The sequence below is a fragment of the Diabrotica undecimpunctata genome, chromosome 7 (genome assembly GCF_040954645.1).
Source record: "Diabrotica undecimpunctata isolate CICGRU chromosome 7, icDiaUnde3, whole genome shotgun sequence".
Taxonomy (NCBI): domain Eukaryota; kingdom Metazoa; phylum Arthropoda; class Insecta; order Coleoptera; family Chrysomelidae; genus Diabrotica; species Diabrotica undecimpunctata.
This window is the reverse complement of record NC_092809.1, coordinates 149,320,234-149,392,322: the sequence shown is the minus strand read 5'-3', so window position 1 is coordinate 149,392,322 and position 72,089 is coordinate 149,320,234. Positions and strand designations below refer to the sequence as shown.

Sequence of the window (72,089 nt, the reverse complement as noted above, 5' to 3'; positions counted from 1 at the left end):
ATTTTTAGATATAATGAAAATATAACTACTTGTTCATATGTTCCAATAGAAATCGGACTATAGTATGGCTCTCTACGATGCATCAAGATCAGAAAATTGATGCGACCACTAATAAACCTGATATTATTATGAACTATAATGCCCATAAAGTAGATGTAGATGCACTAGATCAATTGTGAGCCAATTATAAAATTTCACGAAGAATACGTCGTTGGCCAATGGCAAGTTTTAACACAATTCTAAATATAATAGACATCAATGCTATAATAATATCTAACTACAATAAAAAAAGTCGTTTACTTAGACGATATTGCAAGGAGAAATATTTTAAAAAAATCTTGGAATGGCCTAGTAAAACCACTTATTGAGCGCCGTGATGTTAGATCACTTAGTCGTGAATTAAGAGATATAATATTAAAACTTGGTGGTACTTCACTTCCTGTACCCTCTGTTGAACCTAAACCGGTCAAAAAATTAAGATGCCACCTATGTCCAAGTTAAGCTGACAAAAAAACTAAGTAAGTGTGTGAAAATGCCCAAATCACATGTGCAACATTCACAGAAATACAGTTTGCTCCAAATTTTTCTAAAGAATTATATATTATGTAGTTCTATATATATATATATATATATATATATATATATATATATATATATATATATATATATATATATATATATATATATATATATTTTAGTGGATTTTCTTGGGCTTAGGTTCATAAAAAAATTTGATTTGGTACTAAGGCATTTTCATATATTTATTCGACGTTTCGGCAGGAAATCCATGCCTTTTTCAAGAAGTAATATTGACTAAAAAAACATTTTATGACAGACATAATACGATTTAAAAGTTAAACTTTTGACTTACCAAGCATGTAAAAATTTGTTACTAAAAAGTAGACGTCACAATTAAAATAATATTAAAAACATAGGACATACCCACTAAGTCACTACATGTAAAATATATTTTAGATCTAATGTGTTGTTTATTGAAGTTAGTTTATCGTTTAAACAACCAGTTATTTTAACATCATAGGCGTTCTGAGATTGTCTTATTATGTGTTTTTAAATTAAGTTAAAATATATTTTGTTCAAATTTTTGACATCTTTTTTATCATTTATTGCACTATTATTTTTTTTTATTTGTATAGACTCTAGAAGCTCTCTCTTTTTCCTGTTGGGTTCACTTTTTAGGATCTTGGTTTTCTCAAAATCAAATTTATGTTTTTTTTCGTTTTCATGTTTTGTGAGGGCGGTTGAGTTTTTTTTGTCATATTTGTGGGAACGTATTCTTGAGTTAAGTAGCTGACTGGTTTGTCCAATATAAACTCCATCACAATTCGAGCAGGGAATTTCATATACAACATGCGATCTTTTTAAATAGAGGGGTTTTTGTTTTTAATCTTGTAAAATTCTTTTTCAAAAGATTGTGCCCTTTATGAGCAACCATAATATTATGTTTGGACAGAAGATTTGCAATTTGTTCTGATAATCCTTTTATATAGGGAAGAGACATATAGTTTTTCTTTACCGTGTTGGTTTCATTGTTATTATTGTTATTGTAAAATTTATGCAGTCGCGATTTGAAAGTGTTGTCGATAAGGTGGTGTGGGTATGAATTAAGTGTTAGTGCTGTTTTTGCTTTTTTAATGGCCTGAGGTCTATTAATAGGATCGGATAATCTAATAGCTCTATCGGCGAGTCCGATAACTACTGATTTCTTTTGAGACAGGGGATGATGAGAGTTGAAATTCAGATATCTCGATGACCAGGTTTTTTTGGTGTACCATGAAGTAGTTATAGTGCTGTTTTCTCTATGTAAGGTCAGGTCCAGAAAATTAATTTGATGATTTTTTTCAATTTCTAATGTAAATTTTAGTTTTTGGTGAAAGTTATTGAATTCATTTAGTAAAATATCCATTTTATCCTCTGGTGCTACGCTCAAGCAGTCATCTATATAGCGATAGAAAAAAGGTATATCAAAATCTATTTTATTTAAAACAATTTCCTCTAGATGCTCTAAAACTAATTGAGCGATGGCACTGGATATGCTAGCACCCATAGCACATCCATCTGTTTGTTGGAAGATTTTGTTTTTATATAGGAAATAGGTTGATTTTAATGTTGTTTCGACTGCTAGCAGAAATTCTTCTAGAGGGATGTCTGTGAACGCTTTGATTTCATTCCACTTTTTTTTAATAATGTCTTTCGCTAAAGCTATTGGAATATTGGTGTATAAAGATACCACATCGAGAGAAACTAATTTATAATTTGGAGGTAAATGTATATTTTTGAGTTTTAATTTCAGGTGATCAGCGTCTTTTAAATAGTGTGGATTTTTATTTATTACGTTGGAAATAATGTTCTTCAAATATTTTGAAAGGTTTTCAAAAGGAGACTGAATGCATGAAACAATAGGTCTCAGCGGTACACCCTCTTTATGTGTTTTGGGTAGACCGTATATTTTTGGAATTACAGCATTATGTATCTTGAGCGAATTAGCAGTGTTAGGTGAGATGTAGCACATTTTTTCCCATCTGTCGACTAATTCGTTATTTCTTTTTTGGAAAATATTTGTAGGATCATTTTTCATTTCACGGTATGTTGTGTTGTCATTCAATAGAGAATTCATTTTACTGTTCGGACTCCATAATAACAGTCTTGTTAGTTTTGTCAGGTTTCAGAACAACTAAATTGGGGTTCTCGGTTTTCTAAATTAAAAAGACAAAAGCTTTTTTAAACGAGAACCCCAATTTAGTTGTTCTGAAACCTGACAAAACTAACAAGACTGTTATTATGGAGTCCGAAGACTATGACAGTAAAATGAATTCTCTATTGAATGACAACACAACATACCGTGAAATGAAAAATGATCCTACAAATATTTTCCAAAAAAGAAATAACGAATTAGTCGACAGATGGGAAAAAATGTGCTACATCTCACCTAACACTGCTAATTCGCTCAAGATACATAATGCTGTAATTCCAAAAATATACGGTCTACCCAAAACACATAAAGAGGGTGTGCCGCTGCGACCTATTGTTTCATGCATTCAGTCTCCTTTTGAAAACCTTTCAAAATATTTGAAGAACATTATTTCCAACGTAATAAATAAAAATCCACATTATTTAAAAGACGCTGATCACCTGAAATTAAAACTCAAAAATATACATTTACCTCCAAATTATAAATTAGTTTCTCTCGATGTGGTATCTTTATACACCAATATTCCAATAGCTTTAGCGAAAGACATTATTAAAAAAAAGTGGAATGAAATCAAAGCGTTCACAGACATCCCTCTAGAAGAATTTCTGCTAGCAGTCGAAACAACATTAAAATCAACCTATTTCCTATATAAAAACAAAATCTTCCAACAAACAGATGGATGTGCTATGGGTGCTAGCATATCCAGTGCCATCGCTCAATTAGTTTTAGAGCATCTAGAGGAAATTGTTTTAAATAAAATAGATTTTGATATACCTTTTTTCTATCGCTATATAGATGACTGCTTGAGCGTAGCACCAGAGGATAAAATGGATATTTTACTAAATGAATTCAATAACTTTCACCAAAAACTAAAATTTACATTAGAAATTGAAAAAAATCATCAAATTAATTTTCTGGACCTGACCTTACATAGAGAAAACAGCACTATAACTACTTCATGGTACACCAAAAAAACCTGGTCATCGAGATATCTGAATTTCAACTCTCATCATCCCCTGTCTCAAAAGAAATCAGTAGTTATCGGACTCGCCGATAGAGCTATTAGATTATCCGATCCTATTAATAGACCTCAGGCCATTAAAAAAGCAAAAACAGCACTAACACTTAATTCATACCCACACCACCTTATCGACAACACTTTCAAATCGCGACTGCATAAATTTTACAATAACAATAATAACAATGAAACCAACACGGTAAAGAAAAACTATATGTCTCTTCCCTATATAAAAGGATTATCAGAACAAATTGCAAATCTTCTGTCCAAACATAATATTATGGTTGCTCATAAAGGGCACAATCTTTTGAAAAAGAATTTTACAAGATTAAAAACAAAAACCCCTCTATTAAAAAGATCGCATGTTGTATATGAAATTCCCTGCTCGAATTGTGATGGAGTTTATATTGGACAAACCAGTCAGCTACTTAACTCAAGAATACGTTCCCACAAATATGACAAAAAAAACTCAACCGCCCTCACAAAACATGAAAACGAAAAAAAACATAAATTTGATTTTGAGAAAACCAAAATCCTAAAAAGTGAAGCCAACAGGAAAAAGAGAGAGCTTCTAGAGTCTATACAAATAAAAAAAAAATAATAATGCAATAAATGATAAAAAAGATGTCAAAAATTTGAACAAAACATATTTTAACTTAATTTAAAAACACATAATAAGACAATCTCAGAACGCCTATGATGTTAAAATAACTGGTTGTTTAAACGATAAACTAACTTCAATAAACAACACATTAGATCTAAAATATATTTTACATGTAGTGACTTAGTGGGTATGTCCTATGTTTTTAATATTATTTTAATTGTGACGTCTACTTTTTAGTAACAAATTTTTACATGCTTGGTAAGTCAAAAGTTTAACTTTTAAATCGTATTATGTCTGTCATAAAATGTTTTTTTAGTCAATATTACTTCTTGAAAAAGGCATGGATTTCCTGCCGAAACGTCGAATAAATATATGAAAATGCCTTAGTACCAAATCAAATTTTTTTATTAACCTAAGCCCAAGAAAATCCACTAAAAAAATATATATTAAGGTTCAAGAACTAAACTCAAACTATATATATATATATATATATATATATATATATATATATATATATATATATTGTAGCATTTGAAAACTCTTTGGTTTTCTATTGAAATCCCCTGGTATTTGCTAAAGCAATCGACGAATATTTTAGTATATTTCAAATTCCATTCGTACGTATTAAAACACCGAATTCTTCCAATTCATCTTTACGTCGCCGAAGTTAATGTAAACCATTTTATAGTTTGTTTATATTTCACGATATTGCATGATGCGTATTTTGTCGGTATTTTTTGATCGAAGCCTCTTTTAGGATATTCTGTGTTTTAAATAAATATTCCACTTTATATGTTTTGTTTATACCAAGATTGTGCGAATGAATTTTAAAAGTAAGTGTTCACTCTCGGTAAAGATGGCCGCTGATTAAGGCGTGCTTAGTTTTGTTGGAGTCCGAATTTAGCATCAGATTCGTAATCTTTTTTTTTTCCTTTTTTTGCCATGGAAATATAGTATAAAGTGACCATAGCAGTTACATGTTTAGTATTGAGCAGTCAATAGTTACAGTTTAAGTGAGGTTCCAGAAGGTGAGGAACAAGAATCGTTGTTCCCATCCTCGTTTTGTTTCTGCCTGGTTGTCATCCCAGGCTTTTTGGCAGTTTGGAGATGAATTTGTTCCTGTTCAGAAAATTTCAGTATGATTTTAGTTTCAACTCTCAGAAACTTTAGTCCTTTTGTTTTGGTGAAATCAGGTAACTTTTTGTGTTAAATTTTAAAGTCAAGATAGACATTTTTTTTTAATAATAATTGCTCTCATTATTTAAAAAGATAATTTTTTATTTGCAATAATTTTTTTATTTTTTTTTTGCCACAGTTTATAGCTCAGTAACATTTGTAAGTTTTTGTAGCTTCTCCCGAGTTTGCAAACGAATAGGAGTACATGAAATTTTTTTTTGGTTATTTTTGGTATAAATCTCTGTAACTACTAATATAGTAATTTTTGTGCCATCTGTATTTTTGTAACTTTTTGTGACACAACAATAAATGTTTATTTTTTTATAAACCATTTTGTTTGTTTATCTTGGCTAACCCTCTAACCCCTTTTTTTCTTTCATTTGAAAAGATATATTTGGTATGTTTAATAATTATTTTAATAGTTATAACTAGCTGTTGTAATGGTTATAATTTGGCACCTCGAAGCAGCGTCCTTTTTAAATTGCTAGAGGTATTTCCTGTTTCCTTTTGTTTTGATTGTCCCAAGAGATTTACGTTAGTACCCCATTGTCTCTTTTTTTGTAGTTGCCCCAATCCGACCCCTTGCCATTTACTTATCCACGACCCCAGCTCTCCAAACAAACCCTGAGTGCCGTTCGCACAAGTATCGATTATTTTGCTTGTCCTATCTCCGCCAATAATTTCTATCCCCAATTTTCTATCCCTTACAATAATACCCCATGTGGTAGGCAAAACAATTTCGTTACAATATATATATATATATATATATATATATATATATATATATATATATATATATATATATGAAAATTACTGAGTTCTCGGGAAGAACCGCGTTGAGAATTTAAAACTCGACGTTTCGGCACCCATTTTGGAGCCATTATCAAGAGTGATACGGTTCGGTTCGAGTTCGGGGTCTCAATCTGCCTACTCCCCTCACTCGAGACGTACCAGTATCGTGTTCTATATTGAAAGAACTGTCTCTCGGCACTGAGGTCTCAATCTGACTACTCCTCAGTGTCGAGTGACAACCGGTCTTACCCTGTGTGGCTGCTTTTATACTCGCTGTTGTCACTCGACACTGAGGAGTAGGCAGATTGAGACCTCAGTGCCGAAAGACAGTTCTTGCAATATAGAACACGATACTGGTACGTCTCGAGTGAGGGGAGTAGGCAGATTGAGACCCCGAACTCGAACCGAACCGTATCACTCTTGATAATGGCTCAAAAATGGGTGCCGAAACGTCGAGTTTTAAATTCTCAACGCGGTTCTTCCCGAGAATTCAGTAATTTTCATTTATCTGACCAATATATATATATATATATATATATATATATATATATATATATATATATATATATATATATATAGCAAAGAAATTTAATCTTTGCAGATAACTTAAATAGTAAACTCTTAAATATTGGGGAAATCTGCAAGAAAGACTCTAATGAGTATCAATTCTTTCGCCGAACGTTTTCGCCAAAAAGAATTAATTTGGCTTCTTCAGGGCTGAAAGAGAATAAATTATAATTAGCTACCATATATTATCTATTAAAACATTATTGATCTTACCGTAACTTAGAATTGTAGAGTTAAAGTATTAAAAAACTTTGCTGGTAACATAGTGGTGTTTTTTGTTACTATGTGCAAAAAAAGTTTTTTTAAGGTTTGAAATGTATGGTAGCTTTGAACTTAACACACAAAGGTATACCCAAGGTTAATTGAAAAACCCAATGTAACTACATTTAAAAGGAGGTAATTCTTTGAATTGTCGGCAATAACTAAATTTTTGATTTTTAGAAAGTTTAAAAGTGAGGTTCTGTTTTAGCCAGAACGCAAGCGCTGACAAATTTAGTAGTTCTTATGAATCTTTATGTCGTTAAGGTTCATTCGTATAAAACGAATGAAATTAAATCCCAGTATAGGGAAATATTATTTTGATTTTCTTTATTTAATTATATGATATTGTTCATGCATTATTATATCTTATTGAGATGTATCTAAGAAAAGCAAGGGAAAGTTATCTTTTTTAGTTAATGAAAATTAATTATAAAGGTAGGTTAGTTGTTAATGGATATATCAGTCAAATTAATTATCTGTAATGTTGTATTGTTCTTGGTATCTGATTTAAGTAAGAAGTGGTATATATCGCTTAGATTCTTAATGTCACTCTTAAAATTAATGGAGAAATCGTTAAGGAAAATATAAGACATTTCGATGAACTCTCTTTTAGATTTATTGTTCTCACGGTGGAGAATTGTAGTGTTCGTATAGTCCATGAGATGACCAGTGGAATGGACATGTTTGGCTAATGCACAACGGTCAGGGTGAAGCCGAGAATCACTTTTGTGTAGTGTAATACGTGATTTCAATAATTGAGATGTTTGACCGATGTAGGAATTGTTGCAAGAGAGACATGGAATGTTGTAGACAATGTTACTAAGCCTATCTATGGTAGTCTTATCTTTTATCTTAGAATAAAGATTATTAATTGTTAGGGCTGATCTACAAGCCACATTAAGTTTAATGTTGTTATTATTATTACCAAAGCTATTTTCAACACTTTTCAGAATCCTTGTTAACCCCGGAGTGATATCTCTAAAATATGGTAATGAAAAATATTTGTTGATATGTATCCGAGACTGAGTTCCCACTTAAGACATCAGGATCAGCATTGTTAGTCGCGAAGGAAGGTGAAATAGGAAGGAAGGAGCGTTCTGGCTAAAACAGAACCTCACTTTTAAACTTTCTAAAAATCAAAAATTTAGTTATTGCCGACAATTCAAAGAATTACCTCCTTTTAAATGTAGTTACATTGGGTTTTTCGATTAGCCTTGGGTAAACCTTTGCGTGTTAAGTTCAAAGCTACCATACATTTCAAACCTTAAAACAACTTTTTTTTGCACATAGTAACAAAAAACACCACTATGTTACTAGCAAAGTTTTTTAATATTCTAACTCTACAATTATAAGTTACGGTAAGATCAATAATGTTTTAATAGATAATATATGGTAGCTAATTATAATTTATTCTCTTTCAGCCCTGAAGAAGCCAAATTAATTCTCTTTGGCGAAAACGTTCGGCGAAACAATTGATACTCATTAGAGTCTTTCTTGCAGATTTCCCCAATATTTAAGAGTTTACTATTTAACTTATCTGCAAAGATTAAATTTCTTTTCTATATATATATATATATATATATATATATATATATATATATATATATATTTCTATATATATATATATATATATATATAAATATGGTATGTAGTCTTATATATGTATATATATAATATATATATATATATATATATATATATATATATATATATATATATATATATATATATATATATATATATATATGGTTTGTAGTCTTAAATAAAATGTTGGATCAAAAGTTTGTTACCAAAACTATGGATCTAAAAAATAAAAAATGAAGAATTCAATAATAAAATTAAAACATGCAATACTTTTACCATTACCGTTTGATAAGCAAGTGATGTTTTACCAAAGTTTTCAAATACTTTTTAACATATTTTTGATAATATAGTTCTTCATGATTAAAATTCGTATGCATTAGTTTTTGCTTAATCCAATTAAACAACCAAATATATTGCAATTTTATGTGATAACAAAAATATACAGAAAAAAATACACAATATACGACAGCAAAGGAACCTGGAAATAAGTATATGGTTTAGAGTTATTGGTAACAAATATATTCACACAGTTCTTATATAATTTTTTATACATAACTCTAATAATTTTTATGATAGTTCATTAAAACATACTTTGGTGACTGTAAATCTTGCAGATCTTTATACTTGTGTAACTTAACTTGACCTGACAGGGATAGTGAAGATAGAGGGATGCCCAGAAGTTGGGCATTACTTTCGGTGGCATAAAAGTTGACCCAACGGGACGTTTAGTCTTGGAACTAAAAGAGAAATAAAGAATAATAGGCCCAAGTATGTTCACTGTACAAACCGACACTTAAGTGTTTTGAAGAATACAATGACGAGCTTTGGGACGTAGGTCTATAAATCTAGAATGGGGGATATTTAGTTCAAAAAGAATTGAAAAATGAAACTTACCAACGAAATGGAACTAAAAAAGAAGATTATCTTCCATAAAGGACTATCGGAAGACAAACTTCGCAGAATTGCTGAGGAGAGTGACTTTAATAATATCAGTATTCCTGAAAGTACGTTTTATGATTCCGATGCCAATCCAGTGTACAATAAAAATGTTACTGATGGTTTTTCAGACTCAGGCAGTAGTGAATATGAGTCTCGTAGAAAAAAAGCTAAAATTTGCTGACAAACACAAAACTTCAAAGAATTTATTGCAGGTCCTAGTTCTAAACAAAAGAAGCGTGAAACAAGAAGGATAGGTAAGTTATTTAGGAATGCACAATTTCTGTTTGTAGTTTACTTTTTTTTGCTTTGTAGAAAAAGCTGAATATAAAAACGTTAGCCTGGAAGCTTTTATTGACGATGTTGTATCAAGAAATAAAATGACATAGAGCGATGTGCCAAACCCAGATGGTCTTAATAAGTTCGAACTATCCTTTAGTTTACCACTGAACTATTCCGCGCTGCAATAAACAAAGTAAAGCTAGCCGTGATGATCGCCAACATCCAGAACGGATAGGCATTTAAGAAGAAGAAGATCCTTTACTTCACGAATAAATCAGGAAGAAATTGCAAAACTTACAGACCACAAACCAATATATTTCTACCTACTGTTTATCCGTCACGTCAAGTGCCAGATTTGTTGGTTACTGAAACTAAACAATTTGGATTCCGTAATGGCGTAGGTACCCGTGAAGCTCTATTTGCATTTAACGTACTAATCCAGAGATGCTTAGATGTGATCCAAGATATGTACGTCTGTTTCATAGACTACAACAAAGCTTTCGACAAAGTCCGCCACAAAGAGCTAATGGACATCCTCAAAGCAAAACAACGACAACACAATGACCTTCGAATTATAACAAATCTATATTATAAATAGCAGGCATACGTACGCATTAATGAACACACATCAGAAGAGTTCGAAGTTAAAAGAGGAGTGCGACAGGGGTGTGTATTGTCACCACTACTATTCAATGCATACTCTGAAGAAATTATGAAAAGAGCTCTTGAGGGAGAAACAGCAGGAATCAAGGTCAATGGAACACCAATTAACAATATTAGATATGCACACAAACAACTTCTGAAAACACTTTAACACCTCTGCATATGTTGGACGAGAAAGAGAAAAGGGAAAGGTGTTCAGTATGTTATGAGAACTTTTCGAACCGTGAAGGAAGAACATCATGAAGAATGCCAAAAGGGTGTACACTTTTTGTCCGGCATGTGCCGTTACTACCGCATATATATGTTAAGTGTTTTGTGAATATTCATACGACATGTTCTTCGAAAAAATAAATTGTTTTTGTATTTTTAAACTTAAAATATCTTAGGGAGAAGGTATTTGATTATCTTCCTGGTGCGAGCCAATATGGTACATGCATTAAAACAAACTACAAAAATAATTACAAATAGACCGTGGGTACCATGTTGGTACGTGCTGTTTTTTACTTAAAAAAATGTATCTTTTTTTATTTTAGAATAGAAATAAATAGCTATACACATTCTTATTTTAAAATTATTAAAAAAATGTTTCAGTCTGACAGAAAACTTATATCATGATGGTCCGGGACTTAACGTGTTAAAATTGAACTTGGTCATTATTTTAATATACAGTGGGTGGCCAAATTATTAGGGACACTGCATATATTTTTGTATTTTCTTTTTAAAATTATTTTTTTGACCAAAAAAATTGGTGTTCATATCTGTATTTTACTTGGTAATTCTTCTGGTATAACTATTAAATTTTTTGATAAGCGGCAACACTGGCAGACTGCTTATCTATAAAATAATAATTATTGTTGCATCTCAGTTGGTCACCGGCTGTCACCGCAGTGAGGTTTTAAAAATATTTGCAAATCGTTTTAAATTGTTTTTGGTCGGTTTTCGTATCAGATATATTTAACAGGTAAGTAATATTTGTTATTTAGTAATTTTTGCTACATTTAATGACACGAGTTTATTTAAAAAGATTGTTTAAATTCAAAATTATTTTTTTAGCATGGGCAAAATTGCAGACTTGTCTTCAGGGAAAATTAGAGAAATAAAAACATTATTACTGCACTCGAGGCTTTCCCAGAGAGTTATAGCAACTACTGCAGGTGTTTCAAAGTCTGTAGTTAATCGAATAAAAATAAAAATGAATTCAAACGAGGCATTGGAACCGGGCCGTGTTGGAAAATGTGGCAGGAAAAGAATTACTACTCCTCGTACTGATCGTAAAATTAGGGATATTTGTCTCCAAAATCGTAAAAAGAGTGTGACACATCTGACTACGATGATTAATGATGAAGGAATTAATGTTTCCAGAAGGACAGTACGACGACGACTGGCCGAAGAGAATCTGCTAGGTCGCCGGCCTATGAAAAAACCACGGCTCACCGAAGCCATGAAGAGAAAGAGACTCCAATGGGCCAAAGAACACCGAAGTATGACTTTTGAAGACTGGAGTCGAGTAAGTATGACTTTTTTTAACGAATGAAGTTTGTGAACAGCGAATATTATCATTTTTACAGGTATGCTTCTCCGACGAATCAACATTTCAGATTTTGGTGGATAAAAGTGCGTTTGTCCGACGACGCGACGTCCTGGGGAGCAGTTCCATCCAGATTGCATTGTGGAGAGTGTTAAACATCCGGTGAGTGTCATGGTATGGTCTGTAATCTCGGCAAAGGGTATGGGACGCTTATACATCGTGGAAGGGACAATGAGACAGGACCAGTATAAGCGAGTACTTGAAACTCGGCTACTGCCCCAGCTCAAAGAATGGTTCCCTGGTGAAAAAAATTACATTTTTATGCACGATTCTGCACCGTGCCACAAAGCCAGGAGTGTAACTTCATATCTGATCAAAGAAAATATTGCAGTTCTGCCCTGGCCGGGACACTCACCTGACATGAACCCTATAGAGAGCATGTGGGAGTTAACCAAACGGGAGATCGCCAAAGATGTTATCACCACGAAGCGGCAGTTGATTGAAGCTCTTATTAGAGAATGGCATCATAACCCTAACTTAAAACACAACGCAGGAGTTTATATTCAGAGCATGCCCCGACGCGTAGAAGCTGTAATTGCAGCAAAGGGTGGCATCACTAAATATTAAAATTAGTCATATTATGTTAAAAAAAAATTTGCGATAAAAATAAATGGTTTTACTAACAAAACCTAATGTTTTTGTGACTCTAATTTCTCAATCTCTTATACAAAAAATAAATGCAAGCCTTAAAGCCAACAAATTGCAAAAAAAAATCAGTGAAACTAAAAAATTAAGAAATCTTTTACTGTCCCTAATAATTTGGCCACCCACTGTATTATTAGTGATAAGAATTTACGCTTCTTATAATTTAATCTTATAGATTATGATTTGAGTGTATGTCAGCACCAGAGTAAGTTTTTACATCTTTAATATTGTTTTGAAATCGGTGGTTTATTAGGATGTAATCTCTTTGATTCTGCACTATTCTACCTTGTTGGCCATCTTGATTTTCTTGTATATGTTCACTTCTTGCGCTTTTAGTAAATCAAGTTTCCTTTCCCTGTCCTAATTTTATAATTATTATTTAATATTGTTGAATTTACGCCTCTCTCAATGTTTTTTTAATCACCATTTGCCATCAACACTTTTACTTTTTTAATATACACTACAGACAAAATCACTTTCGAGACTCCCTTCTAATAGCTCAAAATTTAAAATTATTTGCTCTATATTTAATAATTTATTCACTTGCACTATAGATGACAATCTCATGAATATCACTAAAAATATTCTTATCAAAATTAATAAAAAAAATTGGTATTTCGGCTCCATCATAAGAAATTAAAAGTAGGAACTAATAAAATATCGTAAAACTGATAATTAGGAGAAATATCAAAGAAAATCGTACAACAGAAAGAAGGTGTATTTTTACTGTAATAATAATTTTCATCAGTAGAATAAAATTAGTTCACAGACAGTTTTCCTAAAAACAATGAATTAATTTTAAAAATACTATAATAATTATTATAGCTAACGTTTGTTAAGAACATAACAGGAATGAATATATTGTTTTTGTTTTTAATTACTTACCAACCATAATAGACATATTTGCAATCAGTAGAATAATATAACTAATGTATTTATTTTCAAATTTATTTGCAAACCATATAAAAGGGTTAATATCTGGATCATCATATATTACAAATAGAACATGGACGTATACACTATACAATAATAGTGTGTATGAAACAATAGTTAATGTCTGGGCCTCTTTTATCACTGTATTTTTAACATTTTCGTATTTAACAAGTTTTGCTGATGTTTCACATATATTTGTCAAACTAGCTGTCATAGATTGACTATGATATACGATAATAGACATACCAGCACAGCTCTAAAAATAAAATAAAACACTTTATCCGTAACTAGGTACCTAAATTGTGTAGGTGTTATATCGACATACTCGGCTGCCCCAATGAAAAACACAGTATCTAACAATTTCTTCTTAATTGACTTTTTACTTTTATGGGTATAACTTAATGTTGTTTATTATATTTTAGGTTTAAAATCCACTTAAATCACTTGGTTTTGAAGATTTTCGAATAGTAAAATACAGTATCTACCTTTAATTTTCTAATTTTTAAATGAAAAACACAGTAGGTATCTCTCATACAGAAGTGTAAAAGACAGTATATGCCAGATACTGTGTTTTTAATTTTATTTTCACATCTTCAATTAAAAATGTTTTTACAAACGCAGAATATGGCAGATACCGTGTTTTTCAGTTCAAGAAACCAACGCATAACCTTCAAAAAAGTTGTTTAAGTACTTGTGTTGTAACGAAATATTTTTGCCTACCACATAGGGTATTATTATAAGGGGTAGAATATTGGGGATAGAAATTATTGGGGCGGAGATAGGGCAAGCAAAATAATCGATACTTGTGCGAACGGCACTCAGGGTTTGTTTGGAGAGCTGGGGTCGTGGATAAGTAAATGGCAAGGGGCCGGAATGGAGCAACTACAAAAAAAGAAACAATGGGGTACTAACGTAAATCTCTTGGGACAAACAAAACAAAAGGAAACAGGAAATACCTCTAGCAAGTTAAAAAGGACGCCGCTTCGAGGTGCCAAATGATAACCATTACAACAGCTAGTTGTAACTATTGAAATAATTATTAAACATAAAAAATATATCTTTTCAAATGAAACTAAATAAAGGGTTAGAGACTTAGTCAAGATAAACAAACAAAATGGTTTAGAAAAAATTAAAGTTTTGTTGTCTCTCACCACAAATAGTTACAAAATTAATTAGTTACAGCGATTCATACCAAAATAAATAAACAAGAAAAAACTTACATAATTATGTCTTATTCATTTACAAACTTTATTGCTAAAAAACTTACAAATGTTACTGTGCTATAAACTGTAGCAAATAAAAAATTATCTTTTTAAATAATGAAAGCAATTATTATTTTTTTTTTAAATGTCTATCTTGACTTTAAAATTTGAAACAAAAAGTTACCTGATTTCACCAAAACAAAAGCACTTAAGTTTCTGAGGGTTGAAACTGGAATCATACTGGAATTTCCTGAACAGGAACAAATTCATCCCCAAACTGCCAAAAAGTCTGGGATGACAACCAGGGAGAAACAAAACGAGGATAGGAACAACGATTCTTGTTTCTCACCTTCTGGAACCTCACTTAAACGAAACGGGAACTATAAAACCAAAAGACAATTTTAAATACTTGGAAGTCCAAATAACATCAAAAGCAGGAAGTAGCGAAGAAATACACTCCAGGATTGGCCAAGCAAGATCAGCCACCAGACAGCTACACGGATTATTATGGAATAAAAAAATAACAAAAAAAATAAAAGAAGAATTTATAAAACAATAATAGAAAGTATTGGGCTGTACGGCGCCGAACTCTGGGAAATAAACCAAAGCAACAAATCAAAAATTAAGGCCATGGAAATGAACTACTGGAGACGATGTTGCCAGCTCACTAGACCTGATAGGGTGAGAAACGAAGATATTCGGAGAGAAATGGAAATCGATCTAGACATAATAGACACAATTGAAGCCTAAAGACTTAACTGGTATGGACACCTTCGGAGAATGCCTAAATATAGATGGTCAAAAAAAGCAGAAGAATGGACTCCGCCAACTAGAAGAAAACGAGGTAGACCAAGACGATCCTGGAGAGATGATGTCGACGATGCAATGACCGCCAGAAATCTAACAACTGAAGATTGCTTTGACAGAAAACGCTGGAAATTAGGATGCAAGAAGCGGCGCCAGCTATAGAAGACTAGTATATATATATATATATATATATATATATATATATATATATATATATATATATATATATATATATATATATATATAGTAAACTCTTAAATATTGGGGAAATCTGCAAGAAAGACTCTAATGAGTATCAATTGTTTCGCCGAACGTTTTCGCCAAAGAGAATTAATTTGGCTTCTTCAGGGATGAAAGAGAATAAATTATAATTAGCTACCATATATTATCTATGAAAACATTATTGATCTTACCGTAACTTAGAATTGTAGAGTTAGAATATTAAAAAACTTTGCTAGTAACATAGTGTTGTTTTTTGTTACTATGTGCAAAAAAAAGTTTTTTTAAGGTTTGAAATGTATGGTAGCTTTGAACTTTACTCGCAAAGGTTTACCCAAGGTTAATCGAAAAACCCAATGTAACTACATTTAAAAGGAGGTAATTCAGAAGGTGGGTTAGTCGAAAACGCCTTAAACCGTCAGTTTTAGGTTGGTTTTTACTATTATATCATATTGCCTATTCTCTCTGTATTTCAGTTTTCTAATTAGGGTTAAACTTGTAGTGAGCTATCAACAAATTGTGAACCGACTATAACGAATTCTATAAATCCGATGTGGTTCTTGCAAAAATCTCACCAGCACATGTAACGTTTTTCTCAATGGACTTACAAAAAGATATTTTGCTTCCCATAATGCCAGGGATTAAAGATACTATTTTTGCTAAAAGGTTATATGCTTCAACGAAATATTTATTCCTATCTTTAAGGAATCTGGGTTAAATAGCTACTGCGTAGTTTGGCACGAGGGAATGGCTGGATGAAAGGCACCCAACATCGTTGATTCCATTTTTACAGATATAAATAGAGCACGTGATATTGCAAAATTAATTTTTTTGAGCAGACAATTGTACTGCCCAAAACAAAAATTGGACGACTTTTTCGGCATTGACTGTGATTCTGAACTTTCCAGATTTATCAGTAAATGAAATAACTATAAAATATTTAACTAAAGGTCACACCGATATGTCAGCAGATGGGGTCCATGGAAATATTGAAAAGAAAATACATAAAGTTGAGAACGCATACGATTTTAATATTTTCAAAGATGTTACCAAATCCTCAAGAAAGGCTTTAGAAGTTTTAGAGATCGAAAAATCATAAAAATGGGAGAACAAAAAGAGCCACAAGAAAAAATAACGATGTCTTAAAAAATTTTCAAACAAATTAAGTTGAAGAAGAGAATTTTAGAAAAGGATCAAAAACACTATTTTTCAAACCAAACTTTACCGAAGACTACACTGAATTTGACTTTTTGCAAAAAAAATATGCAGCTGATCACTACTTACCCGAACCACTAACACTTACTAGGGTAATTCCAGAAGAAAAGAAAAAAGCTATCCTTAAGGCTTTAGTTCCTGGAATAGAATGATTTTTGGGAAAATATTTCTGTAAATAATGATTCATTAGATTTAATAACGTCTGTTGAAGAAGATTAACTGCTAAGAACGATAATATGTCTTTTTGTTTTTAAGAAAATAAAAGTTTTTCTAAATAACGTATGGTCCTAAAGTTTTGGGAAAAATTTCAAAAGCATATAACTCTGACCACAATAATCTTATATTTTTATTTAATTATTCAACAATTTAACTGAACTATCCCTATTATAAATCAAAATTCAAATGACAGACAAGGGACCATTATTTTCGATTTGCCTAATAATTCCCCTGACACGTTGCATCATCCTTTGATACCTCGGCGTCAATTTCTCTAATTTTTGTATATATGCGGCGTCTTAACTGTTCCTGATTTTGTGCTTTCCATCCGTTATTATAGACTTTCCGACTTAATATTGCCCAGAACTCTTCAATTGGACGAGCCTGAGGTAGGTTGGGGGATTGTGTGCTTTCGGTACAAAGGTAATGTTGTTAGTTTCGTACTAGTCCCTTGTAATCCTCGCGTAATGACATGAAGCAAGATCTGGCCAAAAGACTATTTGATCATTTGCATGATGTGTGTTCACAAACTGAAGCAATTTAGAGAGACATCTTTGAATATAAATATTTGTGTTTAAGGCTTCGCCTCGAACAACACCAATGTAGGGCTGTGAGATAAAGCCAGCCTCAGAAATTGCACACCATACCAAAATTTTGTCCTCAAATTTTTTCTTACTTTTGAATTTTATTTCATCACGTACATTTTTGTAATCGTTCGTGTAAAACCCATCGTTACCCTTTATCTCAGAGTTGGACAAAGTGAAATATTTTTTATCGTCCATCACGATCAACTTTTTGATGAAATGCACTCGCCTTAACGCGCGGCAACATCTCGGAATTCTCTCTAATTGATCCTCTGTGTATTTTGGAGCTTTCCTTCTTTTCCGGTAAATAATATTGTTACTCGATAGGGTCCTGTATACTGTAGTCCTTCCAACATGAAATATTCTGGCCAGTTTTCGCTGTGAGACCACAATTTTGTTCTTAGCTGCTTCAATTAGTCTTGCCTCTCTTATATGGTTCAAAATCCGCGGTCGGCCACTTTTACGCAAGTTAACACATGGTGTCCCTTCTTCACATTCTCTGAATGTGCGATAAATTGTCGATTTGAAGATATTAACAATATCTCGTTTTGACATTCGCCCAACCATATTATAAACACCTCGACGATTATCAATTTTATAAGACATTTTGCAGAGCATAAACCAAAATATTCTGCTTTGTTTATTAAATGTCAATAACTGATGACATTTCAATTCCATGGCCTTCTTTGCTAAATGCATTTTGCTTCTCAATCAGACCAGGTGAAATTTTTCCCAAAACTTTAGGACCATACGTTATATACCATGGTTTTGTACTATTTTTTTTTAATATGAATTTAACCTCCGGTAAAATGTTAAACAAAGTATCTGCTCTAAACTTGTTTAAACTACAAATTTGTAAAAACGGCCACCTCACAAAATATTTTGGACGTATTTACGGATAAATAGAAAATATTTCACTTAAATATTGTTTATAGATAAGTACGGCGAAATTTTCGAAGTTTGCGTTTTTCTCGAAAAGTATATGTCTGCAGATACTGTGTTTTTATTGGGGTAGCCGTACTCTGTCTTTTAACGTTATTTTTTAATTGGAATTGGACCTGTTAAGGAAAAATCAGGATGACGCTGAATTTCTTAACAATAAATATACTCTATCGTAAAGAATTTAAGGTGGGTATGCACTTACCATGGTAGAACCAAGAGAAAAACATATTTAGCAGTATTTAGCGATTTAATAGAAGGAAACGAGGAAGACCAGCCAAGTCTTGGATACAAGGTGTTATTGAAACCATAAAAGATAGAGCCATTGATGAAGACACCTGGAGAAATAGAAAAAGATGGCGATCGAAATGCGGGAAGCGGCAGAAGCTGTAGGATCCCCGCTTATATATATATATATATTTAGCGATTTAGCAATATTAGTATGTGAGGTCACCAAACAAAATCATTTCCTAGGTGTTTTTCTGTAAGGCAGCATTGGCAGGTCTTCGAAGTCAGAAAATCGTATGCCCTTGTTCAAAATATCGTATTTTATACTGCGGCTTATCTTACTTGCTTATATTCTATTAAACAAGAGATCAAAGTAGAAAAAGTACTATGTTTAATTTTTTGTAAAAGACACAAATCTTCTTCTTCTTAACATGCCATACACCAAAGTGCGTAGGCGACTATCTCATTACTAGAATTCTGTTCTTGGCGGCGTGACACAGCTCGCCTGAATTGTGTATTCCTGTCCATTCTTTAATATTCCTTAACCAGGATAATTGTTTGCGGCCGGCTCCTCTCCTACCTTCGATCTTCCCTTGTAGGATTAACTGTGGTATTTCATATTTTGCTCCTCTCAATATGTGCCCAAGGTAACCAATCTTGCGTTTTTTAATTAATTTAAAGAGTTCTCTTTCCACGCCGGCTCTCTTAAGGACGTCATCGTTTCGAATTCTATCCACCCAAGGTATGCGCATCATTCTTCTTAATGACCACATTTCAAATGCTTCAAGTTTGTTGATAGATGTTTTATTCAAAGTCCACGTTTCCATGCCATAAAGCAAGATGGACCATATGTAGCACTTGACCATTCTGTAGCGTATTTCGAAATTTAGGTTTTGCTTACATAGGAGCGGTCTGAATTTTACAAAAGCTTGTCTTGCCATTTGTATTCGGGTTTTTATCTCTTGTTGTGGATCCGATTGGTCATTGATTGTGGTGCCAAGGTATTTAAAAGTTTTCACGCGTTTTATGCGATCGTCACCTATGCATATTATCGGGTTTTCTGAAGGGTTTCTGCTAATGACCATATATTTCGTTTTCAAAATGTTGATTTTCAGGCCATATTTTTTATCTATCCTATTCACCCTATCAAGTAATAACTGCTGATCTTCCAAATTATCAGTTATAATCACTGTGTCGTCCGCATAGCGTAGGTTGCTAATTGGTATGCCGTTCACCTTAATGCCTAATTCCGTGTCTTCTAATGCTTCCGCAAATATATTTTCAACATATAAATTAAAAAGCATCGGAGAGAGTATGCAGCCTTGGCGGACACCTTTTTGGATTTCAAATTCATCCGTATATTGGTCTTGATCAATCCTCACCTTTGCCATTTGGTTCCAGTATGGATTCTGAATAATTCTGATCTCCTTCTGGTCAATGTTGGCCCTATGTAGTAGTTCCATCATGATATCATGTTTAACATTGTCAAATGCCTTCTCGTAGTCGATGAAGGTGAGGTAGACATCTTTTCGTTGATCTAAACAGTTTTGTATTCAAGTGTTAAAACATAAAATTGCCTCTCTTGTTCCTAGTCCTCCCTTAAAACCGAATTGTGTTGACCCGCTAAGTTCTTCTAGTATCTTGTACATTCTTGAGTGTAATATCCTAAGGAAGAGTTTCAGCAAGTGACTCATTAAACTGATTAAGCGGTGTTCATTGCATTTTGTGGCATTAGCTGTTTTTGGGATCATCACAAAGGATGACTGCAGCCATTCTCGCGGAATGTAACCAGTATCATAAATTCTATTGAACAGCTTTACCAAGATTTCGATATTCTCCTCGTCTAGTAGTTTTATTGCTTCTATATTAATTTCATCTGGACCTGTTGCTTTATGCATCTTTGTGGTTCTAACTGCATATTCTATTTCACTTCGCATTATTGATGGCTCTGATAAGTTTTCGGAAGGAAGTTTGCGCGTTGGTTGTGTTGGTCTTTCGTCATTAAAAAGTCTTTCTGCGTATTCTTTCCACGCCATTGCTATTTCCTCTTCTGACTCTATGTATTCGTTTCTGTCGTTGCGTATTCTTGTTCTGTGGTGGCTTTTGTGTATATTCGATATTTCTTTGATCTTCTTATGTAGTCCAAAACTATCTCCTTTTTCCTGCAATTGTTCTATTTCATTGCACCTTTCCACCATCTAACGTTCTTTTGATTTCTTAATTTTCTGGCGAATTTCTTCGAAAGAAACAAATGCAGACTGTTAAACAAACAAGTACAATAAATCAACAAATTATTTAAAAGGAAAGAACTTAAAGTGAAAAATATTAACTATTCAATTAATGTTAACTTAATTTATCGAAGTTCGTCATCAGCTTATCTGTTATATAAATTGGTCGTACTTATAGTTTTAACCACAATTTTTGATGGTGTAAAACTGACACAACCCTTTTGAAGATAAACGGATTGGAATAAATGCATATTCATAATTCCATATAAGGTGAATGTTACCATATCTTTCCAGCACTTCATCTTTATCAAGTTTTATTAATTATTAAATTATTAATATAACTTTTAAAAATTGTCTTTCACAACTTGCATTTAAATGAGATGAAGTTAGCACAGACAATGCAAACTTACTCAAATTAGAAAATAGAGGATTACCTTTATAATGTTTTATTTGATACATTTTAAAATATAATTTATGCAGATTTTTAAAATCTATTGGAATATCCTGGTATTGTTGAAGTTCCTTCATTTGTCGTCGCTCTTTTGCATCATTTGTAGGTCTTAAAGAATACAAATTCAGGGAAATTTTGACAATAGTAGTAAAAAATTTTGTCAATGATTGACACTTTAATTAAGCTACTTTAATTTAGAAGGTGTATCTTTCCCATGACTGAATCTGCAAAATCATCATTAAAGAAAAACCACAAATTATATTAAAAGACGTAAATAAAACGTGAAATGGAATAAAAAGCTGGATATATTTAGTAGAAAAATGGAGCACACCACTTAAAACCCAAAAGAATAAACCTTGGATGTCAGCTTATCAACGTTACTTCTGTATAAAACTTGATTCGGACAAACCTTTGGCTCCACACAAAGTGTGCTTTCAGTGTATGAAGGCTAATAAAAAATTGGACTAAAGGTATGCCTAGTTTTTTACACTTCGGCATTCCTATGGTATGGAGTGTACTAAAAAACCATGAAGGCGACTGTTACTTTTGCTCCTGTGATGTCTAGGGTTTTAATTTTTTGAAAAATAAACATCCAATTCAGTTTCCTCATTTACCTGGCAACCTGTCATGTAATACTGACTTACCGATATACTAAATTAATTAAAATACACATATTTAGTGATATGGCTGGCTCATATATTTTACAATAATAATATTTACTTATTAACAGCAAATTGTTAATATGTATATAAATGATTTAAATACATGTTTATTTTATTTTCATGTTTTTCTCTTTTCTCCATTACAAATATTTTATCTTAACACAACGAAAACTTTCATACCCACCTTACATCCTGCATTGAATGCACTATTCTACATTAGTGGAATTATCCGTCACACATATTAGTTATTAAATAATAAATGTACAAATGGACAAAAACTAATTTTTTTAGCAAAAACTGAATGACAAGAATCATACAATTGATAAATGGTCATTAACTATTACTTTTCTCCGCTTTAACCTATTATTGGATGGAATCAATGTGAAGACTAAGATACATTTATTAATCTATATAAATTTATCAACTAGTTAAAAAATAATAATCATAATATTTACTGGTTGAACTATACATGCTAACGGAATGTATGAAAATAGAAGTTTATAAGTTCCGCTGATGAATACTGTTACCACAAAGATAATTATTATAGCTTCTAGATATAGTAGTGAAAACGTCGCAACATATCTTACTATCCATCTATGCTTTGGTTTTACTCCAAAAGTAATAAAAAACATTATATGTCTTAAAGGGTCACCTAAAACATATATAGAATTAAAATTGTATGCTAATTATTGCGAAAATTATGAAATATTTTTTGCAGATATAGACCAAAAGTCTTGTACTTATGTTAAAGTTTTTTTCGCTATTCATATAAAGAGAATCGATAAGACACGGAAAACATATACAGGAGCTAGTGATGACAGCTAGACAAAGTCAGACAAAAACAAATTTCAACGGAGATTCAAAATACCAACATTAAATTTTAGTATATATAATTTAGCTCTCAAGGCCTAGAAGGCCCATGGCTTGGGTTATTATTCTTTTCCATTCTTTTCTGTTTGTTGCTTTATTTTTCCAGTTTGGTATTTTAAGTTTTTCTATGTCTTTTTCAACATCCTTCTTTCACCTGGTTTTCGGTCTGCCTTTCTTCCTTTTCCCTCCTATTCCTCCCATTAGCATTCTTTTTGGCAGTCTAGTGTTTTCCATCCTTTGGATGTGTCCCAACCATCTCAGTCTTTGTGACTTTATGATCCCTACGATATTCGGCTTTCCATACATCTCCTCTAATTCCATATTTGGTCTTTTTATCCATATACCATTCCATAATTTACCTCCAAATATTTTCCTGAGGACTTTTCTTTCCCAGACTTGCAGCAAGACTTGCTCGGATTTGTTCATTGTCCATGTTTCACTGGCATATAATACAATAAGTCTTATTACTGTCTTATATATTCTTATCTTAGCCTTTCTAGATATGTTTTTGCTTCTTAATAAATTGTTTAGTGCAAAAATACAACGGTTACCGGTCATAATTCTCGCTTGGATTTCTTCCTTCATATTTGGTCTTCTCGTGAATGTCGCTCCTAAATACTGGAATATTTCTACTTCTTTGAATTTATATGTTTTTTCATCTGTTATTACTGTCAGATATTGTTCTTGTAGGTAATCTCTTTCTATCCATTCCATATATTTGGTCTTTTCTTCATTTATATACATCCCTTTCTTTCTCGCTTTCATTTCTAATCTTTTTGTTATTTCTTTTAATTCTTGCTTACTTCTGGCTATCAGTACAATGTCGTCAGCAAATGCTAAGCATTGGTGTTTTCTTTGATATATAAGTCCTGACCTGTTGATTCCAGCTTCTCTGATGGTAACTTCGAGGACGATACTGAACAACAGCCATGACAGTGGGTCTCCTTGTCGCACCCCCTCACTGACCTCAAACTTATCTCTTTCATCGCCATTTATTTTAACCCTATTCTCTGTTTTTCGGAGTGTCACTTTTACCATTCTTATCAGTTTTTCACTAATTCCCATTACACGCACTGCTTTGTATATTTCTTTGCGCTTTATCCTATCGAACGCTTGTTTAAAGTCGATGAATAGGGCCATTGTAGGTTTCCCATATTCGTAGCTTTCTGCTTGTATTTTGCGCAGTAGGAAAATTTGATCCACTGTGCTGCGCCCTCTTCTGAATCCACATTGATATTCCCCTATGTCATTATCTATGTTTTGAGATAGCTTATCTTTTATATATACTGCAAGTATTTTATATGCAACATTTAGTAGGGCTATTCCCCTGTAATTGTGGCATAAACTTTTGTCGCCTTTTTTGTGAAAAGGGCACAGTGTCGCTTCGGTCCATTCCTTCGGTAATTTTTCTTGTTCCCATATGTCCTTTAGCAACTTTTCCAAATGCTTAATTAGTACTGGTCCTCCATATTTAAACATTTCAGCTGTTACTTCATCTCTCCTGGTCTCTTATTATTCTTTAGTTTCTCTATTATTTCTTTTATTTTTTTTTCGTTAGGCGATCTTTCCTCTATTCGTTCTTGATCGACATTTTCCTTCACTTCTTCTTCCTCTTAAATTTTCTTTTTCTTAAATTTTAGTGCTGCAGATTATATTGACTTAATTTCTATTTCTGAATGCAGTGTTACGGCTTGTAACACTGCAAAATGCCAAAACATATTTCCAATGAAGATGTAAGGGATGTGATTGATGCTGGGAAACACAACAAAACAGTGGTCTTAAACTGTCCCTGTCATACCCATTCCGTGGAAAGAACTGTTAAGTTAATAACTGAAGCATAATGCTGTTTGTGGGCCAGAATCTAGGGATGGCTTTATTCGTTTAATATTGGATTCTAGAAATATTATGCCGTTTTTTAACACAAAATCAGACTACAAATCATAAAATGTATATCTTATCATAAAACAATTATTTGGATTCAAAGAACTAAAAAAAAAACTTTATTTTTTTTGTTATTCCCAAAAATTTAAATTTAATATGGAACCTGAAGATAGGGTCCAATACAAAAAATATTTTTTCCCCTTGTATTATACATCAAAATGCAACTTTTTCGCACTAGCCCCATAAAAAATAATGACTTTGAATTTCTCGTTCCATTCTAATGTATAATTAGATGGCTAAGTCATATCAGGTGAGCGGAGAATCCAGGAGGAAGAACGGAAAAGGAAAAACCAAGATTAAAGTGGCTGCAAGAGGTTGAATAAACTTGACGAAACGCAGGAGTAAGAGAAGTTGAGAATCATGAAGAAGGCCTATATCTGTTTCTGGAATGCACGAAATAGGAAGACTAAAACAGAGTAAGTATTTTTTGATAAACTGGTACCTCAACTTATGCCTAATTTATATTGACTAGCTAGAATTTATTTACAGTTAAATACTATTTCATAAATTCTATCAAATTATTAATATATCATATATTTACTTGAATATTATTATTATTTTTTTATTATTTAAAGGCAGCCGCGTCAACCATATTGGTTATTAGCGGATGCATTTAATGTAAACAATATTGATTACAAATAACAAATAAATAACATACTTATATGTGGTTTAATATGCTACAGTCTTTAAAAAATTTCACAATATTTTCACTGGTACACTCACCAAAAATATCTCTTGTCACTGATGGAATTTTATTAGTTAGTCTTTCAGCACTATATTTGGGACATCCCGTAATACGTGTTTTACTTTTAACGGCACGTTACAACTCGCACATTTTGGTTGAGGTTCCTTCTTCATGAGATATTCATGTGTGAGTTTGCTGTGTCCTAATCGGAGTCTGGTTAATACAACCTAAAGGAAACGGCTAGGGATGTTGTTATTCCATCGTTACAAATTTGGTTTAATTTCTTTTTACTTTAAGGATTTTTCTTCCCAACATTTAGTACAATTACATATCAGCTTTTGTTTAAAGTGCGGATTGATATCTTCTGCTAATGGTTTTATTATCGGTCTGATATTTGGGGAATTTGCTATTTCTCGAACATTTTTATCAGCTAGTTCGTTTCCTCTAATGCCTGTATGTGATGGTACCCACACAAAGACTAATATTTTGTTTTCCAGCTGCTGCATTTTGTATTGTATTAATTTAGCAATCGAGTTGCAGGTGTACATTTTTGACAGTATGTGGAGGGAATTGATTGAGTCAGTAATAATAAGGAATTTATATGGTTTGACTGTTTGTATGTGATTTAGAGCTCAGTATATTGCATACATTTCTCCAGTTATCACAGTGGATTCTACGGGCAATTTGAAACTTTTTATTATGTCTCTTATAACAAATGACACCAGAAGTTGTTTTAGATGGATCTGTGTAAACTTGGATATATTCAGGGAAAGAAGAAAGTATTCTATTATAATTGCTTATAAATATTTATGGATTAATTTCAGATTTAAGATAATGATGATAGTTATAAATTTAAAGTATGCAAAGGTATTAACCAGGGAGTTGGCGTGTTTATGTTTGCTGAATGTGTTGAGGAAAAGTTAAAAATTTCAATAGAGTTTAAAATGTTTTTGATTCTTAATTGAAATAATAAATGTGTTTATTCATTGATATTCTTATATTGATAACAATGACTGAATAAGAATATGCCATGCATCCGTAGTCCAATTTGGATGTATCTCCGTCAGCACCCTATTGTTTGTTGGCTAAACATTTTAGAAGATTTATACCATTTTGACCTGATATCGCCAATTTTTTAATATGTGGTTTCCAACTTAAAGTTTCGTCGAATGTTTTTATCTCTGTACTTCGTTTCAAAAACTTTGTGCTGAATTTTAAGGCAGGTATGTTAGTGTGCACAGACATTTTGGAAAAAAATAATATATTGTGTCTTGTCAGCTGAAAAACAGAATCCACTCCTATTAGACCAGTTTTTGATCTTATTTAGTTCTTCTTGTAAAAGTTTGACCATCGAGTTAATATTTTTCCTTTGATAAACATTATCATATCATCAGCATATAATCTAGAATGTGCAGGTCTCTTGAGATTTTTTAAAACATTATTCATTGCTATTAAAAAAAGTGTAGGGCTAATTAGAGATCCTTGTGGTGTTTCATTGTCTTGAGACTTAATACTAGAAAGTTCGCCATTACTACGTACTGAAAATTTGCGTTCATTTAAAAAATTATTCAAAAATGCCAACATGTTTCGTTTAATTCCCCAAGTCTGCAGCTTTGTTAATATTCTGTGTCGCCATGCTAAGTCAAATGCTTTGTAGATGTCAAAGTAAACAGCTATGCATTTCTGTTTGTTACAGAAGGCTTCATTAATTTGACTTTCTAAATGTAAAACATTGTCTATAGTAGATCTCAAAGGACGAAATCCAGCTTGTTCCGGTATAAGTAAATTGTGATGTTCCAAATGTCTATTATTTATTATTTTCTCTAGCAGTATGTAAGTAGAACATATAAGTGATATTGGCCTATATAATTCTGCTGCTGTAGCCGGTTTGTTAGGTTCTAGTATATATAGCTTGTCTCCATAAGTAAGGAATTTTTTTGTTTACACCAGATTGTATTAAAACGATTCAATAGGAAGTCTAAAGCTTCGTTAGATAACTGTTTTAAGAATATTGCGGGTATGTCATCTGGACCTGGTGATGTGTCTTTTAACATTTGGATTGTTCCTAATAGTTCTGTTTTATTAATTGGAGTATTTATATCATTGTTATTGGCTATAATTTAATTGGATTTGCTTATTCTTCTTCCCGATAACGTAAAAAAGTACTGCTGTTATTTTCCTTTGTAGATTCTTGTCTGTATGTTTCAGCTAATTCTTCTACAATTTTTTTGTTTTCATTAATTAGGTTTCTATTTCGTTCTAGGTACTTTATTCCATTTTGTGTATTCATGGCAGATATTTTCTTAACTTTTTTCCATGCTGATGACATGTTTGTATTCCTGTTAATACTTTGAACGCATTTTTTACAAGACTAAAAAATTATGTTTTTTGGATCTGCAAGTGGTCCGAGTTTGAATAAATAATGTTGTAATTTGAGGCTTCCTATTGTAGAAAAGATAATTGCCTTCTCTTTATTAGGAAAAGTTATTGGTGAGCGAATCAATGCTGTAGAGTTTTTGTTAGTGTTTGGTGAGTTCTCAGTCTCAATAATAACATTGCCGTTATTAGTATTCATTTTGGTCATTTTTGATTTTTTGGTTTCATCAATTCGGCTGAGTACGGATCTGTTTTATTTAAAAGTTGACGAGCAACCAGATTTTGATAATTTCTCTTTTTATTCTAGACAAATTGTTAGGTTAGTTAGGACAATAATTTATTCAGTTTATTATCATGCAATCAAACAAAATCAGTTTTCTTTACTCACGTATGATTTTCTGCACTTAAACAATCACTACAATCACTTTAGTAATAATTTTAACTTGTTAATTATCGGTTTTTACTATTAATATTTCTGAGCTATTTGTAAAAACAGTTGCTGGTAGCACGATCAGTCTCGAATCTATCAAATAACTCCTTGAATATTATTGTTTTGATAATATAAGCAAGTAAATAAAAAAAATTGGATAACTGCTTCCACACTTACCTCTCATTTTGAATGGTTGTAAGTCAATGCTTGGCTATTGATTACATTTTTGCTGACGTACATAAATTGCGCTAGTTTGATTAAATTATTAATGATTCTGAAATCATTTACTATACCATTTGTATAATATTTTTTGGTCGAAAAATAATTTTCTAATACTTTTCTAAAAAATATTAGAAATGATTTTCGTTCCTTACATTAGACCCTGGCATGAATAATAAATATACACTGTTTTCGGCTATTGATTATGTACTTAAGAGGGGAACTATAATGCTAAAATGATTTGTTTATTCTTTTATATTGTCGATGGACCCCCAAATATGAAAAAAACCCGTAGTGCTACCATTTATAGTTTATTTTTATGAACGAGAGAGTAATTAGCATAATTTTAACTGGTAGCTCCGACCACTCCATGGGCGTGCTCAAGATTAATTGAAAAATTACTTTGAATAATTGTAAAAAATAAATGAATTATTTCAGTGTTATAAAGTGTTATGTGTATGTAAACAAAAGTGACCTCTTTTATCACACACTATATTAGAACTGACTGGCCTACATTAAAAAGGGTTTTAAAAAATTCACATTTTTTTTAATTTTTAAAAATTACAAAAGAGAAAAAGAGTTTTTAAAACCGTCTAAGGTATGTTAAATAGATGAGTAAAAATATTAATATAAAACTTACAGCTACTTGTTACAAATCCAAATCAGATTCAGAAGATGAACTTTCAGAACTAAGATTTATAATAACTGGCTCGATCATTTTATCAGTAATATTGTCCAGCTTCCACATTTTTTCCTCTTCTTTAATAGTGTGATTTACTGCCTTTTCCCAGTTTTCAGGTTTTACATTATTTACGGCCTCCAAAAACAACTGTTTAACATCATGAATTTTAAAAGTGGTATTTTTTCTTGAAACTTCACTCATTATCTGTGCCCATACCAGTTCAATCGGGTTTAATTCACAATGATATGGTGGGGATCTAAGTACTGTCATTCCACGATTTTTGGCAATTTCATCAATTTCGTATTTTTTAAATTTTTCTTTATGAAGGGCACACAACGAATAAAGTTCCTTTCTTATAGATCCGGGATGGTACGTAATATTTTTTGAACTCAGCTAATTCTGCAAGTATTTTTTTAACCACTTGGTTGTGGGCAGTCCTTCTATAAGTCTGGAGTGATAACTTACATTATCCATTACTATTATACAGTTCTTAGGAAGAAGATCTATCATTTGTTCGAACCATTCTTGAAAGACATCAGCGTTCATGTCTTCATGGTAGTCACCGGTACGAGTTGATTCAAAAGTTAATAAACCACCTTTAACAAAACCGTCTGAACTGCCAATGTGTACTATTATTAGCCTGCGTCCCTTTCCTGATGGTGGGTTTAAACTAGTAGATAAGTTATTTACAAAAGCATGCCTTTGACTTGTAACAGTTTCATCCTGCCAAAATTTATTTGGTGTATGACCCTCGTTGATCCATGTTTCATCAAGATAAAATATTTTTCTTTTTTGTTTTCTCATTTCCTTTATGGTTCTTAGAAAATGTCTTCTCCATATGACAATATCGCTTCTTTCTAATAAAATAGACTTTTTGGGATTCTTTTTCCAGCGGAAGCCTATTTCTTTTAAAAGTTTCCATAACGTACTTCGACTCATTTCTGGGTAATCCTTATCATCTCGAACTGAGACAAGAACTTTATCCAATGTTGGAAATTCTTGTCTAAAGAAGAATTCATGCACTTTTCGTCGAAGTCCTTTTTTAAAATGATATTCTATTTGAAATTTTGGTTTCCCTGGAGCATTACGTGGCATTTAAAAACTACCACATTTCTCTTCTTTAATAACTCTGTAAATCGTAGATTTCCCAACACCAAGTGTACTGCTAACTAACTCAACGGTCTCATCAACACTTTCACATAAACGTTTGTCTGTAAATGATTTAAAACAATTAAATATTAATGTTTTTTCATTAACTGTTAGAGGACCAATTTTTCGGCGTTTACACGGCACTTCCAAATTTTCCATAACACTAGTATACACAATAAACAGCACCTTGCAACTGAAGTACCTACTTTTAGTGAACTGTTAAGAATTTTGAATACGCCACTTGGACCTTCCTATATACAAAATGGAAAAACCCACTATCACATTTTCTGTGGAACAAGTTTAGAAGGTAATTATCTAGTCAATTACTGTCGTAGATTCCTGGAATTAAAGAATTAAATGTTTGATTGTTGAAACCCTTACTTCGTCGAATGCACTCATTTCAGATAAAATAAAACGTTTTATTTTATCTAAAGAATTAAACTTTATTTTGCAAATAGGCAAAGAATTAAACTTTATTTTGCAAATAGATAAAATAAAACGTTTTATTTTATCTAAAGAATTAAACTTTATTTTGCAAATAGGTAGGTACTTATTAAACTTTTATTGGTTATATATAACCAATAAAATTAACATCTTACATTTCCTGCAAATTCATTAGTACCTGTTAACCTCCATCACTCCTACACTGGCAACCTTATTTAGGGATTAGTAACCCTCACAACTATTGTATTCTATTCTGCTCCAACCTTTATACCTGGTGGTCATACTCAATTTAAAATTGTTTTCCTATATACTTCTGTAAACTTGTTGACAAATATCTGTTTTTCATTGAGTAACCCGTATCAACAGTTTAGGGATTTGCATACATAATTTATTGTTTTATTACTCTCTCATACATAAAAATACACTATAAAGGGATGCGTTTTTTCAGAAAGGTGTGAATTTATCCCTATGCACTAGGATGCATTTGGGTGAATTCTATGCAGTTTTCGTACATATACATCTACAGAAAAGTTGTTAAAAATTTAATTGCCTATAGAAATGTCACCTTTTAAAGTTAAAATAGTTCGTTTTGGGTTCAAATTACCAATGTCTTATACAATGGCATTTGTTTGACGTCTTTGAGATTCACATTATTCGAGATACGATTTTATAAAGTTCGCCACTTACACCATTTTTGGACGATTTTGGTGGTATTACCCTTAAAATAATCTACTTCAGAATGCTCTAGGACTAATTTTAAGCAAGGTATGGTTCTTATGTAAGGAATGGAGTACTAATGATTGGTGACAACAGTTACAATATACAGTTACAATATGGTTAATACTTTTCACAACAGATGGCAATCAGATAGATCACATACTTATATCAAAAAATGGACAGCAATAATGCACGATGTCAGATCATATAGGGGAACAAACGCGGATACATACCATTTTGTAGTAACAGGAGAAATCAAAATGAAGATATTAAAAACAGAAAAAACAAGACAAAACAAACAAAGATGGAATCTGGAGAAGATAAGGGCAGATAAGCAAATAACACACAGGACATAATATGGAAAAATATAAAAGAATGCATTTTTATTCAGCTGAGGAGGTGCTAGGACAGGGGAAATAAAAACTAGTAAAGAGTGATTTGATGCAGAATGCGCAATCAAAATCAAACAGAAAAACCAAGCAAGAAATAAATGGATATTAACTAAAGAAGAACATCATCGTAACGAATATAAAGAAAAAAAAAAGCAGCAGATAATTGTTGCAAAAATAAAAAAAAACTGTGAATGAAAGAGCTGTTAAAGGACCTATAAAAGAATAGTTAAGACAGCGCTTAACTATTTGGATACCTAAAAGCTCAACAAAGAAAAAAAACTATATAGATGCAAAAAAAGCCCGGAAGAGAGAGTAGGCGCAATGGAAGACATTAGAGATAATGAAATAGGAATACCAACATTATGTTTAATATTTAGACATTATTAAAAAAATGAAACAGAAAAGAACACTCGGCTCAGATGAAATTCCCAATGAGCTGATTAAGAACGGAGGGGAAAAGTTGTTAACAAGCATCTATAACCTAATAGTTAGAATATAGAAAGCAGAAGAAATGCCATAGGATTGGAAAGAAGGCGGAATTGTATCAATATTTAAGAAAGGAGAGGTAACAAACTGTACCAACTATAGAGCAACATCTCAATTCACTCAATACACTCAATTCACAGAAAAAAAAAATGGAGAATACCAGCAGGGATTCAGAGACGACAGATCTACTACAGATGCAATCCACATAGTTACACAAACAATCTACATCCTCTTCGTAGACTTCTGACAAGCCTTTGACTGTATTGAAAGAAAAAAATTATTTATTGAAATGAAAAATCAAGATATACCAGCAAAGGAGCTCGAGCTAAAGTAACAACAGAAGAAGGTAACACAAAATCAGCAATCATGCAATAGAAACAAGGGTGCGGCAAGGCGATTCCCTGTTAACCACATTATTCAACATAGCAGTAGAAGAAACAGTCAAGGCCAGCAAAATTAAAGGAACTATAGCCCACTCCTCAACACAAATAGTTGCATATGCAGATGATTTAGTTCTTATGGGAAGACACAAGAAAAGAATAAAAGAAGCAGTAACAATCCTGGCAAAAGAAGCACAAAAAAAATTAATTACTATTTAAATGGGAATAAGCCACAATTAAAGGTTAAAATACGTTTATTGACGTTTCAATTTCCACTTCGGAAATCGTTCTCAAAATACAAACAATTTACTAATTTGGTTAGTTTATTTGTAGGAGTCAGAAGAGTTGTTCATTTCATTTTATAAACATCATGACAACTAACTTCAATTAGTATAAGATACAAAATAATTTTTATTCTGTAATTTGTACTAATTTTGTTTATTGTAGCACCCTGATGATGGAAATAAAGATTTGCGAAAGCTTGGTAGACTAAAAAGAGTACTTCTTTGTCCTATCTTCAGCAGCACACCCAAATAGTTGTGTTTTGTGTGTCTAACTGATCAGCGTTGACTACAAGCGTTTATCGCTTTTTTAATAAATTAATATATATATATATATATATATATATATATATATATATATATATATATATATATATATATATTAAGTCGGTACCATATGGAAAATTTTTTTATTTTTAGTTTTATGAAAAAAAATTTATTCTCTAGTTCTAAATGATCTAGAATTTCAATCATCAGAATCAGATATTAAGTATACTTTAGTCATTTACGCGGTTCGTTAAACAACATGAATTTTATTAAGACTTGAGGATATCCACAATTCATTTTTTTGACAAACCGTTTATACAACTAAAAAAATTTAATATCTGATCATTGTATTCTAGCTTTTAGATCATTGAAAACTTTTTATGTAACATAATTATTTTATATAACAAAATTCATAAAACTAAAAATAAAAAGGTTTCACATATGGTGCCGACTTAATTGGATACCCTGTATATATATATATATATATATATATATATATATATATATATAACAATGTAAATTTAACAATTTAATTAGAAATCTCAAAATGTAATATCAGAAAAGGTAATCTACAGAAACAAAGTAATATTATGCCTTGCCTACAAGAAACATCTTATACAGTTAAAAATTACGCTGATTTTTTTCTGGTTGATCAGGATGATTCGCGAAAACCAGTGCGAAACAACTAAACAAAAACGGTATAAAATTCCTACTCACCAGTTGTATGACATTTAGCCTTACACCCTTTCGTCGCACAAGTCCACAAAAGGCAATTCGATTTTTTTAGAGTATTTCGCAATTGAAATTTGAAATTATTGATAACCATAATTTTTTGTCCGCCTTGGCTCAGAACGTAATCAATTAGCAGTTCACTATCCATGTTGAAGAAACAAGGGCAAATGAAGAGAAATTTTTCTTTTCGCATGATTTTAGGTAGCTATCAATAGAATTTTGTGGATTTCCCAAATAAAAACCAATAAATTGCAGTTGCATTTAAGACATCTGGATTTGGATTATTCTGTGAAATTACCAAAAACTAGCCGTTTGCTGGGATTTTATGGTCTATACCTGATCCGGGGTACAGGTAGGCCAGTGATCAGTTTACCAATCTCTTAGGGTCTATTTTGAAAACCCTTCTTTTATGGCGGTGATGAGTTTGTACTATGTACGAGGGTATTTATGGTAATTGGTGATGAGTTTACGTGTACCCCATATTTTTCAGTTTCTAGTAATAATATTTAATTAAGTACTTTATTTATTTAGAGTTATAATTTATTTAGAAAACTTTTAAGTTTATCAAGTAGTAGACAAAACATGCATGATTTTTTATACAAACCTTTACCAGCATCTATTCAGACGTCTGTTTTTTATGTACTTTTAATTAAAAATAACTTTTTCAACAAAATAATAAACTATAATTTATCGAAACTAAACTTTTATAAAACAATAAGGTATAAATAGAATAAGCTATAAAACAATAAAGTTGTTTGGTAATTAAATCGACAAAAATTTTTCGAAAAAACATTATATTGCAGGGAGACAAATAAATAACAAATGTGATGATCTTCTAAACGATCGCAGACAACCTTACATATTTTCCGTATGATTTTGAAACTTTTCTTTATTTGTGCGCCAAAAATACATCTCCTTTTGAGCTGATAAACATTCGCCTCCACCCTTTTCAGTAAATCCTGCTAACATGTCTGATATTTCTGGTCCTTGTGTAAACTGTTTATTAACTATGTCACAAGCATTTCGAATTTTATCAAAGAGTGCGTATTTTCTTTCATCTTGTGGTCTTAGAATATTGTTCTTTTTCATTGAAAAATAAATCAACTCTAGAATACCTTGACTTCTTACAAGATAATCTCTTTGTGCTAACTTCTGCAGTCTCTCTTTTTCTTCAATTTCTACAATCATTTGAGCGTCAAAAGAGTTGCTTAAATTATGTTTTATATTTAGGGGTAGAGATGTTGTAACTGATGAGGATTTCATACTATTCAAGGTAGGACCTTCGATAAGAGGTTTAAATTTAGATGTTACTCTCTTGGAAGCTTCCAGTTTTGCTTTGAGTTGCATCTCATCCCTCAAGGCATTTTGAGCTGCTTCTCTGGCTCTACTAGATGCAGTATCAGAGTATATAGAATTTTGACACTGGTCGAAAAATTTTGTGTATATATGCTCTGTATTAGTACATGGATGTACAAGCCTGAATCCACCTCTGTTTGCCATTTCCAATTTAAAATATTCTGTAAATATTTTAATATGATCATTTGCATTATCTTTAGAGTTTATTCCGTTTACAAGCCTTTCTCTTATTCGTTTTCGGTCTTCTCTCATTACCTTACGTTTATCACATTTATCGAGGTTTAGCATAGCAAACATGTCGCTTAATAAGGCTTCTTTCACTTCTATGTCTAGTTCTGTGTCTGTGTGAAAGCTTGGAGAATGATTTACCTCTAGAACTTGAGGATTTAGTCTTTTATCCAACAGAATGTCGATTCCCAGCAGTTCACAACATGCTGGTATAACATCGTGGTTGGGAAAACAGGCTGAATAACTATGTTTAAGTACAGGATACGCACTTATTACTGTTTTAATAATAACGTCATCTATTCTATACCAGATAGCTTCAACATCATGCTGGAGACTATGCAAATAATTATTAAGCCACGATAATTTTCTCTTACTGCCACCTTCACTATCCGAATTGTAGGTTCTGCTGTGCTTGTTTACAGCGTAGTTTGTGAGATGCATAAACACGTTACTAATATTAATCCCATTGGGTTCTTTATATCTGCTAGTTGCAAATCTAACCAAACCTTCATTATAAATATAAATTCTCAGAGGATCACAAGATGTTATAAGCACATAAACTCTTAAATCAAATTTGTATCCGTCAATAAGAAATGGCTTTGAAATATATACTTGGCAAATACCTCTATCACAAGGACGTATTTCTTTAAGTGATTTCGTTATTACAATTCCTCTCCCTTGACTTCCGGCATCTGGTTTTAAAATAAATGTTTTGTTTTTTCTTACTCTACTATACGTTAACGCTTCACCAAGATCAGCAGGAAAACACCAAGTCTTCGGAAAAAAGTTATAATCTCTGGGAAACAATCTTATCATCCTGTTCAAATTTCTAGCCAGTAAATCTTTCCTGCATATTTCTAACATGCCTGTAACAATAGAGCAAATGTACAAACAAGAACTAATATAGCTATATTTCTTAAAATAATTTGTTTACTCTTTAATCAAAGCTTTATCAAAAAATTATCAAAAAACAACATTTTAATCCATAAATAAGAAAAAACAAATATATTTTAAAATCGGTGAGAATATAATATAGAGCATAGGGTAGGGCTGCTATCACAAATGTAATGGATTTTCATTAAGAAATGCTCATTTATCCAACAATATCTAGTTTATATGATAGATATAGTCAAAGTAAATAAATAAAAGAAGGCCATAACAAACTGCATCAGTAGATGGGACAAATTTATTTCTGGTGCAACCCCTAAATTACTGATACTTAGCAACGTTGTTTCATCCCGTTTTCAACCTCCAGTCGTAATTAAGTTAACGTAGGATGACGTAACCCCCAAGTCAACGATACGTAGCAATGGTATTTCTTTCCTTACAACCCCGGGTCGTAATTGCCAAACGGCTTAACGTGCGTAAGTTAGACTATATCGTACCTTCGTTGGTATTGGTCCGATTTTGACGTGGAAACTAAGGGAAGATAAAACGAAAATAAGATACCCAGAAGAAGACCAGAAAGAGATGGACAAATAAAATGAAATAACAGAAACAATAGAAGAAGAATGGGAAAAATTTAAAAATGTGATAATAAAAACAGCTAAATCAATATGTAAAACTACAAGAAATAACAACATAGGGAAACGAATATCTTGGTGGAACGATGAAGTGAAAAGAGAAATAAAAGAAATGAAGAAATAATACAAAGAATACATATAAGACAAAACAACAAAAATATGAAAATTATAAGAGACAAAGAACAAAAGTTAAAGAAATAGTTAAGAAAGAGAAAAAGAAAAGTTGGGAAAAATTCGGAGAAAAAATGAAAGAAAACAGCACAGAAAACGTAATATTATTTTTAGAACACTGAAAAACCTAAGAAGCAACAAAGAAACGAAACTGAAACAAATAATAAACAAGGAAGGAACAATAATAAACGACGATAAGACAATAATGAAAAGATGGAGGGAACATTTCCAGCTGATACTGAATGGAAATCAAGCGAATACAATGCAGAAGGAAAGCTACATCAAGAGAATATCCATGAGGAACGCGGAAAATCCAGAAACCATAGAAAAAGAAGAACTGAAAGAAGCAATAAAAAAGATAAAGATTGGAAAAGCACCAGGAAGTGATAAAATAGCACCAGAAATGATGAAATATATAGAAGTAAAAGCAAAAGAAAAATTTTTATACGTATATAACCTAATATGGAAGAGAAAAGTAATACCCAGAGAATGGACAAATGCAGTAATTATACCTATATACAAGAAAGGAAACACAAGAGACTGTAAGAACTGTAGAGGTATATCACTACTATGTGTAGCAGCAAAAGTATACGAAACCATAATAGAAAGGAAAATTAGAAAAGAAATAGAACATAAATTAGAGGACGTAAAAAGTGGATTCAGGAAATGACACAATACACAAGACCATATATTCACCATGTAACAAGTAATAGAAAAAGCCTTAAAGAAAAATAGAGAAATATATCTGAGCTTTATAGACATGGAAAAAGCATTCGACTCAGTCAAAAGAAAAGATACATGGAAAAGCTTAAAGAAGAAGCAAGTAAGTGAAGAACTGATAGAAGCAACAAATAGTATATACATGAAAACAATAAATACAGTAAGAATGTTAAATATACAGTCAGAACCATTTGAAACAACTCAATGAGTTAGACAAGGGGGAAGTCTCAGCCCAGTGCTATTCATAAATGTAATAGATGAGATAGTGAAAGAATGTAAGAAAATATTCAAAAAATACTGCATCGGTTGGAACAGAATGCAAATAATAAACGCTCAGATGTGTATATTTGCAGACGATATAGTATTAATTGCGGAAACAGTAGAAAAACTGAAATACAACTTAGAGAAATGAGAAGCAAGTAAATACAACTTAAACGTAAACAAAGAGAAGACTCAGATAATGAAAATATCAAGGAAAAAAGGGACGGAAGATCAAATAGAAGTAATGATAGACCAACAAAAAATAATACAGACAAATTCATACAAATAATTAGGAACATTAATCAACAACAAAGGAGACATCGAGGACGATCTTTACAACAGAATGGAAAACACAGTAAAACTATTCCAAGCACTAAATAGAAGATTTCTTAATACCAAAGAAATATCAACAAAGACCAAGATGACAATATACAAAAGAATATATAGACCTACAGTGACATGGAGCAGAAAATTAGATATTAAACAAAAGACATCAGAGCAGAATTCAGGCAGCAGAGATGAAATACCTCAGAAGAACGATCGGAGTAAAAAGAACTGATAGAATCAGAAATAAAGAAATAAAAGAAAGACTCAAAATCAAAGCGATACTCGACTCAATCAAGGAGAAAAAATTGGCATGGTTCGGACATCTAACCCAGATGGACAATAATAGACAAGTTAAAAGAGAATGGGATGCCAAACCAATAGGGAAGAACAGAAGAGGAAGACCCATTAAAAAATGGAACAGTGACATCTCGTAGATACTGCAGAGTAAGGGTAAGACTTGGCAGGAAGCAACACAGATGGCATCCAACATGAAGGAATGGAGAAAGTTCGTTAAGAGCTAGGACACCTCAGAAGATTGTAAAATATTGTAATTTAATGAATTGTATTATAAACGGCCCAACACCGAAAGGTACAAAAATGGGTCTACTGATTAAGTAAAGTAAATTTTGTATAGACAACTTTCTGGTTTTTGATCGCCCCTTGCTGAATTCTTCTGAAACTGAAGGCAGCATAAGCTAAGCATAAATTTACCGCGATTTATTTGACTGGAAATCTCTTTAGAGGAATGGTATCCATATCAAGTATTATGCCAATAAAATTACGCATCTCTTCCATGTAGTCGTTCGTAATCAGCTAAAGGACTTATACTTAAAATGAACTAGTTATACACAGAACAACAAAACGTTTTAACAATTTCCTTTGCTTTTTGAACGTAATTTGTCTAATATCTGGTATCTATCACCAAATTGAAACATCCAAATTAGCTACAGCTAATTGTGATATATTTCAAACAGGCCAAAAAATACCAGCATGTATTACCTCCTTAAGCGTATCTACTTTTATCTCTTCTTCTTCTCATGGCGCCGTATCCTTTCAAAGGTTGGGGATTCAAATGGCAATAGTAGGTTTGGAAACTGCTCCGCGAAAGATTTCTGCAGATGAGCGGTCGAACCATCTCCTCAAGTCTTTCAGGCACGAGTTCTGGCGTCTTTCTACCGATCTTTTGCCCTGTACTTTTCCTTTCAGTATAACTTGAAGTAATTCGTATCCTTCGCCTCTCAACACATGACCCAAGTATTGCATTTTCCTCTCTTTGATTATTCTTAGTAATTCTTTTTGTTTACACATGCGACGAAGTACCTTAACATTAGTAACTCTTTGTACCTATGGAATTCTCAACATTCGTCTGTATATATACATCTCAGGCATCTACTTTTATCTACCGAAAAACTATTAGCTGATTCGCCTCATCCTTCTCATCCAATTTTTTTCATAGCCTCATTTTCAGCCCTTGGAATGTCACAAGACGAGTATACTTCCCTATCCACTTTTTTTGGCTCCGATGGGCCTGCATTTATATCTGTCATGATGAAAGGGCCTGCATTTATATCTGTCAGTTGAAAATTCTTCAACTTACTGAATATTTATTGATAAGCTCGCAACGGTACAAACTCTCACGTTCACAGCTTAAATAGTATCACTGTATTTAAAGCATGTCGTTTGCGAATGTCGAAAGACGTTGTGAGCCCTCGCTCAACTATGCGTATGACGTCTTTCGACGTTCTCAGCACAGAGGAGGATATGGTGATCGGTGATTCCGAACAAGTACTCAGGCTTAAGAATAGTGTGGCTAAGAATTATGAGCATTTTAAATATCTACGTTTTAACAGTCTCTAATACCGAAAACTCCGACGTAGACGTTAGTAATAAAATACCTCAAGGTAAAAGAGCTATAAGGCAATTTATCTCCATATTATGGAATGTTAAAATTACAAGAAATACCAAATATTTGTTTCTTTGAGCAGTATTTGTTTTTACGATCGATAGGTTTCTAACCTTGCCAATCACCCTCCACATTTTATCCGGGCTTGGGACCGGCTGTAATAACCGCAGAGCTACTTTATCCACCCCGCAATCACCCCAGGCAGTGTTTAAATATCTAGGCATCACATTATCTAGCTACGAAAAGCTCGAGACTGAAGTGAAAGATCAAGTGAATAGACAAACAGAGCCGCAGGCTGCCTAAATGAAACAATTTAGAGAAATAAAAATATCGGAAAAGAAACGAAAGCAGAATTTACAAAACAGTCATCAGATCAATAATGACATACGGGGCAGAATCAAGACCTGACACAGAGAAGACAAAATGGATGTCAGAAACAGTGGAGATGAAAACACTCAGAAAAATTAATGGTAAGACACTATGGGACAGAGCAAGAAGTACAGATATATGACGTAGATGTAAGGTGGAGAACATCAAGATCATATAAGCCGAATGACAAAAAATAGAGTAGTAAAGACGGTAATAGACGGTTCCCCAATAGGAAGACGATCAGTAGGAAGACCACGAAAACGATAAAACGACAACTGAAGGGACATTAAAAAACAGACAGAGTCATGTCTATATAAAAAGAACAAGAAGAAGAAGAAGACCAACTATTTGATTGATAAGGCAACAACATGAAGTGCGGCTACATACGGACCTCAAGTCTAGATACTTAATAATTATTAATTGATATTAAAGGCTATAGAAATGGATTATTGAACAATAAGCTGTAAAGTCTCCCAACTCAAACACATAAGAAATTATGAGATCAGACCATGAATATGAAGCAGTATATGTGGTATGGGCATTTGCAGATAATGAAAGAGAGTAGACGGCTCAATAAAGCAGCAGTGAACTCATGTTGCAAGCAAGCAATGGCAGCGAAGGAGTGAGATTAAAATTACTGGTTCGACAGAAATCGCTGACGCAAAGAGAGCGAGAAACGGCTTGGTCTGTAGCAGACTCGCTATATATGTAGATTTTAAATAAATAAATTATATAAAAGATAAAAAAGTTATAATTTTGTTGCTACAATAATTTTTTCAGTGCTGTTTCTCTCCCCTCTTATTTATATTGTACAAAACACATACGCTCGCAAAAATATAAAATGAATTTGAATGTAGAGTTTTAAAATCTGGGTAGGTACCTGGAAAATGATTAATTTTTTGAAATCGTTTCATATCTTTACATCTATCAACTGTAATAGATAAATCCGTCCAATACATGTTCCAGTTTTCTCCTTCGGCCACTTCACGGAATCCAAATTTTTGTGCAACTCTACGGATGACATCGTACCTACAATGGGTAAGGCACACTGTTACTGGTTGTTTTTTCTTTTTCTTTGCCTTACTGCTTTCCTCCTTTTTCGCTGCATAAAGTGGTAGAGTTATGGAGTTTGTATTTCTTTGACTTTTTTCTTCACTGGATGACCAATCTGAGAAATCAGATTCGGCGTTACCGTACAATGTTGTATTGGATCTGGTAGCCATTTTATTTGTATTTATATATACTGTTTATTCCTTTTACACATTTTATAAATTTGAATGTGACATGGTCATATTTATTGACAACTGAAATTTGTTTATATTGTATATATTATGTCTCTGTCATTACATTCTTTAAAGTGCAGTTTGTATTGTTGTTATAATCCCCACATGTGACGGGGAATCCATTCAATTGTCATCTACAGTCAGTCAATAAATGTTATATTTTGTCATATGTCAATAATAATCTTTTTGCATATAATCCAAATAAATATAAAGTATGATCTGGTGCACTTTTGACCTCACATTATGTTTTTTTATATCTCTTGTATAGATATATATCTAAATTCCGGGACAAAATTAACGCACCACTCATATTTTTCTCAATAACCTTTATTTATTAATAATTTACTGTACGACAAGTTGCCTATGGACTTTGTTTAACAGTGACAGTTGTTATATAAGCTAATATTAGTCTTGTTTTAACAATAATTTTATTTAATTTCGTTTTAGACAAGAAGTGAGTTAAACTTTTCATAAAAAGTGCCGATTAAAGCAAAGTGCTTGTGAGAAATAAGCTTTTTATTGTGATGTTTTTCAGAGCATACATGTTTTGAAGTTCATTTGCATGGAGGAGGCAGTACGAGTATCGACTCTCCTAGATGAAAGATATTCAATACAATACGTTGCAGGTTTGTTAGGAAGACATCATTCCACCATCAGTCGCAAGACGAGGCGTTATAATGAAACATCGTCGTACGATCGAAGTTAGAAAACGTTTACATGAAGCAGAATTGAGCAAAAGGAGACCGACCGAAAAACCCTTGCTTACCAAATAACACAGGGTTCAGCGATTTAATTTTGCAAGATTGCAACAAAATTGGACCATCGATGATTGGAAACGTGTTCTTTTCTCCGATGAGACTAGAGTGAGCCTAAAAGCTCCAGATGGTCGTGAGCGTGTCTGGCGAAGGCGAGGAGAAAGGTTTGTTAGCTGCAATATCTCTCCTAAAGTACCTTTTGGTGGTGGCTTTAAAATATTTTGGGGGGGAATTTGTTTTCAAACGCGTACGGAGTTGGTCCCCATGCGTACGAGGTCTATGAATGACCAGAAATCCATTTCCGTTGCCTCAAGTTTTCTCTTGTATCTTTCCTTTATTTGTCATACTTCACTACTGTAGGTAATTGTACCTTTAATGATTGAATTTTATATCTTGTACTTGTTATTATTAGAGATTGATTGATCCGAAAGGATACTATTGAGAAGGGAAATTGCTTTTCTTGCTTGGTTGTTTTTCTCCTCAATTGTGTCGTCTACGTTGTTGCCTTTTTTGTATGATGATCATACCTAAATATTTATATGTTTTGCAATGTTTGATAACTTCTCCATCTTCCAATATGAGGTCCTGTTGTTTCCCGCCGATACACATATACTTGTTTTTTTGGATATTGATTTCAAGTCCTCATTTTTTATACTTCTAGATGAATTTTCGAGTCATATACTAAATATAGTTATATTAAATATTTAGCCACATTATAATATTAACAGAAAATCACAACCAGATATTAATTTTTAAAACAGTCTGTCTTAGTGTTACCAACTATAGAGTTCACGTTACCTACGGAAGGTTAAATCTTGGTTATCAACACTGTTTCCCACATTTTATAAAATTTAACACCGAAGTTAGTTCCGAAATTTTATGCAACTATATATTTCTATATTTATCATGCTTAATTATATAATAAATAACATATTTACTAAACATGTACAATAAATGAATAGTATTGATTACATAATAGGTGTAAAATAATAAATACATGATAACACTAAATTCCTCAACAGTCAGTAGTAATGTTGTATTTGTAATTTTATGACTTAAAGATTTCGTTATGAACTTGTAGATTTTTTTTAATAATTATTAATCACGCACGTATCAATTCACAAATCAAATATATGGGAAGTAGTAAAAATTGTGTCTGATAGTGCTGACCTTATCGAAGGTAGACTGGATTTAATTAATCTAGCAAAATTGACGTGAAATAAATGATGCCTAACAGTTTGTTTTAATTAACGGAATTAAGATGATGTGGTTACGATTTGTGCTGGTGTCGCTGTTTGCCATGTCTAATGCATTATTTATAGAAGGTGAGTTTACCTTTCTTGGTATAAACTTACATAAGAATAAGGATATGGTTTTAAAAATATTTTGAATTATATATATATATATATATATATATATATATATATATATATATATATATATATATATATATATATATATAAACACTAATTACTTGTTTACCTTTTTGGAGAATAATTTTATTTGTTACAATTAAAATATTATAATATTAAATTAATTTAAAATGACTACAAAACTGACTTCGTTGAAGTAACAGCTAAGAGTGATTTTCGTCGTTTAAGATGCTAATGTATAAACTGCCCATAAAACGCATAATTGCTGTTCGCTGGACTTTTATACTAGTAGTATGTCCAATGGTATTCTGCAAGTCAAGTTGCATACGGGAGTATGGTGAAGGAATGATCTTTAGGGTTTTCGGCTTGATTTGATTTAATCATTTCTGAGAGTATAGCATGAAATGTCTCTACAGATCAATTAGATTGTGGATGGTTAACACTAGACAGTATTAGTTTTATGTCGTACTGTTCTAATGCATAAGAATGCACCTAATTTTTTCGGTAAAGCTTAACCTATGGTTGACCCGGAAGTAGTAGATGGCTTAATTATTCCTTGTTCCAACATTTTATCAATTTGTGTCTATACCTCTTCCTTATGTATTTAAGAATAAAGATCCTTAAGAACCTATAAGATTTAGTAGATATAGGTTAAGCGTTGTTTGTCACAATTGTGTATTTAATTTCGTTTGTAAATCTCAGTTTATCGCCTTCTACATAAAATATATCTGCATATTCATGTCTACAATTAGTTCTTGTTCTTCGTAAGTTAGATAGTCAATTCTTAGTTGTTCTTTAATTATCCGTGTTCTGTCTACTACGAATTCCTCAGTCTTTTTCATTGTAGGATAAGATTGTCTCTGACAATTTTCGAAAGGTTCGATTGAGGTGTAAAAAATTTAATTATCTTAGGTATAGCATTAGCATTAATGACGGAAGTTAAGAATTCTCAGTGTTCATCTAGATGGACTAATTCACTAGGTTATTTAACTTTGTCTATTTCTCGCGCTGATAATATGGTATCTGTATTTGATAAGTTACATTTGAGTCTGCATGTTGGTTCGTTCAGTCTGGCAACCGTTATTCTGGTTGTTTTTCTTTTTATTCGTTTTCGTTTCAGCCTTTTTAAATTTTTATCCTGATCTTGTGTTTTTTAAAAAGTGGTACATTCCCTACACACGTTTTTTTGGGTTTTTATATTTGATTTTGAAAAGGGATATAAATTAATTTTATTTTCATGTTCTACTTGTATTGTTTTCGTAAAGAGTGTCGGTCTTTTGCTGGTGTATTTGTCTCTTGTCCGACTTTGAGAAAGGTAAGAGTTTTAAAATTTGTATGCAACTGTCGGGATTTTATATCTATTACACATTCATAATGATCTAGAAAGTTTCAGCCATGGAAATCAGTGTCTAAATTAAAAATGAAAACTTTGTGAGCATTACCTTCAGTACAGGAAATAAGAACAGATTCTGTAATTATCAATTTTTCGTTGGTTATGCTTTGAAAAGTAACTTTCACGGGAAATCTATTATGATAATTACGTGCTGTGTTTTCTTTAAAAACAGTGATTCCAGTACCCGTGTCAATTAGACGTTTAAATTAATTAGTAGCATCATTATTGTAATATAAATTTTTGTCGGTGTATGAAAGGAGCTTACAAGAATTTCTGTTCGAGAAAATTGAGATTCCGGTGGAAGTTGTCTAAGTTGTGTGTTTTGATTTGTTCTTGTATTTCATGAATTAATGTCTGTTGAATTCACAGGATGATCTTAATTGCAAAGAAAAAGAAATCCTGATCATTTTCTGTATTGAGTATATTATTGGCATCGTTATTATAGTAATATGTCTGCAGATTATTTTATATATAATAATATGTATCATAATTATCTGTGTAATGATTGTGTCATTTCATCAGGGTATTTGTTTAAAACATGCGTCCTTTGGAAATTTGGATTTTGAAATAAAAAGGAAGTTACCTGTGGTATTTTTTAGTCCACCATTATATTGGTTTTGGTAACAGGATGGCCTAGAAAAAATTTAGTTTGTTTGTTCGAAACGTAGAGCGGCATTCGGTATTTAAATGACCAATGCGGTCACAATTTAAACATTTTGTAAATTGAGACGAAATCCTTTTCATTGGTTAAGAGGGTCTAGAAATTTTTGCTTTAGTATTTTATTTTTGAGTTTCGAAATACGATAATTGAAGTTGTCGTCGGATATGATTGCTGCCTTCAATGAGATCAGGAGGGTTGCTAGCTCTAATTTGTCCTTAGCAAAAACAATTTACCTTTTAAACCGGTTAAAGCGTGTTTAAAATTATGGTATTAGTTAATTCATATTGGGTGGCCTTTAGATCTTGTGACAGTCTTAATTTTTTAATCAAATGCATTTTTGCATTCAAAACTTGTAATTGGTTAAAGAACGTTAGAGGTGATTCGTTAGATAATTGTTTTAGTCTTTGTAAGTCTTGTATTAAGGAGGTCAGATCTCTACTGTCTCCGAAATATGGTTGTGTACAGTTATGTGTTGACATGCTTTAAACCTTTAGTTATAGCTTTTGGCAGATTATTACACATTATTTTTGTTGGCTAGTTAAATTGTACGATGGATATTTCATCTGGATCATGTGAAGAGTGGTCACTAGGCGAATTAGACACAGATAATGTAATGTTGCTATAGGTTAGTTTAGCATTGCTACTGAAAGTGTTTAATATTGGTTAAAACGTGTATCACAGCTCGACCTATATATTTTTTCAGAGGGTGATACTTCATCTGGCTATAACAAGTCTGTTTTGTCAGTCAATTTAAAACAGAGGCGTCCGCCCAAGAGCCTTCTAACCGAAAACATTTCTCATGATCTGACTCAACCCAGTAGAGAGAAAGGTATTTAAATACCTGAAATATTGTTTTTGAGAACTTCCTTTCTGAAGATATATTGAAATCATTTTTTAGTTTATTTTGAAAACTGGTAGATTACTCAAAATAAAACAGTGTTTTGCGGGGCTTAGTTAAGGTCTTAACTGTCAGTAGGCGTCGGAACAAAGACGAATCATGAGAAGCAAAATTAAAGATGTATCGGTACGTTATTCCATTTGAACACAATAATTAGTTGAGGGTTTATAAGACCCACTTTACAAGTTACAAGTAAGTTTGGAAATATTATACATATATTTAAATAAAACAGAAGTTACTGTCGTTGTTGACGCAAGGGGAAAAGCAGCTTCTCGTAAAAATGACGACTCAGGTGTTGTTGACCATATTAAGTCATTTTTTTTGCTACTAACACCGCCATACAAAGAAGGAAAATAAGAATAAAAGATACTTATGTTCAGATTTGAATATTAAAAAAATGTATAATTTATACAAAGAGAAATGTGAAAGTGAGAATAGACATCCTGTGAAAGAACAATATTATCACCAAGTTTTCTGCCAAAAATTTAACTTGCACTTTAAACCTCCTTCAAAGAACACTTGGGGCAACTAAGTCAAAAATCCGACAAAAATATCAAAAGATTCGTACTAAAACTGATGAGGAAAAGACATACAACTTAAAGACAGAAAGAGAGCTGCACTTATAGGATGAGACTAATGGTGGAAGGGGTTCTGAAGATCTAGTTTCATTCCTTAGGAAATATTTGTATGAACATGCCACGACATTCAATTACGTGGTTATGTTTTGTGACTCATGCACTGGGCGCAATAGGAATATAAAAACTAGCCTTACTCTACTTAATATTGTTCAAAACCCTCTATTGGACGTGGAAACAATTGATTTAAAATTTATGATATCAGGTCACTCATTCCTTCCCAATGGTACTGAATTCGGTCTAATAGACAGAGCAGCCAAGAAACAGAGGACCATCAATGTGTCTGATGACTGGTACAACATCATTAAAGCTGCAAAAATAAAAACTCCATAGTTTGAAGTTATAAAACTACAACGAAAAGAATTTTTGAGCACAAAATACCTCGAAGATTCAATTAAAAACAGGAAGAAGGACACTGAATGTAGGCAAATCAATTGGTTTAAGATACAGTGGTTGAGGTTTAAAATAGCAGCATCTCTCCAAAAAAAAAACCTATTGCTGAAATTTTGAGTTTCCGAACCTTGGATATCTCGAAAAAGACAAGTAAAACACGGCCTAGAAGAACCGTGGAAGTTCAAACCTTGTTGACTGCACTGTACAGCAGGATCAGCTTTACCCAACTATAAGTCAAATGAATTAAAAAAAAGGAGGACATGTTGTCTCTGCTACCTTATCCACCAAGTCCACTTTTTTGCATTTTTTGTGGTTAATACATCAAATTTGGCCATTATAGCAATGTAAATGTCTGAGATACTCCTTGATCTTCTTAAATTAATTATATAAATACTTTTAAACATATTTATGGGTAATTTCGACAAAAAGCTTTAACTTTAAACCTCTGTAGCTCAAATGTAGATAAAGTAGACTTCTTCATTTTTAATGGTTCAAAATTGGTTCATTTCTATTCTGAACCCTCTATATTTTGTGTATCTTTTTATTTTTTTTTTAAAGTTGCCTATTGACGTCAAATGTCTAAGTTAACAAGTTTCAAGTTATAAGCAAAATAATGAATTTGACGTTTTAATTGTTTATAAAAATATTTTCACTAACAAATTGATGAATCCCTAGATGAGAGTATTTTTGTAACATCTCATACTACACATTTTAACTGTCAAACCGGTCGCAAACCGTATTTGTAAGAGTACGGTTTATTCTACACAAAAAGTACTAATAAACATTTTATGTCAGCTGCATTTTTTGTTTGAAGTATTATTTTCTACAGCGTACAAATTCTTTTTTTTCAGATTTTTTGTTTTATCACGGTTTTCGCGTTTTTCAGTATTTTCCGTGTTTTTAGCATTTTACGTGTTTTTAATGTTTTTCGGCGATTTTCGCGTTTTTCCGCATTTTTCTTGTTTTTAGCATTTTTCGGCGGTTTTCGCGTTTTTAACCATTTTTCGTATTTTTAGAATTTTTCGCTGTTTTTTGCGTTTTTCAGCATTTTTTGTGATTTCAGCGTTTCTTGGTGTTTTTTGCGTCTTTAAGCATTCCTCGTATTTTTAGAGTTTTTCGCTGTTTTTTGCGTTTCCAGCGTTTTTCGTGTGTTTAGCGTTTTTCTGCGGTTTTCGCGTTTTTCAGCATTTTTGGTGTTTTTAGAGTTTTTTGCTGTTTTTTGCGTTTTTCAGCATTTTTCGTTTTGCATTTTTACCCCTCTACGAGGCAGTTGTTAGGGGAAAGCCAAGGGGTAAACGTAATAAACTTTTTTGCATATTTTTTGGGTTCCCAAAATAAATATTCTCAGCAAAATTCAGCTTGTCGGTATAATTTTTTTACGGGTCAACTCTGTGACGACTGGATTATATAATGTATAGTTGTGTCCAGTAAAAAATTAACTTAATTGACCCCTTTCAGGATTAACCACATTTCCAGTATAATTTAAAATTTACTTAGTAAACGCAGTTAAAACATTGAAAACCCAAATAAAAAATTCAAAGAAATGCGGATAGCAGTAAGAATTTAACACTTTTAGTCATAATCCTACAAGAAAAATATCTTAAATATATCAAAATTAAATTAAAAAAAAACGAGTACTTAAAAATAGTAGAAAACGAAACACCAGGATTTGTATAAAACTATCGACACATTAATAAAGAAGAATCATCATCATTATCATCCAGCCTCAAGAGTCCACTGCTGAACATAGGCCTCTTCCTCATGTTTCCAACCACAGTTTTTATTGAGTCTTCTTAAATCGTCAGTCCATCTTGTATGTGGTCGACCGACGCTTCTCTTGTCTTCCCTTGGCCTCCATTCCAGTAACCTCTTTGTTCATCACCCATCCGTCATTCTGGCTATGTGTCCTGCCCATCTCCATTTTAGTCTGGCTCTCTTCTCGATGATGTCAGTCATTCCGGTTCTTCTCCTGATGTCTTTGTTGGTTATTCTGTCTCGCAGAGTGATTCCTAACATGGACCGCTCCATTCTTCTCTGCGTGACTCTCAGTTTGGTAGCTGCTGCTTTTGTTAAGGTAAGTGTTTCTGCTCCGTACGTCAAGACTGGGGGGACGCACTGATCAACTACCTTTCTCTTTAGGCATGTGGGCAGCTCACTTTTAAAAGTTTCTCTCAGTTTTCCAAATGCCGCCCACTCAAGGCCGATTCTTCTCTTCAGTTCATGAGTCTGGTTATCCCTGCCAATCATAATTTCATGCCCCAGGTATTTATATCTATCTACGAGTTCTATTTCTTTTCCACCAATACTGATGTTCTGGTTGGGTACCAAATTGGTCATGATTTTTGTTTTCGAGATATTTATATTCAATCTAAATTTACTGTAGCCACAACGAGTTCCTGTACCATCTCTCTTGCCATACCTAGATCTTCAGCTATTATAAGTATATCATCGGCGAAACGTAAGTTATTTAGATATTCTCCATCTATTCTTATTCCCTTTGTCATCCAATCCAAATTCTTAAAAGCATGTTCTAGCACCGTATTAAACAGTTTAGGTGACATTGGGTCTCCTTGTCTAACCCCCCGTTCTATTTTTGTGCGATTACTGTTAGTATGTAATCTGACAGTGGTTGTTGCTCTGCAACAGCCGGAGAAAGAATAAAAATAAAAGAATAAAGAAGAATGCCGAATACAAATACCTTGAGTTTACAACAATAAAATGGCACCAATAAAGAAAAAATCAAACAAATACAAAAGAATACAGTAATAAGAACAATTAAAAAACTTAAATAATAGCTAAAGTATCCGAAAAACGAATACTCCATTGGTCTAATAAACATAAAAAACAAAAGGAGTTAATTTCGCATAACTATGTCCAATTACTGCAAATTATTCGGAAAATTTAATTATTACCGGAAAGGAAATCATAAGAAACTATTACATCATAGAAAAAAACTTCCTTTGTAACGGCTTTACATTTTTGTCCCAATTATTGCGATAACTAAAGTATCTACATCCTTTATAACCGATTAAAAAAAAATGCGGATTTGAAAGATTTTGTTCCTGAACTTGTAGATATTACATCAAACAGGATAATGATATAGCTAATACCTAATGAAATTATCCTTGAGTATATTGATAACAGCTACAAATAAAATTAATAGGTATAATGTTTAGGTTTTTTTGAATCAATGGTAACAGTAAAATGTTTAATTTGTGGAAAATCTCATATCAGATTTCAACGTTTTATCTTTATAGCAATTACTTTTTGCTAAATGTGGTAAAATTTTAAAGGTGCTATTATAGTTAAATTTTGTCTGTTGTAACAAATAATAACAATCAATCGGACCGCGTTATGTAATAGCGGATCAAGTGAAAAAATGTAGTTTTGAGAAAAATGGGTTTAAAGATTTTGACTGACTGAAGTTTTATATTTTGATAGAGTATTGCAAATATAAAAATCTCTAACATGTTTTTTAAATTTTTTAAAAATAATTTATATTTTAAAAGTATTCGATCAAATGTAGCTTAATTCGTTATTGATTTTTTAAGATATGTATGATTTAAGATCGAAATACTAGATTAAAAGACATATTTGGGGCTTAATCTGATGTTTCAAAATACCTATTATAGTTAATAACGTTTTATTAAATTCTTGGCTTTAATACATATAAAAAGTTATATCGTTTACAAAAATCACTATGATGGGTATTCAATATCAAAGTCTAATGATCCATTAAAGCCGTCAATATCATCTTGAATGCCTTCATTCCCTACTATATTTTCGTAGAATTGTTTGGCATCCAATGGAATAAGCTCCATGAACTACATTATGTCATTAAGCTTTGGAATAAAAACAGGTTTCCCATTAGGCCACAAAATTTGCAGTTTGAAGGAATATAAAAATTCTGTAGTCCTGGTTGCATTTCTTCTGACTCTCGTACTTATGTCTACTTCTTGCAAATTTCCGCCCTGATTTTTGCTGAAATATATTTTAAACGGATTTTCTTCCATGAAGAATTTCCATTTCTTTAGTTTGAAGCCAGTTAATGGAATACCCATTTATATCTTTCTATATACAATATGTTTTAAAATATCGCAAACTTCTTTGACTCTTCTTTTTTACCATTCGAACCATTTATTTGTTTCATTTTCTGTAATTTTTTATAACGTTTATAGAATTATCTGGAGTATACAACCGATTTTGGAGCTTTAGTGCTGCCCAAATTCGGAGTCATTGGGCATAAAACTGTGTCCTGATACTAGAAAGCGATTCGTTATTTTTTTTTTCAGAAGGTATAAGCTCAAACGCAGATTTTAAAAGCATCACAACTTTAATATTGCGGTATTGTCTTTTGCAACTGTCAGACCATAATATCAATTCAGTTACTTGAGGTGTTAGGTTCTTTTGTAAATATTTTAATAAAACAGAACCTACCTCTTGTGCTCCTTTTCCTGCTGTGCCTTTTTCCTGAATATACACCGCAGTTATAAAGCCACAGCTGCCTTTTGTAAAATACAGTGTTCGTTGGAATGCGTGGTAGAGGTAGGGTTTTTTCCAAGTCAAAAGTCAATACCTTCAGATTTTCTTGATTTTTAGCTTTTTAAAGATCTGAATTCATAAGATTTCTACCTGCTTTTGCTTCATCTTGATGAGTATCTCTTAGTCTCTCAAATTTTTTTTCTCTTGCTTAGATGTAGAGCTTTGGATTTTAACTGCAAAGGTATCGCATTGCATGTGTCCTTTATAAGTTGTTTCCTTTGCAAATTAAAACTGTCATAAAATATACGTTTATAGGAAGAAAAAGAAACACTATCCTGATTTTCTTCTTTATACAAGTTAAACATTATGTCTGTTTTAAAAGAGTAGTTCACTTTGGTTTCGATGGTTTCGAAGTAATTCGATCTCTTGAAAGCTAGACAATAAATATGTTGTTTTTTGAAATAAAGAATTAACCGACTATTTGTGGCGCTTGATTCGTTATTATACTTAGAAGATAAGGATTTTTGTTTTTGACAATGGATTATGTACTAATATTGGCGCTTAATTTGATATTCCAATTTTTGTTGTAAGCGTTTTTAATTCTGTAAAATCAACTTGGCTTTTATTTCGATATTACAAATCTCAGTGTGAGATTTTTTTTTAATAAAATAACCAATGACGCTTAAAACGGTTTCTTAAAAACCGCTTTATTTTGTACATTTTTACAAAAAACATATTTTTATACATAGATTTGCACCCTATCTGCTAGATGGCACTGTTATCTCAATTTTGAATTTTTGGCGCTTAATCCGTTATTACATAACGGGGTCCTTGTCTTTTATATCTTAAGTTGGCAGATACAGTATAAGAGACAAAAAGAAAACTGGAAGTCTCCGAAAGAAAAGTCCTAAGAAAGATATTTGGACCTACTAACGAAAACGGAATATGGAGATTCAGATGTAATCATGAACTCTATCAACTGCTCAAAGAGACACCGATCTCAGAATTCTTTAAACTTCAGAGACTTCGCTGGGCTGGTCATGTAGTAAGAATGGAGACAAAGATTGCCGAAAGGAGCTAGATAGTAAAATGTAGGGCGCAAGACCAAAAGGAAGACCACGGAAAAGATTGAAGGATGAATTGGCAGCAGACGCGCAAAATTTGCTAGACGTGAGAATCAGGAGAAGATCGGCGCGGGACCGACAAGGTTAAAGGCGTAGTTTGGAAGAGGCCAAGGCCCGATTTGGGCTGTAGCGCCATTGGAGAGAGAGAGAGAGAGAGAGAGCAGATACAGTATAATATATGGGCTTTTGATTCTATTTTTAGTTGTAGATGTTTCCTGAACAGTTTAATAGATTGCTCCGTATATTTTATTTACTCAAAAGAATGTGATCTATATGTAAGGGTGTCCCAATTGGTTTGTTTTGCAGGGTACACCGAAAACTAGAGGTGATAGAAAAAGTGGTTAAGGCGTCATTACTTCTTTTTTTGTTAAAGTAACGATTGTTTAGTCAAATAATCAATAGCTCCCAACATTAGCGAGATACAGGGCGAGTATTGAAAAATGCCGAAAGCAACGCTTATATATCTTCCTTATTACGAAAAATTAAAAAAAAATCGGTTGCCTGTAAAGTCGGTTTTACGGGCGAAGATTTTACGTGACAACGTCTTTTTCTCGGTAGAATATTTATTGATATGAATATTATTAAATTGCACAATAGGAACAAGGAATTGAATGAAAATAAGAATTGCACAAATTTTAACTATAGAAATATATTTTGTTTACTAAAACATTGTACATGTAAACTTAAACTTAACTAATTTCTACTTGAGTGATTTTGTTGAGGATAGGACGATGATAGGAGAAATATGAAATGAAAGGAAGTGTTTCTGCTGTAATGTGTCTTGAACGCCAAGAACGCTCGAGAAAGACAGAGACACAAGCACAGCACGCACCGATTCAACGCGCCTAATTCTCTAGTGCTGCGCGCGCAGCGGACCGATCCTGTTTGAGTGGGAGAGAGACGCAAGGCATTCGCCGGTCCGGCGGGACTCTCTCTCGTTCGGTGACTCACCGTAACAGACGTGAGCGGGCGTTACACTTTTTCATGAATGACTCCGAGCCACAACCTAATTTAAGACGTTGTCACGTCAAAATGATAATAATATCATTAATATTAATTTAATATTTTTTATTTTATTTAATATTTATTTTATATATTATTTTATATTTTTTATATATTATATATTATTATATTATTATTTTATATATTATTCATATTTTATATATTATATTTTTATATATTATTTTATATATTATTTATTTTATATTATATTATTGATCTTATTATTTTCTACAAAATTTATTTGAAAATTTTTTCGATATATCAATTAGTTGCGGAGATATCGATCATTGAAGTTATTGTTTGCTACCAGTATTTTATATATTTATTTTTTTCAGTTATAAAAAATTACTATTTCCAATTGTGTCTACCAAGTATGGTCACATGTATTTGCCTACATATTAAATAATAATAAGTACAGATAATGTTATGTGACGTTCACTTCTGATTATATATATTTTAATATTTTTAATTTTAAAGAATCAATTTGAAAATCAAAACACTTATTCAGATCGAAGGTTCAAATTTTTGCTAAATAAATTTGAAATTAATTAAAATTTGTAAATGTAAATGGTAAAGTTGAAAATTAAAACATTTACTAAAATTGGAATTTGAAATTCTTGCTAAACACAGTTAAATTCTAACTCCGCGCGTGGTGATTGGTCGGTTTAGTTCGTTTGTTTGGTCGCCCTGTTTTGACAGGTTAGAAGTTATAATTTGTTATTTTAAATGTTTGACTAGCAATACGCGCTGTTTCTTCTCAATCGACTGAATTACGATTGATTGCAGAGTGATTTAAACTAATAATTTACTTAACACTATCAACATTTGTCAATAGTATGACATAACCTATAAACTCAGTTTCTCAACTTTTGTGTCAATCTAACAATTAATCAATCAATCATAGTTTACGATAATGAAATATTAGTGTACAATTATTTACCTTTATTGTTGTAGTTGTTGTAAATGACGAATCTAAGCACTCCACATTTTCACTACAGACACAGCTGACGATACTTTCAACGATTTTCAACTTTAGCGATTCAACGAGCCTAATTCTCTAGTGCCGCGCGCAGCGGACCGATCATGTTTGAGTGGGAGAGAGACGCAAGGCATTCGCCGGTCCGGCGGGCCTCTCTCTCGTTCGGCGACTCACTGTAACAGACGTGAGCGGGCGTTACACTTTTTCTTAAATGACTCCGAGCCACAACCTAATTTAAGACGTTGTCACGTCAAAACTTTATTAAAACTTTTGATATATGTATCATAGTAGGGTTCTGTGGCGTACAAGAATTTTGTTTAAGGGGTCTCACTACAGAAATATGATACCAACATACTATATATCTTTTTTCAGTAATTTCGAGCTACTCTGCAAATAAAATTTTTATACATTATGTCGAACATCATGTTGAAGACACTTAAAAACAAAACGCATTCTAACAGTTTATTGTGCAGATGTTAATCCTCCACAGTTTTATTTAGTAGAAATACAATTAATTAACTTAAAAAACTAAAATAACAAATTTACCAACAAAAAAACTACCAGAACTCATTTTAGTGAAATAATAATATTATTATAAACCTAAAAACAACAATAATAAACAACGTAACAACTACAATAAATTTTACAAAAATATGAAAATTATAATAAATGTTCAAAATGCCCCCAGTTTTGTTGTAATATAAATAATTAACACCTTTTTCCTACAGATCTTACACAATTGAGTATATGCACTGGGTTTATTTTTATAAACCCTTGATGAATGCTCTGTAATAAGTCTTTCTTAGTGTTAAAGTAGGTTTTATAAATATTTTCTTTTAAAAATACCCAAATAAAAAAAAATCAGGAGGAATTAGTTCTGGTGAATAAGGGGGCCCTCTAACAAGACCATAAGTTCCAATCCACCGATTACGAAATTTTTCATACAAATAATTTCCAACGAATTCAGCATTATGAGCAGTGGCTCTATCTTGTAAAAACAAAAATGTGTTCCTTTCAGCCAAATATTCCTCATAAAGTAATGTCCACGTTTCAGCCCCATATATCAAAACCTGTCTTATTAAGGTCCTGTGTATATTGAGCTTTAATGCACGTTTTATATTTTTATTTTTTAAAAGTTTCTGGATATCTTAAACAGTTCTGTTTGCTATTGCTAAGCGTCTTTTTATTTCGTCGCTTGTCGTGTTTGTTGCGTTTACTAGCGATCCAAGATATGTAAATTCTTTGACTTGCTCAAATGTAGGGGTTGTTAATTTGAATTCTCTATTGGATATTTCGGGGGTTTTTAGAAACCAACATATATTTGGTTTTTTCCCCGTTTACCACCAGTCTTAATTCACTTGCCGCGTCCGCAAGCCTTGTAAAACTCTGCACCGTGTCTCTCATACTTCTGCTCACAATAAGTATATCATCAGCGAATGGGAGAATTTACATCGATCTATTTAAAATAGTTCCATTCATTCTAGTATTTTATTATCTGATAAAAGGCAATATTAAAGAGGAGTAATTAATACCTTAACTAACTTAGGTGGGATCTCAAAGTCTATCATTGCATTATATAATTCATTTCTTTTCACACTGTTAAAGGCTGCTTTGAAGTAGACGAAGAGATGGTGTGTATCAATATATATATATATATATATATATATATATATATATATATATATATATATATATATAATCTTAAGTCGGTCATTACATAAGAGACATCGACAAAAATTTAATATTGTTGTATTCGGAGTATTTTTCTAGTGGTTTTTTGTTCTTAAGCCTTTTTTAAGTATTAAATAAAGCAAATTATGTTCAAAGGATAGGATTGATTTTAGTTACCCTATTACAGTTGCAAAATGATCGGTTAATTCGATTCGGCGTCAAATGAAGTCAATTTGGTATCTTATTATATTTTCCTTCCATATGTTGGGGGTCACTTTCCTCTCTAAATACGTGTACCTATACTATACTGTCCGGTGACACCTTCAGTTTTCTTTCTTGTTCACTTTTGCATTCTAATCTTCCGTAATTAGAGTGATCATGGGTGAATTATTTAAACAACTTTCAACAACAGGGTCATCAACAGTTGATGACAACAGTCATCATTAATTTTGTTTTGCCTTTATCTCTATACAGAGTCAACATTCTTAATTACATTTCTTTATAAGTGTATATGTTGGGTCATACCAATATCAAGCCTCATTACCGACATGTCTTCCTTAAACATCTCCCCCAAGTCTTCTTTAGTCTTTCTCTCCTACCCCTTTAAGGAACCCGCAGATCAACAATTCTTTATATTGAGTTTCTCTAAAAGAATTCTATCATACGCTTTCTTAAAATCAATGCATAAAATACCAGTTTCTTTATTCCTGTATTTTGATATTCACTGTCTTATAATGAAAATGCATCGGTTATTGATCTGCCTTGCATGAAGTTAAACTGATAATCAGATATTTGGTTTTCTTGCTTTTGTATATAGTTACTAATATACTGTTTCTTCGTTCATCTGGTATTTGTCCTAAATCCATAATTCTATTCACTAAAAAGTGATCTGTTATCAAACCTGCTCTTGAGTGTAAATCAAATATTAATATATTGATCCACCTCGGTAAGCAACACATTATTAGAAGCATCTGTACTCACTTCTGATTAGGTGGTTAACATACTCCTGGAGTATTCCATCCTATGTACCAAATAAATTTTCCTCAAGTGCTCCAAAATATAATGTTAAAGGGGCTGAATGAAGGGTAGAGCATGAGGTTCCAGAATTTCTTTTACGTATCGCTAGGCTGCCTTGGTCATCTGACGATGACTATAGATGACCTTGACCAATAAGCAATAGCACATCATGTCACAACCCCAACAGTGCAGTGATCATGCCGTTCAACAAAGGGCTGTCGATTTCGTCTTTCAGCACGTCGTTTTCTGACCCTAGCTCGGCCACTTTGACGTCATCTCCGATTACATCTTAACACAATATCTAAATCCTCTTCACAATTTCCCGAAAAGAAAGTAAGTTTCTCTTACTTTAGGTCCTATCCGCATCTCATTAAACTCGCTCAGTTGATAGAAAGTTGCGCGTGCTTGAACTCCACGCTCTACGACTTTAAAAAAAAAACAAGAACCGCACACTTTTAAATTATTAGAGTACTTCAAAGGTAGTGGTTAGCAAATTTAGGCAAAATACTAAGTAAAAACGGAAAACTCAACTTATATAGCTGAAATTCTAATAATTTATTGTTTTTGTCAAGATAAGCCTGGATACCAATTTTATTAAAATAAAATAGTTTATAATGGGTATAAAATTTTTATGTCACTAGTATATTTAAATTCATTATTATCAATAAGATATACTTAAATATTTCATTGTTAAAAGATTTTTTTATCACGGAAATTGTTATCCTTTGTTTTAGAACCATGCACAACTCCAAAAGGCCAACCTGGAATGTGTGTTTATGTGCAACAATGTCCCTCAATTTTAGCAATAACTACAGATTTTGACACACCCATGACAATGGATACAATGGATTTTCTTATTGAGTCTCAATGTGGAAATATGGGTAACATAGTAAAATACTGCTGTTCTAATATAGAACTAGAATATCAGATTTAGGTAGTACGTATACACTTATTTAATTAGCATGTATTTTGTTAGGTGTATAATTTAAAAAAATTTTAAAATATGCTTCTAAATATGTAAAAATTAAACAAAGAATAATAGAATACTTTACGTTAAATTTAAATTTACTAATAAATATTATTAATTAGCCAATTATCATAAACAAGCAATCCAAAAAATAAAAAACAACAAAGCACCAAGAACTGATCAATACGTTGTAGAAATCTACATAGCTATATATATTAGAAATGATTATTTCGACCAAAAAATAATTTATAAATAAGTTCAAATTATCGGGTAAAGTGGTCTGTAATGAAAATCTTTCGTTTTTCTTAATTACTCAATATTTCGCCATTTATTTACTCCTGAAGAAGCTGTTAAATAAATTGCGAAATATTGAGTAATTAAGAAAAACGAAAGATTTTCATTACAGACCACTATACCCGATAATTCGAACTTATTTATATATATATATATATATATATATATATATATATATATATATATATATATATATATACATATATATATATATATATATATATATATATACATATATATATATATATATATATATATATATATATATATATATATATATATAACTGTTTTGGATGGGTTGGAGTTAATAAAAGGGCTATTGGTTAACTATTTTTTTATATCTCGGGCTTTCAATTGTGTTTACAATTATTATCAAGAGCTGCTAAAAAAGACAAAATATCTTACAAGGTTGAACTAGAAAGAAAAAACAATTTTTGTTAACTTACCAAATAAAAATTAGTTTAGTAAATAAAAATTGCTGCTAATACATCTTAAAAATAATTAATATAAAAATGTCCTAATCTAATAAATGCTTCTCTGAAATTTTTAGTATAATTTTGAAAACATTTTTTTAATACAAAAACAATTGAATTTATAAATAAGTTAAAATAGCAACCAATTACAAATAAGCCTCAATGTCATATAAGCCAACTTAAAATTTTTATTTTTGACAATTATATTGCCAAAAATAAAATTTTGTTTAATTTTTTTTTTTTGTTTAGTACCAAAAAAGAAGAAGATTTAATCACCATTGACAGATATCTGAAAAAATGTAACAGATGTATGGAAAATTAAATCAAAATGTGACATTTTACAAGTTGTATATATAAATTATAAATAAAGAATATAATTATAAATTTTGCTTAGATTTTGAATTTCTGATCTTTTGTTTAAATTATTATCACTTTTGCTAATACAAAACCATTTTATATGTATGTATATATATGTACAGTTTGCCGTACATCCCATACAGTAGCCGTGATCCAATTTATTCCTTCTTCCTCCAAGAGTTTTAAAAATTCAGCTTCGATATTATCAGGCCCTACAGCTTTCCTGCTTTTCATCCGATTTACTGCTTCTTCTACCTCGGATTTAAGTATGTCCGGGCCCGTCATCCTCTGAAAATGGATGCCTATAATCCGTTCTTTGATCTTGAAAAAGTTTCTCCAAATATATTCTCCATTTGTCTTTCATCTCTTGGGTGTCAATGATTAATTTTCCATTGGTGTCTATGAGTTTCATTTATGTTCGCTTTTTAAAAGTACCCGTTATTTCTTTTAAGTTTTTGTGTACATTAAAATTGTCATGCTTGGCTTGTGTCAACAATACTAATTTGATCCTAATTCTGGCAAAAACCGTAGAAGGAAATTTGCTCAAATAAATATAACTCGGAATAGAAATAATACAAGGAGGTCAAAACTCCTAGCAAAGGTTCTAACAACAAGCAAAATAAAAACTAAAACAGGAATTAAAGAGGGAGACACTATCTCTTTAAAATTATTTATTATTATGACCATGTATGAATCTTTACAAGAATCTACTATTTTTTTACTATATCTACATTTTGTTTTAAAATTAATTTTATATTTATCTTTTTTATGTAAAATATATTAATTAAAACATATGTAATAATAAAAAAACAATAAAACATTAGAACAGATTACCCATTTATATTTTTTTATTATTTTGTTAAACCCCCTTTATCTTTGATTATTGCTTGTACAAGTCTTGGCATACTTTGAATGCAGTTAAAGGCACTTTGCTTCAATTTGCAATGAAAAATTAGTTTTTCAAACAAAACCATTTTGTTGGTGACTTTTTCATTGGAAATTTTTCGTTTTAGAAATAATTTTAAAGTTAATGCATATCTTTGATTCTGAAAGTCCAAATCAAATATTTGTTGAAAAATCACTTAAAATACAGACAAATTCTTTATTATGTTTCACAAAACCGATAGCTAAAATAATTAATAATATTTTCGTTTCAGGCCTAAATCCTAATCTGATGATATAGACCAATTGGTAACAGATTGATCAGAAGCCTTTTAACCCTTCATTGAAGTAACAAGCAAATCAAAAAGAAAATAAATAACACATATTTTAACCGATTTTGCAGCCAATAGGAAAGATGATAAATTTTTTTGTCCAGTTTGCCTTTAAGTTTATTATATTATAAAATTATTGAAGCCTATAATTAATTCTATTCGGACATGAGGACTAAAGAAAACCAAATGCGTCAAGATTTTTTATACACCAAAATTTTTTAACTGTCGGTCTGTTATGTTCTTCTAGATAGTCTATTTATATTATATTTATAATTTTGTTTTTTTTTATTATTTTTGCCTTTTTACTAAAATTCTTTAGTTTATACCGGTTATAGTACAAATGAAGATCTGTAGAGAAGTTAGACAGGGACGTGCTTTATCGCCACTTTTGTTTAACTTATATTCTGAAGAAATTTTCCAAAACACGCTCAATAATATCAAAGCGGGAGTTACCGTTAATGGAAAATTAATTAACAACTTACGATATGCAGATGACACTGTGATCATAGTAACGAGTATAGAAGATCTACAACGATCTATTGACAATCAATGGTAACGTGATAGAACGTAAGAAGTAGAAAAATATCAGTACTTGGGAACTTTGATCAATGAAACCAATGATCATACTGCAGAAATAAACATGCGAATAGAGATTGCCAGATCAGCATTTATACGAACGAAGCCACTCCTAATGTGCAAAAATCTAAATTTGGAGATCAGACTTTGTACCATTCGCTGTTATATATTTTCAATATTATTATATGGAGCTGAGACTTGGACATTAAAAAAATGCAATTTAAAAACAAACGGGGCTTTCGAACTCTGGTTATACCGCAGAGTATTAAAAATATCATAGACTGATACAATTACAAATAAAGAAGAACTGAAGAGGATTGGTAAAGAAACAGAACTAATCATTACTATACAAACTAGAAAACTGGAATACCTAGGCCACGTGATGAGGGGAGCAAGATATAAAATTTTGAGACTCATAATACAGGGAAGATTCAAGGAAGAAGATCTGTTGGCAGAACTCATGGTTGAAGAATCCACGTGATTGGTATCAATGTAGATCGATTGATTTGTTTAGAACAGCGAGTTCAAAAATAAAAATAGCCATTATGATGCCAATAGAAGATAGTACATATTAAATGTGTATATTGCAATATAAAATTAAATTTTTCACTACGTCAGTCATAACATGTTAGGTCGGTAATAATGTTGTACCTCTCTATTAAGTCCTGATTTCCCAGACGGTGTGTAGTGGTAATTGTGATGTCGTGTATTTTCCGTCTCCAAAGATCTCTGTCTCTGGTCATTTTTTAAAACTTGTATACTAAAACAATAAACCACAACTTTCACCACCATTAAAAGTTGTACATACCACTGCATTATACTTTACCATTACTACGTAAAGACTCGGCTACATTTAGTTTAAACGAGTGGTTCCCAAAGCGTGGGTCGCGACCTCCTGGGGGTCACGTTAAAGAGCTGAGAGTGTCACGAAACGATTTACAAAAAAAAAATATAACTTTTTTGTTTTTGTTTTTTTGTTGATAACTTTAACTAATTAACTATTATCTAATTTTTGTTCTTATTCCTCCCTTATAAATTACTTTAATCCATACCTTATTTTCCTGGAAAAATTTATATTTTCTAGCCTTTGCGATTAATAATAGCATGCAATTTTTTTCATAAATTATCGAAATCGCATAACTTACATTTATACCTGCCAAGTTAAAATTAAAAAAAATAATAATATAAGTAGCCACCTTCTACTATTTTAGGACGTCTTGTATAAACTACATAGTTAATCCAAAGTATCGACTCAACCGTTCGTCTTGTTGTAAAATGTTATCATCTCTGGCTTCACTTTCTCTCCGAAAATATGATCGTTTGTTGGTATGTACGCATACCAACTTGTATTGCTAGTATTGCCTACTTTTGGGATGTACGAGATGATAGTTCCTTTTTTTGGAACGTAAATTTAAAAGAATATTGGTCACGCCTTTTCGCTTTTATTAATTTCTCAGGTAATTCTTTTTTGTCTTTTCCAATAGTACCATTTTTGTGCCACAATTATCTTTTAATAAGTCTAGAGCCAAAATGTGACTAATAAACCAGTTATCTAGGGTCACTTTACGATTAGTGTTTTTGATGGGATAAATTTTAACCTTTTTACTACATCATATGGTGAATAATTGCTAAAGGAAAAAGTCTCATCGGGTTGCTTACCAGTATATTTCTTCATATTTATTGTATAAAATAGTTTAGAATTAGCCAATGTAAAAATCTTCAATTTATACTTTGAATGCTTATTTTATATATGAGTATATTGCCTACGTGAACATCAATTGGACATGACATAAACGTATTTCAAAATTGACAGTTTTCGGTCATACAGTGATTTATTGAGATTATTATTTTGAAATACAAAAGACTAAAATAATTATGAACATTTAATAAATAATACAAAACACATCACCTAAATAATTATATTAATAAATATTATATTATATATATATATATATATATATATATATATATATATATATATATATATTGTATAATATATATATATAGAATATATATAAAATTAAATATATATACAAAAGGAACATTTTTATTCTCGAGGGAGGAAGAGAGAGAAAATATATCTTCTGTCTTTCTCTTACTCATTATCTTACATATGTAATGATTTTATCGATTTACTCCCGTACAAATTTCCAACGTGGAGCGCGCGTATAGAAGTATAACTTCAAAAACTCTCCGTTTATTCAGGTCGCCTAAGGAGATACAAAGTTAGAAACAACCTGAAATGTTACAATATACTTTTTGAAAATGCAAAGAAATTGTTTTATAGGAATTTTAATTTCACTGTAATAAATACAGGAAAAGATAAATCATAACCAAGCCATGAATAAATTTATGAATTTTTGGGAAAATTCATAACATTTTAGCTGCTTATAACATCAATGCTAAATGGATTGAAAAGACGACAAACAACTTAAGTACTACAATAATATTCCCTACGCACCCTTCGCCACTGAAAAAGTCTCAAATACTATCAAAGAGCTTCATAACTGGAAATCTCCTCGACCAGATGGAGTTTTGAAACCAGAAGTTTTGGACCAGAAAAATAATTTGACAACGAAATACTGTTGTAAATTACAATTCGCCAAATGTCCTACCAAAACGTATATTAAAAAATCTGCATCCTATCAAGTTCGACAATAATAATATTGACATCGTGTATTTAGTGAATACATATGTATTTATATCTATGGATATCATATTAAGTTTAATATATACAATTCTACAGCGACTATTTCATGTGTCGTTTGGCAAATTTACATTATTTTATTATTTTTACGAAAATGCCAGAAGATATCTTTTATCCTTGATGAACCCCTTTAATATACCATTTATATTACCAGTATTTTTTAAACCTGACAACAGCATCCAGCATTTTTTAATAAAGGACCAAATGCAAGTAAGCAACTGTGACAAATTTGCAATTAAAACAAAACGTCCATACGTACCGCTTCATCATAAATCCTCTCCACTGACACCTAATTCATAATTTTTAATGGCGAGTTAATTCTGGGGCGATTGGAGGGCTCGAGTCCAGTTTGACTAGGATGAGCATGTGTTTGAGTTTCTTTTATCAGAACCGGATTAGGGCATATTAAAGCGTTTAACAACTTAATAGATATTGACAGATACAGAAGAGATATTATCTATAACCAATCATTGCCAGTTTTTGTTTATATTAAGATAATCGTCGTCTTTTAGGCTATTTCATTATCTCTAATGTCTTCCATTGCGCCTACTTCCTCTTCCGGGCTTTGCATCTATATAGTTCTGTGAAGTGTGTTTCCCATGAGTCAATTTTACCTACTGGTCTGTCGATTCTTTGTTGAGCTTTTAGGTATCCAAATAGTTTGGCGCTGTCTTTAGAACCTTTTCTAGGTCATTTAACAGCTCTTCCATCCCCAGTCTTTTTTTTGTTCTTGCAACAATTATCCGCTGCTTTCTTTTGACGTGACAACGTCTTAAATTAGGTTGTGGCTCGGAGTCATTCATGAAAAAGTGTAACGCCCGCTCACGTCTGTTACAGTGAGTCACCGAACGAGAGAGAGGCCCGCCGGACCGGCGAATGCCTTGCGTCTCTCTCCCACTCAAACATGATCGGTCCGCTGCGCGCGCAGCACTAGAGAATTAGGCGCGTTGAATCGGTGCGTGCTTCCGTGCTTGTGCGATCATCGTCCTATCTTCAACAAAATCACTCAAATAGAAATTAGTTAAGTTTAAGTTTACATGTACTATGTTTTAGTAAACAAAATATATTTCTATAGTTAAAATTTGTGCGATTCTTATTTTCATTCAATTCCTTGTTCCTATTGTGCAATTTAATAATATTCATATCAATAAATATTCTACCGAGAAAAAGACGTTGTCACGTAAAATTTTCGCCCGTAAAACCGACTTTACAGGCAACCGATTTTTTTTTCTTTATATTTGTTTCGATGCTGTTCTTCTTTGGTTGATATCCATTTATCTCTTGCTTGGTTTTTCTGTTTGATTTTGATTTTGCATTCTGCATCAAACCACTCTTTCCTTCTTTTTAATTCTTTCTGTCCTAGCACCTCTTTAGCTGAATTCAAAATGGATTCTTTTATATTTTTTCATATGCCCTCTGTGTTATTTGCTGCTGTTAAATTTTCCTTTAGGGTTGGCTCATATTATTCTTTTAGTATCTGCTCTTTTAACTTCTCCAGATTCCATCTTCTTTTGTTTTGTCTTGTTCCCTTTGCTTAAATTATCTCTATTTAGATTTCTCCTATTACTAGAAAATGGTTTTTGAAAATTAGTATGTGATCTATCTGAATGCCATCTGTTGTGCTAGGTATCAACCATATTACTGCTCTCTTCTGTGCATGAAGTTTGTGCTTATATTGTAACTGTTTATTATTTCTGCTAATTGGCATAATTTTCTTCCGTTATCATTTGTCTCGTCATAAATGGTTTCTTTCTCTGCTACTTCCTTATACCGGTTTTCTTTGCCTACTTTTGCATTGAAGTCACCAACCATTAGTACTACGTCATTTTTGGGTAACCTTTCATATACTTCTTCCAGTTTATATAATTCAATTTAATCATTTTATTGGTGCATTTTCTGTGGATGCATATATGTTTATGATTGTCATATTGGCTTGCATGTTTTCTATTTCTATATATGACATTCGTCAATTTATCGCTTTAAATTCTATAACTTTGCCCCTAATCTTATTGTTAACCATGAATGCTGTGCCGTTTTTTCCTTGCTTGTTTTCTACCGAGTAGTATGTTGTGTAGTTTTTCTTTTTGAGATTTCCTTTTCCTTTCCATAGTACTTCTTGTAATGCCAGTATGTCTATTCTATATCTTTACATTTTTCTTGCTACCTTTTTTATTTTCCTGGGTTTAATAATGTTTGAACGTTCCAGGTTCCTACTTTTACACTATTTTTCTTCTTGTTTTTTTTTCTCCCTCTTTTCCTTATGTTTAATTCGTTGTTCTTTTTCCTTACTAGTTTCGTCATCTAACTTTTATCCGTTTTCTTTAAAGCATCTTTACATTCCATAGACGCGTTTTCCATATTCGTTTGTCGGGATGTTTTAGTAATACTGGTCGTTTGTTCTTTACTATGTGCTACTTTTACACACGATCCCAGTTTTTTGGCTTTGTGCCAATATTGTTTGCAGTCTTGGTTATTTTCGCCATATTTTCTGATTTATTTTTGTCATCTCCTGGTGATATTTCAGTATATCTTCTTCTCGTCTGGGTTTTCCTTGAGATGATTTAGTATTCATTGTTTCGTTTTGTGTCTTCTTGTATCCTAAGCTTTCCACAATATATGTTTTGTCGTCTATTTTTAGCTTATTATAATTTAGCGATGCCTTCTGACCCCTTTCTCTTGCTTCTTTTAAGTTTTGTTTCAGTGTTTTTCTCTGGTCTTGTATCTCCTTGCAATATTATTTACTTAGATAAATTTCAGTTCCTTTTAGTCTTTTCGATTGGCTCATTATTTCTGTTCTTTTGGAACGGCTTTTAAGTTCCAGTAGTATAGGTCTCGGTAACTGTCGTAGGGGATCTCTTTGGCTACCGACGCGTTTTATATATATTATGTCTGTGTGTGTTTAGTGGAACTTGGATTGTAATTGCCATATTTTTATACTATTTATCATATCATTTTCTTGTTTACCTTCTTTCTCTGTTATACTATATACTATAATATTTTTATAAGGGTTAATATTAGACGTTAATAAAACACGTAATAGGAGAAATACAATACCATCCGCTACAAGTTCTATTCTACAATGAAAAATCATGAAAAATGTAGTATCCTAGGGGAAAAGGATAATTTGGCTTTGAAATAACAAATATTTCTGTACCTTCTCATCTAACTACCTGTTCAGACCAGCAGTAAACAAAAACCCGATAATTCTCAGAATTTTAACTAAGAAAAATACTAATGCAGAAAAATACTTTATTAATACATTTCTTATTGCACACAAATATCACTGATAAATAAAGAAGGAATGAAGCGAATATTCATTATGATAAATAAAGACATACTGATTGACTAAAGAACAAGTAAGTTTTAAATATTTTGCTATTTACTTACACTATATATACACTTACACAGACCTCTATAATAATGGGCAATTCAGTCCCTGTAGACATGATTTATAGGCTTTTAAAAATATGGACCGACGCTACATAAATATGTCCAATATCTTTTGCCTAATGCGTTTTCTAATCATCCAATGGAACTGTTAGTTTAAATATTGAACAAAAGAAAAAAAATTGATATACGATGTTTCTGATGAAATCTTCATTTATTGAATTTCTTTATAAAAATCGAAATATGTTTTACCTGCGTTGGAAATGAAACCAACTTGAAATAAAATAAACTTAGTATTTATATAAAATAACATAATTTTTATTTTTAAACAAATTTACAATTTTAGTGTTACATTATTATACACATGAAAATATTACACAATTTTAGACACAACGACTAAATAAAAAAAGAAAGATAGGCCAACTCATTGCTCTATCTTTATTTAAGGTATCGTTTTAGTATTGGGAAATAAGCCAAAATGGCCCAGTTTGAAACTCTGACAAGTTTCAGGTATCTGAAATTTTTTTTAGTTATTAGTCATATATCACATTTTAGTGTAAAAAATGTCATTTTGTCGGGCTTTTCTCATCATTAAAAAGCTTAAATTCCTTCCTTCCACTTCGGAAATCGTTCTCAAAATACAAACGATTTTAAGAAAAGTTTCCTAGAAGAAACTTACCAAGTAAAAAACATTTAGAGCCGTTGAACGACGTTGTCGAGAAACTGGGAATGTGAGACCAAATAAAATAAATTCTGGTAGACCAATAACAACAGGAACAATTAATAAAGAAAATAATATTTTAAATTTACTTGATCAAGATCCAACAGTTAGCGTAAGGAATATAGCAAGACAAACAAATACGTCTTCTTCAAGTACTTGGCGGATACTGAAAGAACAGCAATTATATCCTTATCATTACAGAGAAGTCCAAGAGCTCTTGCCAGATGGATTTTTGTGAAACATTGCAAAAAAACAGCCCACAATCCAAATTTTTTAAAATGCATTCTTTTTACGGACGAGGCCACCTTTACGCGACAAGGTATGTTTAACTCCCATAATGCACACTACTGGTGTGATGAAAATCCACGAGTCAAAAGTATCACATTACCAACACTCATTTAAAGTTAATGTTTGGGCAGCAACTTTAGGTAACAAATTAATAGGTTATCATATTCTACCAGGAAATTTAAATGGTGATATGTATCTTGATTTTTTAAACAATTCCTTATTCGAGATATTAGAAGATTTAACGCTAAACGAGCGAAGATCTTTATTTTTTATGCACGATGGAGCTCCACCACACTTTGATAGAAGGTGTCGTAATTGGTTGAGTAATCATTTTCCAAATCGATGGATTGGTAGAAGTGCAGAAGCTCCGATTTATTGGCCTCCTCGGTCATGCGATTTTAACCCTTTGGACTACGCAGTTTGGTCGTATATTAAGGAAAAAGTCTATGCTACAGAGGTAAATTCACGCCAAGAATTGGAAGAAAGAATTCAACCTCAATTTAATGACATCATAGCTGATCCCCTACCGTTTATAAAGTTAATGGAATCTTTAGAAAAAAGAATAGAATATGTGTATTCGCGAAAACGGAGGGCATTTTGAACACTTACTGTAATTGAATTTTATTTTATGTTCTTAGTCATTATTTTAATTTTCTTCTTGTGAGTTTTGTTTAATTACTAACTATTTTATACCAGCATCAATTATTACTTCATAATTTTCAAATCAAAATATTCCGAAAACGGTACACAGTATCGAGTTTTACCAAGAGTACCTTTTTCATGTATAATTGAATGATGTTTAAGTTTACTTGAAATTTTGATTAATAATTATACTCTTAAAAAAGTTATATTGACTAATACTTAGTACGATCCGTGTAACTAGCGCCCTTTATGAGAATCAGGTATAAAAACAAATTCATGGGATGTATTAGCTTCAAAAATATATTCGTATAAAATTTCATTACAATGTAGTTTCGGCAAAATCGTAAAAAATGCGTAAAATTTTTTTTTCTTCAACGCCCTGTATCTTGAAAACGGATGGCGTTACAAAAATTTTTTACTAAGCAAACCCCAATTATTTTTTAGTTTTTTATCTACCCTAGAGATGGGGTTACCTTTTTTTGAAACACCTTGTATACAACCTAAAAATAGGCCACACATAATACACATGAGATTTTATGGGTGTTGAAAATCACTGGCAACCAAAGTTGCCACTAAGCGCTAATGGGTTGGTATCATTAATTGGTTTTTTACATTCCCTATTAGCTTTAGAATGTTCAGCAGCAGTGTTTGTTGGTGTATCTATTTTAAGCTTTTTACATGTTTTAGCAATTGTTAGTAAGATCTTTTTTACGTTTCCTGTAAAAAAAGTATAAAACATTTCAAAAATCAAAATAACAAATTATGGTCAGTTTTGACATTTTGCATAACGGACATCCCCTTGTTAGGTACATAAATGGACTTTTAATAGAAAAATATGGTTTTAAACATATAAAAAACATATTATTGCTAATAGTCAAAATAGAGATTGTTAGTTAAAATACACTCATGGACAAAAATATCGAATATTTTCGAATTTTCCAATTTTTTTTTGTAGTCACTATTATTTCAAAATAATTTTAGATTATTGATAATACTCATAAAGTAGGCTGATGTACTCAACTGGTTTAAAAATTTTTGATGTTTATTTTGAAGTTTATTCAGTGGTTAGTGTCATTCGTACATTTTATCATAAAAATCTTTCTTCACGTAAAGGAAAAATCATACTAATTCGGTTATTTTTAGTTTAATTTAATTAAAGTTTAATTAAATATTGTTTTGATTTAACTAAGTTTAAAACAAGTATCCTACCGATTCGGCACTGCGATGAAGTCCAAGTAGCACATATTGTAATTTTGTACGAGAAAGGATATGCACAAAAAGGTATCGCACGACGTCTCAGCAGAACTGAATCTATAGTTTCAAATACTCTAGAAAGGTACCGCGAAACAGGAAATTTTGTACGAAGGCCTGGTCAAGG

The 72,089-nt window shown here is 31.8% G+C and overlaps 1 protein-coding gene and 1 long non-coding RNA gene across 2 annotated transcripts; one reads left to right on the top strand and one right to left on the bottom strand.

The window, feature by feature from the left end:
• Window positions 1-35,252: 35,252 nt before the first annotated feature.
• On the bottom strand, window positions 35,253-42,737 carry LOC140447034 (tubulin polyglutamylase ttll6-like). The gene is made up of 2 exons (XM_072539621.1): window positions 42,300-42,737; window positions 35,253-37,011 (listed from the first exon to the last, which is right to left on the bottom strand). Exons 1-2 carry the CDS (start codon window positions 42,640-42,642, stop codon window positions 35,417-35,419), a joined length of 1,938 nt encoding a protein of 645 aa, XP_072395722.1. The 5' UTR covers window positions 42,643-42,737; the 3' UTR covers window positions 35,253-35,416.
• Window positions 42,738-44,623: 1,886 nt separating this feature from the next.
• Window positions 44,624-62,668, top strand: LOC140447033 (uncharacterized). Its single transcript, XR_011951558.1, has 3 exons — window positions 44,624-44,782; window positions 59,820-60,022; window positions 62,334-62,668. It is a non-coding gene; the product is annotated as an uncharacterized lncRNA (long non-coding RNA).
• Window positions 62,669-72,089: the final 9,421 nt, after the last annotated feature.

What these genes read in the sequence shown, in the direction of transcription:
- LOC140447034 (XM_072539621.1), bottom strand. Translation starts at nt 42,642, where the DNA reads ATGGCTACCAGATCCAATACAACATTGTACGGTAACGCCGAATCTGAT. An exon ending in AAAAATTAATCATTTTCCAG is followed by an intron (nt 37,012 to 42,299) that starts GTACCTACCCAG and finishes CTATTGTTACAG; the next exon opens with GCATGTTAGAAATATGCAGG.